Genomic DNA, 72,089 nt, shown 5'->3' with positions numbered 1-72,089 from the left:
ATCTCTCATACTTCAAGAACAGACAGCAATAGGTCACTCTCCATAGTAATGAGAACAGCTGAGACTTGGAGTCCGGCTGGGACACACTTAAGTTGGGGTGAGGAGGGGACTGTTATTAAATCACAATAAGATTCAGTTTTCGTAGTTTCTAACACAGAATTCAACTAAAACTGACACGGAGCGGCCATGTGACTAGTGGATGTGAACAATTCAAATTCGTAGGGTTCAGGTAGATGGCAAGCCGTCATGGAAAGCATATATTCTGGGTCTAGTTCAGAAACTTAACGATGCTGTAGTTACCAGAAATAAGTGAGAGTCCAACATGGAAATTAATCTAGTTTGCTTATTTTTATTCGCATATGACATACGATATTATACTCAGGGTATCTCTTCCCAACAACAGAGTATTTTTGGCTCAGGAAAGGCCAGTTCAAGCAAAATGTGATGTTAAGTTCACTACCCTCTTGTCGACACCCGCACAGAAGTCCGGGAATTCTGACATCGGTCTCTCAAAATATATTTACTTTAGTGTCGTTTGTTATTAACAGTATGAGCTTATTTCCGAAAATTAGCTGTTTCACGCACTTAATACTACACATAAATTCAGTCTGCATTGGAATCGCGCCTGCTTGGCGCTTGTGCAGAAAGGTGTGAATTAGTCTGCTGCATCCATTTTCAATAAGCTGCCACAATAATTAAAATACCTTAACCCTAATCCATGCACTTTCAGGTCAAAGCTGAAGAATTTCCTCGTGGTTCACCCCTTCTACACTGCTGGAAAGTTCCTGGATAAAAATTACGTAATTTCATGTGTTATATTGTTGATTATACTAGCTTTTACTCAGTAGCTTGTCACTTCCATACGATTTGTGTAAATTTAATCTTATCTGTTATTAACGTTTCTGATGTTAATTACATGTACTGATTCGCTCGATGACCATGGAACTTCGCTCCTCGGTTTGGTCATACGGAACTAAGAGTGTTAAAAGAAAAAATAAAAATAAATGAATAGCTCTGATTACTTTCACAGACCGAAATATATGACTCGACTGATCGGTTTTACAATTTTATCAATTTTTTCCTCGATATTTTAATGTTTCCTTATTTCTTTCCTTTGGGCGTCGAGGGCATCTTATACTCGCCAGCACTGCCTCGGACGGCATGCCCATTTGCGCTCCTGTTATTACTGGAGGACAGTTTCTTTAATTCTACGGTGATAGCTGTACGCATACCCTCTTACACAACACAAACCGCGATGTGACGCAGTTTCCAACAATACAAGCGTCTCTTCAACGCCGTGTGACGTTGCCTAGAAACGGTTTGAGACGAGTCGAATGGCGAGCGACACGAATCTTCCTGCCCCGTTCAACAACAACTCAGGAAACCGTGAACTTCGCTGTCTCTGGTAAGCCAGCAACTAACATCTGATATCTGCCAGTCCGGGCCAATTCTGGTGGCCGATTACACCCATCGGCTTTGACCGGTGACGACCTATGTAACGTCATATGTTTACGATGCGAATCTTGTAAGTGGCTTGTTATTAAATGTTATCTATGGTTGTCTTAGTAACTAACGTAAATTATGCTGCTATCGCAAATATGTCACGATTTTCTAGAGGGTGATTAGGCAGGGATCTCAAAGGACAGCTTAAATTGCTGAGTCTGGAGCGATTCGCGGTCGTACTTATAATCGTGGTTCTCAGAAATATTTGGCTGTTTATTTCCGAATGTAGCATGATTTACAAAGATAAAGTTGGTCAGGAACCAAAGAGCACGGCTTATATTGCTGCGAGAGAACGATCTGCAATCATATTTGTAATCTAGGCTCTCACAAATATTTGGTTGTTTCTTTTCCGAATGTAGCACGATTTACGAGGGTGAGGTTAGATAAATATTTGGCTACTCTTTTTCCGAATATGGTACGATTTGCGATGGTGAAGATAGAATGGAGTCTAAGAGGACAGTTATACAGGTCAGTTACAGTTCTCCAGCCTACTCTTCGTGTTTTCTTTTTGTGATTTTGCATTACGTGTGTTCTTATTACTTTTAGGATTTCTTGTCTTGGTTCTTTTCTCTCTAATTGAGCTATATAGGTCATGTGTTGTTATCGATTTCAACGTTTGTTATTTTCGCTTTCAGCAGTAGCATAGAGAAGTTAAATCCATAACAAAATCATTCACAGTCAGTAAAAATCACGAAAAGTAACGGATCGTGGAATCGACAGTTAATTGATACCTCGATGACAATTCTCAAAAGAATGCACATCACATACCTATTGCGTAGTACGAAATGTAACAACAAAAACAGAAGTTCTGTACCAGTCCTCTGCACACACCTACTGCCAAAACGTGAAAAATAAGGAAGCATGGAACTAGAACTGACCTATATACGCCAATTCTAGTTATGGATTGCTAGGTTTGTTAATTATAATTAACAGTACAGAAAACGACACACACACAAATCGTATAGAAAAGAACTGCATACATCAACCGCAAAAACGCTGAAAACGTATGGTAATTTTCAATGCAGTGCAGAGAAGAAAAGCAAAACTATACCCCATATTCTTCAATAAATCACTGCACACACCTACTGTTCATTCTTTTCGAATTTTCATTTGTGGTATGGCTCTTAACTGTCGATTAAACGTTTCATTATTAAGTCCTTTTCATCAGGTGTGGGATGTTCATTCAATATGGATTAAACTGTATGGATCGCTTCCTCTACTGCTGCAGAAGCGCCCTAAATAACAAACTCATGCAGGTCGATTGTAGTTACCGATTCCAAGACTTCTTATGTGTCGCAGTACTTCAGGAAGCAAAACTAAAACTAGAAATCCTGAAACAAAGATCTGCATACACTACTGCAAAAACGCTGAAAATAATTAACTGTGGAATCGACAACTAGAATTGACCTGTATAGCTCAATTCTAGTTACCGATTACAAGATTTTATTTTCTCGTGAATTTTCGTTATTAGTGTTGTGTATTTTCTTTTAGGATCTGTGTGTTGCTTTCTCTTCATTTCCTGCGTATGTCGTTACCATTTATTGCATTTTGCGTGTAAGATTTTAGTTTGCCCCTGTCCAAAACCATCACTTTCCCGCGGTAGTCCCTTAGATTAAATACTAATAGAATTACGCTATTGCATAACATTACGAGTTCACAATGCCTGATATTGTAGTGCACTTTGAAGATCGCCTGCGGTTCTTACACTTACTCCCTAAACTAAGACAATACTTTATTTCACTCATCTATGTTTCGTTTTTTTCTGTTGTTACTTTCTCTATCTTTACCTTAACTACTTTGCTATGTAGCTCGTGGTTATTTAATTACTTGCGTGAACTGCGATAATATTTTATCGTATGTACGTATGCTATATTTTTTCTGTGATACATTCGTTCGTTGACGAATAAGCCTAGTTGCTTTCAGATATCGCCTCTGTGTAGCATCTTTGACGTAGGTATAATGTCATTGGTCAAAGGCTAAAGACAGAATCGGGCACTCGAATTTTTCGTGTTTTCTGTATTCGCTCCATAGGTTTGGTACATCACCACGGTGCCTTCAAACAAAAGTCTTCTACGGACATTCGTAAGAAATAATACATTTTATATGAATTTCTCACGGATTATAGATGGATTTCAGGCATTAAGTTCTGTGTTTGACAGGTGACTAATTTCCGTTTTAAACCATAGGTCTCTTCACGGAATGAAATATGTTCTGAAATATTTTTTTCCTGCTTACGCAGATATCATTAAATAATGTGGGTCTACTTTATCGTCTTTGAGTCAGCTCAGTTCATATCCTTAATGCTAATACAGTGCTCTCAGTCCTAAATTGGAAGGGATCATTCGAATTCTAGCTGCTAACGTGTTGGTTCATTTCGCTGCCCACTTCGGCAATCAACTCATGCTATGCGCCATAGGCCTGCAGCTATAGTCGTCGTTTAATGCAGTGTTTCATTTCGGTGATACCTAACTTATAGCAGAGAACACCATTTATACGTGACCTCTTACGCCACACCCGAGCGATGTATCGCTGGCATCATCGCGAGCAGTTATCGCTGCAGTCAGCCACACAACACGCTAGATATTTAGGTGCCAAATTCAAAGTGTATTTTGAGTTAACACTACATCGGGAATTTATTTTATCGAAAATTATTTGCTGTGTTTAGCTAAACTTTGTATGTCGACTAATACTCGTAAAAACCAAGAGCTGATATGTATTGAACTTCTTCTGGAATTTTTCGGTTGGAAATTGTAACGTATCAACTAAGATGGTATTCAGACTAAATTATCTGCTCCTCTTCTTCTTTTTCCTGGCCTTCATCCCTTATCTTCAGGAGTCGGCTTGTTAATCTGAATTTGCATGTTAGCGGTATAGGCTAACTGAATGCTCTTTCTTGCGTCATCCACCCCCGCCCCCTTCCCCCCCCCCTCCCCCCAAGATTACATCGATGCGGCTTTGGTCTAATAGGGTCAATAAAATCGAGTGTTATGTCAAATTTTATGCTATGCTACGTTGTTGAAAGTTACTTTTTCTCAGACTTGCTGTGAGAACGAAGCACTCAAGAAAAACCAAACCTATGCATGCAGAACGCATGCTTTTGGAAACTCACATTTTTAAGGTTTTATGAGAAGGAACTTACAGGAGACAGAAGATACATAGTAAACGCAAATGAGTAGTAAATTTTACGTGCCACAAAATTTATTCAGACCACTTTATGCGAAATTTCCACTGGAAAGGAGATACACGGAGAAAAATGAGTTTTTCATGAAGTCAGTTGGTTTTTTTCCAGACTACGCGTTCATATGAGCTCCAATGTCCATAACTTCGATTTTACGACAGGGGGCCAGTTCATATAACAGATTAAAAAACTGAAACTAGCGGAATAATTCCGCTCGAAGATCACTAATTACGCTTGCCTGTACATTTGTATAGTTCAGTTATATTCTAGCGCAAACATCTAACACAAATAACAACCTGACGGACTCAATTCACACTTCAGAATATAGTTCACGGTACTGTTACACCACTTGGGTGTCACCATTACGACCCCAGGACAGTCATTTCGTTTACCATAGCGTTTGCATAATTCGAACCATTATTGTACCACACAGTGTATTATAAACATAAAACTGTCATCAACATCAAAGTAGACGTCACAAAGTTCGTAACATTTCTTTCTTGACCCTACATCGGTAAAAAGGAAGACACAACGAAAAGTTTTCTAAATGACTCGAAAGGCATGCTGTTACGGCATTAATGACAATGCATCTTAATTATATCTACTGTGAAGCACAATCGATAACAGAAACACAATTTCAGTTGCTTTATCGATTCCGTCTAAGGGCGACTCTGATCGATAATGACTGTCGTGAAAGAGAGAAAACCGTAAAAACTATTTGCATTCTGAGAAAATGTGAGATTCATACATGTTAACTCATATTATAAACCCGACACACAAGGTGAGGGCATTCCATAACATTTCCTAGCTTACATAGAAGTAAGAAACACACATCACAAAGATTCGTAACTGCTACTGGTCATAATCACATTTGCATACGCTATCTTACTGATATGTGAATATTATTGTTACCTTTATGACAAGGAAACTTCATCGTCAACACTGAAGTCTGTAATTCAAATGTCATGTTAATGAATTTTTTAAAAGGAAACTAGTAACTTCGGTTTCGTCTCTTCTGCAGCTGACGATAAAAGAGCAACCAAGACGATTGCCGAAAAGAGATAGTTACTCCTACTATGTGATACTCCACGTCTAGTGTGATAAATCAGTCCGCCACTGCCTGCTTTTACCAGATATACAATGCGACAACAGCACTCCTAGCGGACAGTAAGCGACGCTTGTGAGTACGGCATCGGATGAGCGCGGGTAGTTTCGTTTATATTGATTTGCATTGCAGAAAAAATTGGCACTAAGTAAAAAATTACATCACATTTGTCTTTCTTTAGTTTCCTAAGGATACTGGGGTGTATACAGTACAGACCAGTTTATTTACGATTCTCTTGTAACGTACAGGTATTTACGGTAGGATGCATTTCCTCGTAGAACAAAACATGGCTACTAAAGAGTAGAAGACCAGACCTTTTGCAGAAAGACCTCGTATAACAATCCGACGTCGTGAAGATTTGTCCGCTATACTTCCAGTCAAATAAGTGAAAATGGTTCAAATGGCTCTAAGCACTATGGGACTTATCATCGGAGGTCATCAGTCCCCTAGACTTAGAACTGTTTAAACTCAACTAACCTAAGGACATCACAGACATCCATGCCCGAGGCAGGATTCGAACCTGCTACCGTAGCAGCGGCGCGGTTCTGGACTGAAGCGCCTAGAACCGCTCGGCCACCGCGGCCGGGCCGGCTTCAAATCAGTGAATGTGGAACATAGGAAACTTGTATGGAATGCAATACCTACAGTATCTGACGCAACAAATAAGCCACTACAATTGTAGCTAAAGATAAAACCATACCGAATTGATAATATAACATAAGAATCTTCAACACAGTCGATTTTTTTCAAAAAGTAATTACATGATATTCGTGGTTTAGAAAGACAAGTGAAGTGTTGAAAGTGCGAGTTAGCAAAATCCATACAAAATTATTTTTGTTGCTGTGGTCTTCAGTCCAAATTCTGGTTTGATGCAGCTCTCCATGCTACTATATCCTACGCAAGCCTCTTCACCTTCGAGTAACAACTGCAATCTACATCCCTCTGAAGCTGCTTACTGTATTCATCTTTCATCTCTTGGTCTTTCTCTACGGTTTTTACTGCCCCCCTCCCACCTATCCCCCCCTCCCCCTCCAGACTTCTCTCCAGTATTATTGATGCCTCAGAATGTGTCCTACTAACCGATCCCTTCTTTTGGTCAGGTTATACCACAAATTTCTCTTCTCCTCAGTTCTATTCAGTACCTTCTCATTAGTTATGTGATCTACCTATCTATTTTCAGCATTGTACTGTAGCACTACATTGTAAAAGCTTCTGTTCTCTTCTTGTCTAAACTATCTATCGTCCGTGTTTCACTTCCATACATGGCTGCACTCCATACAAATACTTTCAGGAAGGACTTCCTGACACTGAAATCGATACTCGATGTTAACAAATTTCTCTTCTTCAGAAAACCTTTTCTTGCCATTGCCAGTCGACATTTTATATCCTCCTTACTTAGACCATCGTCAGTTATTTTGTTTGCCAAATAGCAAAACTCGTTTACTAATCCCCTCAGCATCACTTGATTTAATTCGACTACATTCCATTATCCTCGTTTTGCTTTTATTTATGTTCATCTTATATCCTTCTTTCAAGATGCTGTTAATTCCGTTCAACTGCTCTTCCAAGTCCTTTCCTGTGTTTGGTAGAATTATAATGTCGTCGGCAAACCTCAAAGTTTTTACTTCTTCTCCATGGATTTTAATTCCTACTCCAAATTTTTCTTTTGTTTCCTTTATTGCTTGCTCAATATGCAGATTGAATAACATCGGGGATAGGCTATAGCCCTGTCTCACTCCCTTCTCAACCACTGCTTGTCTTTCGTGCCCCTGTTGTCCTATAACTGCCATCTGGTTTCTGTACAAATTGTAAATAGCCTTTCGCTCCCTATATTTTACCTCTGCGAACTTTAGAATTTGAAAGAGAGTATTTCTGTCAACACTGTCAAAAGCTTTATCGAAGTCCACAAATGCTGGAAACGTAGGTTTGCCTTTCCTCATTCTCTCTTCTAAGATAATTCGTAGCGTCAGTATTGCCTCGCGTGTTGCAACATTTCTCCGGAATCCAAACTGATCTTCCCCAAGGCAGGCTACTACCAGTTTTTGCATTTTTTGTAAAGGATTAAACTGATAGTTCAATAATTTTCACACCTGTCAGCATCTGCCTTCTTTGGAATTGGAATTATTATGTTCTTCTTGAAGTCTGACGTTATTCCGCCTGTCTTATACATCTTGTTCATCAGATGGAAGAGTTTTGTCATGGCTGGCTCTCCCAAGGCTCTAACGGAATGTTGTCTACCCCCGGGGGCTTGTTTAGACTTAAGTCTTTCAGTGCTTTATCGAATTCTTCACGCAGAATCATATCTCCCTTCTCATCTTCCTCTATGTCCTCTTCCATTTCCATAACATTGCACGCACGTGCATCTCCCTTGTATAGACCCCTATATACTCCTTCCACCTTTCTGCTTTCCCTCCTTTGCTTAGGACTGGTTTTACATCTGAGCTCTTGATATTCATATAGGTGGTCCTCGTTTCTCCAAAGGTCTCTTTAATTTTCCTGTAGCCAGTATCTGTATTACCCCTAGTGATATATACTTCTACATCCTTACGTTTATCCTCTAGCCATTCCTGCGTAGCCTTTTTGCACTTCCTGTCGATCTCATTTTTTAGACGTAATGTGTCAAGAAAAACGGCTATCATAATAAGGACAACAGCAGCAGAAACATACTGCTTCTCATGTAGGGCTTGACATCAATCGGAACGGCTTTCCAGCACGCTCCAGGGAAATTATTTTAAATCAGTGGAACAAGTCGAGGCAAGAGATTTAAAATGCTTCCGGCGCACGTTCATTAAATAGCAAACGTAACTACAATTTGCTGCTGCGCTGGCACCAGTGAACGCGATAATGGTTGAAGTATTACACTGACGTTCGTCTTGAAATGTGTTGCTTATCTGCAGTAATGAATGCGAATTCAGCTGAAATACATTTGTAATGCAACTCAATGAACAGAAGGGAAGTGACATTTTAACACCTATCTCCGGGTCCCATATCACATCGCTTCTTTCCGAACTCGTCCGAAGCCGGAAGTGTACTTTACCCGTATGGGCTAGGAATATCTTCGTCGTCATTGATCGCTAAATGCTGTATTTATTTCTTCTTTCGTTTCACCCTCTTTGGGGTGCGCTGGATCAATCATTTCTTTGTGTGTTGTTCTTTTCTTAGGGCCCAGTATTTCTTCATTCTTTCTGATCTTCTTTTCCTCTCTTCTTCCGAGATGAAGGGTTTGGACTTTTGTGTAGATTTGTCTTGGAACCTTATGTTTTCATCTTTAGTAATTAATGTAGCCTTTCGATGGATAAGTGAATTTTCTGAAATATTTAATTCTAGTAGGTCTTTCTCATTTTCTTTAAACCAGTTTGGTTTCGTTTTGCGGTTACGGAAAAAGTCAAAGATTTGTTTGGTTAATCTGTTGGAATTCATTCTGAGAAGATGACCATAAAAATTTATCCTCCCTTTTCGGATGGTATCTGCAGGTTTTTCAGTTTTCTTGTAGAGAGTTACATTTTTGATGTATATAATCTTATTGTCTTGAAAATTTGGGCCTATGATTTTTCTTGAGATTTATCTTTCCTTTAGCTCAAGTTTCTCCATTTGGCCTTTGAAATTCATGTTTAGTGTTTCTGCTGCATACAGTGCTTCAGGCTTAATCAGTGCCTTGTAATGTGTAATTTTGAACCTTCATGAAAGGGATTTTTTGTTGTATGTATTGTTTGTTAGTTGGAAGGCCAATTCAAGTTTATTTTTTCTGTATTCCATTGCTTTACTTTTCCCAGCATTCCAACTAATCCATTCTCCAGGATATCTGAATTCTTTTACTATTTCAATCTTTTGTTCTTGAACTTTGAGGTATTTACATGAGTGCTTGATGTTTGTCAATATCTTAGTTTTTTCAAAGGAGGTTTGAAGATCTATTTTAGCTGCTTGTTTCTATAGTTTAATGATTTGCTCCCGTGCTTCTTCCATTGTTTCAGCAAACAAGGCCATGTCATCTGCAAAAGCAATGCAATTTACTTTAATGCTCTTTTTGCAACCCAGTCTTATACCACTCTTAATATTTGTGTTCTCTGACTACTTTCTCAAGCGGAAAATTAAAAAGTATGGGTGAGAGCCCATCCCCCTGTCGCACTCCCGTTTTTATTTCAAAGGGTTCCGATAATTCGCCCATAAATTTAACTTTCGAAAATGTATTTCTAAGGGCTTATTTATTATTATTATTTTGTTTATTATTATTATTTTATTTTATTATTACTTTATTTATTATTATTACTCGGCCATAGGCGTCCGCAGAAATTTTTCCAGAGGCCGACGGGAGAGGCAAGACTCTAATGTTATCACTTTTGATATAAACTACTTGATCAGTTTTGAGACGTGTTGTCATGACAGAAGTACTAAATGTTATAGGTGATACAAAAAAAAGTATAATATTCCAGACGGTTGATGATTCCATTCAGTATTTATATTTGTTGCAGGTGTATTGTTTCGATGCTTCGAAGGTAACCATGACTCATGATTACCTTCAAAGTAAACCTTTTTCTATTATTAATCTGATAATGATAATCTAAAATTATATCCTTTTGCTATTATATTTGGCATGTCTACAACAAAACTATCAAAAAGCTAAGAAATAAAGTAGCAGAATATTTTGAGAAGATATTTTTATTCAAATGCTAGTAATGTTTATTGATAATGTGTAAGGTCTGAAGTAGCGAATAATCACAAGTGAGAATACTGTTGGTTGTAAACAAAAATAACCAGTCATAAAGAGCCTTTGACGAAATTTCCTGGAAAGTGATGACGCACAAAACAAATCTTAATGCATAGCGAAGTATCACCACCCCCTGCCACTCTTGATGATGTATTGCAGAGGGTAATTCAGGTATCGCTAACTGATCTTCCCTTTCCTGTACCAGTCGCGAATGGTGAGTGGGACGAATGACTGTAGGTGAGCCCCGATATTAGCTCTAATTTCTGGAATTCTGACATGGCTGCGCTTCAGCAACGGTGCACGTTGAAACGTGATAGGATTGGGGAATAACAGCCAACCAGATGTAGAGTTAAAGGTTTATTAACCCTTTACCATTGTTGCAATAAGTATAAGTTCGTCTTCTTGAAAAAGAAAACTGACCTGTTGAAGAAATTATTACAAAATAGTTACAAATGTGAAACAGAGAAGGAATAAAATTCCATAAACAACAATTATAATTTTTTTTAAAGCATACTCATACGGATAACAGCGGATTCTGGAACCAACAGGTTCTCTATTACAACCTCTGCATGTAAACAACGAATGTCAACACACAGTATATGTGATGTTTGTGCCGGCCGGAGTGGCCGAGCGGTTCTAGGCGCTACACTCTGGAACCGCGCGACCGCTACGGCGGAAGGTTCGAATCCTGCCTTGGGCATGGATGTGTGTGATGTCCTTAGGTTAGTTAGGTTTAAGTAGTTCTAAGTTCTAGGGGACTGATGACCTCAAAAGTTAAGTCCCATAGTGCTCAGAGCCATTTGAACCATTTTTGTGATGTTTGTTCTTTCGGAAGTGTCCGAAAGAACAGATATAATTCTGATCCAGCAGCTATTATGAATTAAGACATAAAGGAATCACAAACATTTGCTGCAAGTGGACATTGATTAAAATCAATGGGTGAGGGGCACTATATTATTAGTGCGTGGATAACTTGAGAATTTGGGTCTGACGAGAGGAATGTTAAGGTAGTTCGTGCAGAAGCAATATGCGTTATGCCCGTATTGCTCAATGGTCGCCACCCTTCTTTTACTTCCGCCAGTTTTTCCTTGAACTGAGCTACGTCCATACTGCGATACTGCCAGCTGACATCCACGAATGCGATCTATGGTTCCCTTCAGCAGCACAGCTCACCGAATGTGGTTGACGGGAAGCTTCCCCACGTCCACTGGCGTGCCGTTTCGCGACAGTGAGCGCTCCCTATCTGTGGACACAGACGAGCACCGCCTGATGTGCAGATCGGCGAGAGGTGTCTGCTTCTTGGTGTCCCTAATTACCTGTACGACTTTTCATCAGATACCTACTCAACTGCTCCTCTTTCCGGACGCGAGATACTTCCCGCAAAGCGAAGACGAATTCTGTGAGGTGGATTTGTGGACACGCAGCACGCTACTTGTTTGCTGATGGCGAGAAATGTGTCCTTCACTTTTGGCAGTTCCTCAATGAACGCCATTGTGCAGTTGTCTGAAATCCAAAATACAGACAATTTTTCTGCAATTTCGTCTGCAGTGTCTTCCTTAAACCACCCCAGAGCTGCGGTGTTCCTGTCATGAAGGGTTGATCCCCGCCTCATCCACACTTAGAACCGAAATGTTCACTTGTAATCGCAATGTTACTCTCGGAAAATCTGTTTGTTGACAGTCTCAATTAGTCTGACATCTTGATGCGAGCTCCTCCCCGCGCGACGCTGGTTTCGTGATATTCTCGTTGGTATTAATGACAACAATGTCCGCCTCCGTAGCGCAGCGGTAGCGTTAACGCCTCCGACGCAAGGGGCCGGGTTCGATTTCCGGCAGGAGACTGAGTGTTGTGTATCCTTCATAATCATTTTCATCATCATTGACACGCAAGTCGCCGAAGTGACGTCAACTACAAAAAGACTTGCAATATGGCGACCGAACCCCGAAGGGGATATCGCGGCCAATAAATGCCATACGATCATTTCATTTTTTCAGTGACAAATCATTGTACCTCAACTCCACGTTCCCTACAGGTAAAAAAAAAAATGGTCAGAACATCTGCCTACTAAGCAACAGACATAGTTTCGAATCCCGGTCTGGTACAAATTTTCAACTTTTCCCAGTGATTTTAATCAGTGCCCCCTTCCAGCCAATGTCTGCATTTCTTTTGTGTTTTAACAAATATCAGCATTTAAAACGCGTAATTGAAGGTAGTAGCTCAGTACTGTAGGCCTTTTTCGTAAAATGTTTAAAATAATGCTCACGTGACATTGGACCCAGCTGGCAGTTAGTAGGGCACATACAAGGCTAATGACATGTTCCAACTGACTTTGATGTGCGTACACTAGGAATAGGTAAGCTGTGGTAGGTGGCGCTTACTGCGGGTAGCCGCACTGAACAACAAATGCCTGATGCAGCAAGTAAAACGGTGAACAGCTACAATTAGAACAGGATAAGACTATGAAATAGTAATAAAGGGGAAGGGGGAGTCGTAAAGGTCATACAGCATGTAAAGAGCAAGCAGTGTTAATTGTTTGCATATATGTGCATAAAGCAACACGAGAAGAACTTGTAAATAAATATGGGAACGTAGCGAGTGACAATATCGAAAACAATTACACTTCGTAAACCATGATAACATAGAGTAAAAAAGGCATAAATACGTAAAGGGGTATTAAGCAGCACTCAGCTAAGATGAAAAAACAATACTTATGAAATGGAGGGAATGTAACAGATTAAAATGCAAGCAAAAAAGGCGGGGGAAGGCGGGGGTTATTATAACCTATGAAGTAACGTACCAGGGAAGGTAGCCGTGAATGATAAAGCATGCTGTGTGAACAAATGAAAATCGGATGGATGTAGCATTCTCAAGAAAGTAAAGTAGAGGACATCGTAAACTGTTAAAACAGTGAATAAAAACGAAAATGCGTATAGCCGAACTGAGCTGTACATATGAAACTTGAAAGACCGGGGTACTTAAACTGCAACTGGTTGGCTGTGATTTTCTAGTTCCATCAACTTTCCAATATATATAACGCAACTGGGTGGCTGCGATTTTCTAGTTCTAAGTTTCCAATATTTGCAGTGACTGAGAAAGTCACAGTATTTTCCGTCGCGTTAGCAGTGCTAAACTTACAAAAAATTGTTCAAATGGCTCTGAGCACTATGGGACTTAACTTCTTAGGTCATCAGTCCCCTAGAACTTAGAACCACTTAAACCCAACTAACCGAAGGACATCACAGACATCCATGCCCGAGGCAGGATTCGAGCCTGCGACCGTAGCGGTCGCGCGGTTCCAGACTGTAGCGCCTAGAACCGCTCGCTCACTACGATCGGCGCTGAACGCAGCAGGGTTGTTGATGACCATTGCTAGAAAGTGAGAGAATTCTGTAATGAATAAATAGCGTGTTCCCGGACCACAATAGGGAGTGAGAGCCCCATCTCGTCCCCTCTCCCTGTTCCTCCCCCTGCTCCCCTCCCCCTCGCCCTCCCCGTTCTCCCTTCTCCTCCCCCATCTTCCCACCCCGCCCCTGCGGACGCCAACGTACTGGCGTACTGAACAGTGACAAAGCACCTGTTTGAATGTCGCAGTTGGCAGCAGTTGAAAACATGACGTCATAATCATGGAGACAACCGGTTTGTCCTATGTGTATCGAACAGAACTAGGGAGCAAAGTGACACTGCTATGGGAACAGAGGCTAGCACCTGTTGTTTTTACATTAAATCTTGAGATTTTATTGTTTTATTATAAGGAATTTCACTAATATAAATTTCTGAACAGTATTTTGTAGAAAAAAGATTTCTCATTGTAAAATTTATCACAAGTTCTCAACAATCATGTGAGCGTGGGGTTGATCTGCTATTCTGTTATTCTGAGCAACGGATTAATCTGAGATGTATCCTTTACCCTGTGGCTCCTGCAAGATGCAATTTCCACCCCCACAGACAGACGCTCCTAACGTTCTAAAGAGAAATGCATGAAAAACTTTCAGCAATAAATATCTTCTGGAGTCGTCCGCTGTAAGGAAATGACACAAAAATTCACAAAATTTCTTACATAACTAGTGGGATACTTGGGTACTGGAGTGGTGCTAGTTCATGGAAGAAAAACGTGAAAATAACGAAAGTTATTATTTATTTTGCAAAAATTCTGAGAAATCACAATGGCACTTTTAGTTATGAATTGAACAAGTTATATCCTGTTTTTTTCGGAATGTGAAGTTACCCCTCAAGGATAGGATTCGCTAATGAAATTTCTATACAGAATTTCAGATGGTTGTTGGCTTGGCAGAATGGCTTAGAGGCGTGCCTACTCAACTTGAATAATTATCCTTTAGAATGTTGCTAGGTATGGTCGAGGCTGTCGCGTGTGAAATGCCGTGAAGTACACTGTTGTGGAGGAAATATGGGGCTCGCAATAGCTGTAGTGCACAATACTGCAAGCTGCGATGACTGCTGTCTGAGCCGCTCGCTGCTGACAAATAAAATAACTCTCGTTCTATCTGGATTGACCTTCGCCAATCAAACTCTCCCTACCCCTTGATAAAGTCAAGGATTCCTATTCGCTCCTAGTCTAACTATTGGCGTGGTACACCGGTCAGATAACCAGTCCACCGTGATGCCACTCAAAAATTCACTCGCAGGCATTTAACTATAACTCTGTCCGTTCACACCGCACAATAAGTGTGGCGGCCAACACATGAACAATGATTAATCGCAACGACTCAATATAGAGTCGCACTCCGATTCGCTCTCGACAGAGGTGCTCTCCCAGTGAAGTACTGAGGAGAGACTTGTTCCTCTCTCTTTCAGTACACGTACGAGCGCACACGCTCTCGTTACGTGTTCTCGCTCCAAGAGCGACAATAGAACGGCCCCTCTCCACGCCAGATGTGAAGGGGTATATCTTTCGGTCCCTTCTATCACTCCTTCAGCTCAAGGCGTCAGGAATATCGTCTGCCAATCAGCATTGCTCTTCTAAAACGGAAGAATGACGTTTCGTTTAAGGCGACCAATCCGGAAATCTGTAGCATTGGCGTTTGGCGTTTGCTTTCTCCCTGTGAAAATCTCTGAAACTGCGTGCTATGTTTGTAAAGAATGCGTAGGCTGGGCGCTCCCACGCAATGTAACGGAATTTGCTTTTAAGCCGAACACGGGGTAGTTCCTCGTTTCCCTCGGGTGAACGCTGTCCGTTCCACGGACGGCCGCCGACCGACGTAGATGGCTTGGGACTGGCCTCCTGGCGTGCGGTTGCCTCTCTTGAACTAAAAGCTCCTGTGACAGTCGTGCCTGGAATGTATGTGTGTACGCCAGCCTCGAGTATTTCAACCACGGTGCGCACCTGCGATTTATTAGTTATTTGCATATTGTTTACATGAATTCATACAACATTGACTTTATCTTATCGAATTTGGGTTCGAATGAAGCGTCTTGATGTGCGGATATGATTGTGAGGGCGGAATATGTAAGCAATGAAGGTCAAGAAAACATGACGTCTTATAATCGTAAGTTTTGATTTTTATGACTGGGGGAGGGGAGGGGAGCGATTGTATGGTTGAAGAGGAGTGCTTAGATATTAAGCACTGTTGTCATGCGTGAAAAACTGTGTTTACATTCTGTTGTTTTTAGCGAAGTAAGCTGCATTTATTCACATATCTGAAAGTAATTCTTCATGAATAAATTGTATCTTATGTCACTGAACCAGTGAGATTCGCTTCTTTTTAAATTTGCTTCACGATCATTAATGTCTCCTTACTGATGCTTGGAACGCAAGGGTATAATAACTGTGTCTTTAGTTAAGTAGAAACATAGTTAAAAACAATGCCGCCGGCCGAGAAACAGCAGCAACTGGGAAGTAACCGTTTTTGAGACATTTTACGAGTTCCTAACAAGGAGAAAATTATGTAGTTCCATCTGTTTGTTTTGGTAGTTTAGTTTTTGAATTTATGGGTGTCAATTTAACATTTAATAGACATAGTACTTGCGTTTTCGTCAGTGTCTGCTGTAGAGTTCCGCAGCGCGTGAAGATAGTCGTTTGTTTGTCTGTGTAGTGTAGTTTTCCACCACCTTTAGTATGGATACGGACTGAGACGCTGTGTGAGCATGCGAGCTTAGTTGGTGAGACTTCCCTCTGGGCTCCAGGCTCTGTTGGCTTTGGTCACACCTTTTGAGGCTGTAGTGGTTAGGTGTCACTGTTGCGCACCGGCTGTGGGAATCTAAACGGCCGTCCAGCACGACCCACGAGGCCGTCGATCGGTCTGCACCGGTGGTCAGCCCGGTTGCTGCTCGCATTGAGGTTGACCCCTCACCTGGTAGGATGTCACCTCGGTGCCTGGCTGGCTGGGGCAAACTTTCCAGTGGGCCGAGCGTAAGGCCTTCTGACAAACATGCTCCAGGTGCTATCTGTGGCTGCAGTGTCCGATCCAGGTGCAGTGAGTCGCTCTTCCTGTTTCAGAGGAAACCTCTCAACCTGCAAGATCCGGGAAATCACAGACGATGGGATTATTGGTAGTTGGGCTCTCCAATGTTACGTGCACTATGGGGCCACTTAGCGACATGACAGCCAAGGAGGGCAAGAAAGCCAGTATGCAATCCGTGCGCATACCGGGTGGTCCATACATCCAACCAAATACTTGATGTTTATTAAAAGAAATAGCAAATTTCTCTCAGTAATCAAATGTTGTGGGATAGAAAGCCATTGTATGTTTCTGAAATTTCGAAATCAAATTAATTACTTTTTGTTAGGGTTCTCATTCTACAATATGTTGAAATTCATCTGGCTTTGCATGCCTATAAAATTGGCAGTCTTCCTTTCATTCAGACATCTTTCAATGTTGTTTAATATACCTCTCCCTGCAATTAACGAGACTTCAGTCATCTCCACGCTTTATCCAGACCTTAAGAAATCTCTCAACTGCGGGCGTTAGCGACAGCCATCTAGTTTCTGAGTGAGACATCAGCGAAATTTCTCTTTCCATAGTGGCTTTGTGTGCGTGAATATAAAACAAATACTCGCATTATTGTAGCAGTTGGCCTTTGAGTTCAGGATTTTCGGTTTTCTTAAGAAAGTAAATCCACGTGTCTTCCACGGAGTCTTTAGACTTCCATTCTTCCGAGTCATGGTTAGTTTCCACAAATCTCTTTAGATACATATGTTCCTGAAAACGATTATCGCCTGAAATCTTCACACCATTTTTAGTCAGGCACATAATAGTATTTCCAATCATCACCCAACCTGAGTGTATATATACGTATATTTGCAGCATAGTCGACAGGATCGATTGCGGACCACTGGTACAGAGCGGAGTGGAGGTTGTGGATCAGAGGCTCAGACGGTTCTGCGACCGTATACGCTGCAGACACCAAGACTTACACGATAAGAGTGGTTGGGTTTCGTGTTCTGCTTAACAGATCAGGAGTCCATTGCACGCAGGAGGTGGAAACACGGGTGGTGGGGGCTGTGTGACGTGGACTGAGCGGTTTTCTTTAGGTTAGAGGGTATCGAGGAAACACAAAAACAGCGTCAGTCTCAAAGGGTGGATGTCGAACACAGGAATAACGTAGATACAGCAATCAGTGATATAACAGTTGTCAATTGTCGAACCTGTATTAGGAAAGTATCAGAGTTTCACTCGCTAATAGAACGCACGGATGCTCAAATCATTATAGGCACTGAAAGCCGGCAAAAGCGGTAAATAAGTATTGTTGAAATTTTTGCGAAGGACCCGACTGTGTTCAGAGGCTAAATACAGTTTGCGCTGTCGTGTTTGTTGCTGTTAGAAGTAGTACCGAAATTGTGGTTTAGTATGGGTAGAGGAGCCCGGATAGCCGCGCGGTCTAACGCACTGCTTTCCGGGCGGGAAAGCGTGCCGGTACCCGGGAAGAATCCGCCCGATGGATTAGTGTCGAAGTCTGGAGTACCGGCCAGTCTGTGGATGGTTTTTAAGGCGGTTTCCATCTGCCTCGACGAATACGGGCTGGATCCCCTTATTTCGCCTCAGTTACATTTCGTCCGTGATTGCTGCGCGAACACTAACTCCACGTACGCGTATACCATAATTACTCTACCACGCAAACACTGTAGTTACACTCATCTGGTGTGAGACGTTCCAGGGGGGAGGGGGAGGGGGTTTCCACTGGGGGCCAAATCGCACAATAACCCTGGGTTCGGTCCAAAGAAAACTTGAATTTAATTTCAAATATGTATCTTACTATACAATTATAGTTGGTGATGACTTTAATTTGACCTCGATACGTTGGCGAAAATACATGTTTAAATCCGGAGGTACACATGAAATATCATCTGAAATTGTGCTGAACGCATTCCTTGAAAATTATTTCGAGTTGTTAGTTTATGAGCCCACTCGAATAGTAGATGTTTGTGAAAACACTCTTGACCTTTTAGCAACCAACTGGTGAACACAGGGTTGTCGAAGCGAGACTGGATATTGTCAACATATTCAAAAACTAAGCGCAAAATATACCTATTCCAAAAAGCTGAAAAAATTCACATCACAACTTCCTGAGACACAATCTTCAGTCCTTACAAATTAACAATTTAAATGTAGACCAGTTGTGGCTTGAATTCAGACAAATAGTATCGACAGTAATTGAGAGATTTATGACAAATAAACGACGGTGCTGATGCCTCAGCACACTGTCGCAGAAACAACAAAAAAAGCATGCCAAATTTAAACGAACGAAAAATCCCCAACATTGGCGATCTTTTACGGAAGCTCGAAATATAGCGCGGACTTCAATGCGAAATGCTTATAACACTTTCCACAACGAAACTTTGTCTAGAAACCTGACAGAAAATCGAAAGAGATTCTGGTTGTATGTGATAGATGCTAGCAGCAAGACACAATCAGTGCCTTCTCTGCGCAATAGCAATCGAAATACTATCGATGACAGTACTGCTAAAGCGGAGTTACTAAACACAGTCTTCCGAAATTTCTTCACCAAAAAAGACAAAGTAAATATTCCAGAATTCGAATCAAGAAAAGCTGCCAACGTGAGTCACTTAGGAGTAGATATCCTAGTAGCAGTGAATGCTGATGCAATAGTTCCACACTGAACAATCACAACAACCGCTCTCTCGACGAAATACCCGTACCCAAAGACTGTGAAGCTGCACGGGTCACACCATTATTCAAGAAAGGCAATAGGAGTAATCCACTACAGACCCATATCACTAACGTCGATGTGCAGCAGCATTTTGGAACATATATTGTGTTGGAACGTAATGAATTACCTCGAAGAGAATGGTCTATTGACACATAGTCCACCCGGATTTGGAGAACATTGCTCTTGTGAAACACAACTAGTTATTTACTCACACGAAGTGTTGTGTGCTATCGAAAAGGAATTTCAAATTCATTTCGCATTTCTAGATATTCAGAAGGCTTTTAACATCGTACCTAAAAACGGCCTGTAATCAAATTGCGTACTTATGGAAAGTCGTCTCAGTTATGTGAATGGAGTCATGATTTCCTGTCGAAGAGGTCACAGTTCACAGTAATTAATGGAAAGTCATCGAGTAAAACAGAAGTAATTTCTGGCGTTGCCGAAGGTAGTGTTATAGGGCAACTGCTGTTCCTTACCTGCATAAACGATCTGGGAGACCACCTGAGCAGCCGTCTTAGGTTGTTTGCAGATGACGCAGTCGATTATCGACTATCAGAGTCATCAGAAGATCAAAACAAATTGCAAAACGATGTAAGAAAGATATCTGTGTGGTGCGCAAATTGGCAGTTGACCCTAATTAAAAGTGTGAAGTCATCCACATGAGTGCCAAAAGGCAGCCGTTAAACATCGTTTACACGATAAATCAATCAAATCTAAAGGTCGTAAGTTCAACTAAATACGTAGCAATTAGAATTACGAACAACTTAAATTCGAGAAGACACACAGAAAATGTTGTGGGGAAGGCGAACTAAAGACTGCGTCTTACTGGCGGAACATGTAGAAGATGTAACAGATCTACTTAAGAGACTGCCTACACCCCACCTGTTCGTCCACTTTTGGATTGCTGCTGCGCGGTGTGGCATCCTTACAAAATAAGATTAAGGGACTACATCCAGAGAGTTCAACGATGGAAGCACATTTTGTATCATCGAGAAATAGGGGAGAGAGTGTCTCGGACATGATACAAGATTTGGGATGGACATCGTTGAAACAGAGGCGTTTCTCGTTGCGGCATGATCTTCTCTCGTAATTCTAATCACCAACTTTCTCCTCCGAATGCGAATATATTTTGTTGATGATGACCTAAATAGGCAGAAACGATCATCATGATAAAATAACAGAAATCAGAGCTCGCATGGAAAGATAAGGCGTCCTTTTTTTCCGCGCGCTATTCGAGAGCGGAATAATAGAGAATTAGTGTGAAGGTGGTTCGATGAACCTTCCGACATGCGGTCAGTTGTGGTTTGCGGAGCAAGTCTTCTAGAAGTAGGTATAGAACTTTTTATGTCTTGTGGTTTGCTTTCTCGCCACTATAGCCCAGGCCACGTAGGACGGCGCTCCCGCCCATGGAGGTAGAACGATAGGGAAGCGTGGAGGGGATGAGGTTTGCGCGTGCGTGGCGGCAGAGTGTGGGCAAACTAAGTCCATGTTGCCGAACTGTGTTGCTGCGGACAACAATCAGGTTTATTTGCCTACGGCACATCGTATTATACATTCAAATCTATGATGGATAATACATTTTACAACCGATTTCGATCGGCCGTCTTCATGAGAGAAATCGTACTTCACGTCTTGAGGTTGTGTCCATCGCTCCACAGCAATTGTTTGTGTGACATCGTAAGGCGAGAACAGCTGACGCAGCTTTTTGAAGACGTCAAGTACACTTAAAGAAAAAAAAAAATCGACAATTGTCTAACGGCAAGATCATCGAAAATGCTTGCAATAAATCCATTTATTGTGATTTGGATTCAAATGGCTCTGAGCACTATGGGACTTAACATATGAGGTCATCAGTCCCCTAGAACTTAGAACTTCTTAAACCTAACTAACCTAAGGACATCACACACATCCATGCCCGAGGCAGGATTCGAACCTGCGACCGTAGAAGTCGCACGGTTCCGGACTGAAGCGTCTAGAACCGCTCGGTCACTGCGGCCGGCCTGTGACTTGGAGTATATTATAAGTAAAAATGTAATACACAACGAAATAAACTTCAATCTCAAATCGAAACCACTGCTTCTAATCCATACTTTTTTTAAATGTGAATAACGCGCGTATGTGGGTGTGTTTCTCTACATTTCAATGTACATCACTATGCGTAAAAAAGAATCACTGATAGCAAAGACCAATGCAAAAGACTATCGTAAAAACTGTCAGTATGTTATATTTTTCGGTGTCGACAGGCATTGTGAGTTTAAACTAATTTGTTCGGCATTACAGTCGCAGAACGCATTTACGATCCACTGAACGAACTAGCTTTTAACTATCTTCTGTGAATAACGCGACGAGATGGTGACTGATAACGTCGATAACCACCGATATCTTGACAGATAACCCTCCTATCATTTTGATGCATTTTCCACTTCGTGCCTTGAATATGACAGGGGTTTAGGTGTCGAAATATTGGAGTTTTTGACGAATTTATCCGGCCGCATTCTCGCGAGTAACTTGAGCGTACAACACGCTGGGAAAAGCATAACTTCTCCTTCGTCAACATCATAATCTGAATACCTCACAGGCTACATATTTCTAATCAATAAAATCTGGGAAGTTCCGTGTACTATGTATGCAACTGATATTTTGACAAAAACATTTTTAATCGACGAGTCTTTAAAACCAACAAAGATCACTTCTTTACAGTGAAATCGACCGTTGCCAGGGACTGTGCCAATTTTACTACCAGCTGACTTGCATGGAGTTTTATAAATACGTAAAATGGAAAAGAGACTTGCTGAAAAAGGTGAAATGTTCCGAAATACAGGGTGATTCAAAAAGAATACCACAACTTTAGGAATTTAAAACTCTGCAACGACAAAAGGCAGAGCTAAGCACTATCTGTCGGCGAATTAAGGGAGCTATAAAGTTTCATTTAGTTGTGCATTTGTTCGCTTGAGGCGCTGTTGACTAGGCGTCAGCGTCAGTTGATGCTAAGATGGCGACCGCTCAACAGAAAGCTTTTTGTGTTATTGAGTACGGCAGAAGTGAATCGACGACAGTTGTTCAGCGTGCATTTCGAAAGAAGTATGGTGTTAAACCTCCTGATAGGTGGTGTATTAAACGTTGGTATAAACAGTTTACAGAGAATGGGTGTTTGTGCAAAGGGAAAAGTTCTGGACGGCCGAGAACGAGTGATGAAAATGTAGCACGCATCCAGCAAGCATTTGTTCGCAGCCCAGGAAAATCGACTCGCAGAGCTAGCAGAGAGTTGCAAATTCCACAATCAACTGTATGGAGAGTCCTACGAAACAGGTTAGTTATGAAACCTTATCGTCTGAAATTGGTTCAAGCACTGTCTGCAGCTGATAAGATTAAAAGAATCGATTTCTGTGATTTTATCCTTGCTCAAATGGAAACAGATGAATCTTTCGTTTCAAAGATTGTGTTTAGTGATGAAGCAACTTTCCACACTAACGGGAAAGTCAACCGTCACAATGTCTGTATATGGGGCACTGAGAATCCGCGGGAAACAACTCAGTATGAACGTGACTCGCCTAAGGTGAACGTTTACTGTGCCATTTCAGCCAATAAAGTTTTTGGTCCCTTTTTCTTCGAAGGTGCTACTGTAACTGGACTACAGTATCTGGAGATGTTAGAGAATTCGCTGTTCCCTCAGCTCGAACAAGAAGCACAACAATTCATATTTCAGCAGGATGGAGCGCCACCACATTGGAACTTATCTGTCCGTAACTGCCTGAACGTCAACTACCCGAGGCGATGGATCGGCCGCCAGGCAGCCCGTGACAGAGCACTTCATCACTGGCCTCCAAGAAGCCCTGATATTACCCCCTGCGATTTTTTCTTATGGGGGTATGTTAAGGATATGGTGTTTCGGCCACCTCTCCCAGCCACCATTGATGATTTGAAACGAGAAATAACAGCAGCTATCCAAACTGTTACGCCTGATATGCTACAGAGTGTGTGGAACGAGTTGGAGTATCGGGTTGATATTGCTCGAGTGTCTGGAGGGTGCCATATTGAACATCTCTGAACTTGTTTTTGAGTGAAAAAAAAACATTTTTAAATACTCTTTGTAATGATGTATAACAGAAGGTTATATTATGTTTCTTTCATTAAATACACATTTTTAAAGTTGTGGTATTCTTTATGAATCACCCTGTATATAGTGTACCAACTACATCTGCCGCAACAAGTTTCATGTAATTGTGTTCTAAACAAAGAGAATTTATATTAAATAAATTTTTACTTCATTGTTGCACCCCCATCTCAGAGTGTGCTGACGAGGACCCCACTAGATATGGTAGCCCTAATTATGAACAATATGGAAAAGTAAAATGCATATTTGTTACGTGTGCATGTTTAACTATCGGTATGACAGTCTGTCAGGACCGTCAAGTTCCTTGTTCTGCATCCTCCTCTCAAGTCCTGTTGTCAGAAATAAGTTGACCATAACAGCTAGAGAATAGCGGCAACGTAGAAGCTGAGTTTGCTCTCTTATGTGTAATCTATTCAGGCAGGCGGAGATCAACTCCATAGAGCGGTAACGTAGATGACAGACATTACTTTCGACGGAAACAGTTGCTCGTCGTCACTGTTGACGCACGAACCATCACTGCATCAATGAACGTAAGCGATGTCATTCAGCAAATGGAAGAAAAAAATGGTTCAAATGGCTCTGAGCACTATGGGACTTAACATCTGAGGTCATCAGTCCCCTAGAACGTAGAACTACTTAAGCCCAACTAACCTAAGGACATCACACACATCATACCCAAGGCAGGATTCGAACCTGCGACCGCAGCGGTCGCGCTGTTCCAGATTGAATCGCCTAGAACGGCTCGGCCACACCGGCCAGCCCAAATGGAAGAGCGTGTCTTTATACAAACAGCCGATGTCAGAACCTGCTACATGCGTGTTCCATGTATGTGAAATGTTTTCCAGTTGTGCATCAACTGAAACACTCCGTATACAAGTATCAAACACATCACGATAAACATTGTAGGTAGTTTGGCCTCTTTAAGAATCACGCCGTATCTAAATCACAAGTTCGAAAATTGAATAATTGTTTTTTATTAGTAGCGTCTTACGAGTGGCTGGAAAATTTAAGGGATAATATCTGTAAACATACAGGTTTACGGAGGACTAGAGAAATCGAAGTTGCTATTTGCACAACAATACAGTATTTCGTTTTATGTATTTTATTTTGAGCCCACGCCAAAATTCTGGACAATTGATACGTCACTTTCGCTAGAGATTGTTTTTCCCGCTACGTTATTTACTCTTTGACTGTTTTCCCGCGGCACATAATTGCTCTTTGAGTGGCGTATACAAATGAACAGCAGTCATTTCGGGACGTTTGTCTTGTTTGCTCTGCCGGTGATTTCCAAGAACGATTGCCTATCGAAATCGCGGGCCCCCAACGATATCTGTCGAACGTGCCACTCGATGTCGACCACAGGACTCTCTGGTGGAGCGAATTGTGGTAAACGTTTAGTGCGTTGCCATGGAAACAACGTTTATCGTTTTCGGTTGTGAAATGCAATGAGTGAACGCGATGCAGTTTACAGTCCTGATAACAGGAGTGGTTATGAGAAAAAAGGATTGCTACCCGCGGCTTATACAAGACGAGGAATAGTGCATGAAGAAGATGTGGCGGGTGAGAAAAGTAAGTAAAGTTACTACTTTAATTTTTAATTAAGGTAACTGAAGCTATGTATGTCGAACGTACGGCTGTCGCAGAACAATATATCGATTGTGAGAATCAACACGTAATGAGCGGAGAAGGGAACGAATTTTCCAGTACAACATGAAGCTAATATCTCGTATTATATTAACATGAAAACATAATAACAATTGACACAGAATTTTATTTTCTGTTCCCAGTACCTCGGAAAAAGTTTTCGCACCGTAAATGAAACAGAAATTCAACTTTCATAGCGCAATATGAGACAGACGCGTACTCAGTGGTGGTTATGCTCAGAGGTACTCGCGAAAATTTGTTATGTGTGTTCTTCGGGAATGTGAAGAAATGGCTGTGCCAAGTTTTTGGGTCATTCCACACCAAGTGGTCTAAAACTGAAAAAAGTTCCCACCATCATGGTCTCCAATTTTCGTCAAATTTTAACTGTAGCTTTAGTCAAGTGTTGAAGTAAGTTTCCCAAGATTTCAGGCCTCTAGCTGCAATAGCTGCTGATCTAGACCCCCTTGTCTGAAGTGTACTTAGTCCGTGTGCATGCAACATAAAAAAAATGTCATATTTGGAGTCTAATAAAATCGAAACTAATTCATAAGAATGGTTAGTAAGATGCGACCCTGTACAGTTTTTTTTGCTGATTCCAACGAAATTATGTATAACATTACTCATGCAAACCCCGGTCAAATAACTCGACTCAAAGTATACTTCAAAATTTGTCGTGACACAACGCGACAAATTTTGACCAATATTAAGACTGCAATGATTTCCTTGCAGTTGAAGATATGGACTTGAACTTTTGGCCAAGCTTCATGCTTGTGCTAGACATAATGCAGCCGGATTTGCAATGATCCAGGCCATATGGTCGCCCTGCAGTATCTCTTCAAATTAGGCAGTGTCAGCACAAACGGTAAAATTTACCAAAGTTTCAAGCCAATTACTAAAAAATAGTTGGCCTGAATCTGCTTGTGAATAGTATCACCTAAAAGAGAAACTCTTGCTCTACAAGACTGACATTTGTTTTTTTTGCAACGCGACCATTAAGTACTCATTAACTCACATCAAAGTTGTTATATTTTGTATGCGCGATGCACTAATTTTTCTTCATTTCTAGGAATTTGAATCTTAATAGTCGCTTAGAATTACTGATATAATTGGATATTTCATTCGTGTTTTATTCAGTGATTGGCCAGTGAGAGATGTCAGAAGTTAATGAAGAAGAAGAATCGTTGGCCCCCTGTTCAATTGGAAAAGATTCCAGTCTGCTGCATCAAAGTGCCATGTTATCTTCTATGCTAAGAAGACTGGATTCAAAGCGTTTAGTGATTTCACAGAATGTGACCAGAAATTGCTTGTTTCGCGTTCAGAAGCCAAACTTGACGAAAATTCCATCATTTGCTTCCACCATGAAGCCCTCTTCCTACATGAATATCAAGCGATGCAAAAGAAATGTTGCAATCCATTCAAGAAGAGGAATCACAATGTAAAAGCTGGACTTAGACTGCTTGATAATGAAACAGCTGCCAAACTTTGCCTGTTAAAGAAAAAAGAAGTGATTGATATAAAACCTGGTCAGAAGCTTTGCCCTCGCTGCATGTCGGCACTGAACCAAAAGCTAGAAGATTCATCATCACTATCAACCCAATCTGAACAAGATTTCACAACGGATGAAACTGAACCAGCCATCAACAAAAGTTTATCATTTATTGGTGCTTCACCATTGAAAAGAAGACAACTAAGTAAAAGAGATAAGCAAAGCTATGCAAAAAGAAAGATCTTGGATGCACAAAGTTTAATTGGGAATCAAATTGCTGCTGCTGTAGGAATCAATTACGATGAACAGCCAAGTTCAAGTAAAAGTCGCCCATGCAATAATTGTGCAGATCTTGATAATCTTATAGAAGAGTTGAAAGAAAAATGTAAAGTGTCAAATCGTAGGACAAAAGTTCAAATATTGACCTTGGTTCCAAGAAGCTGGACAATTAAAGATACGACAACAGCATTTAATGTATCAGAAAGAATGGTAAAGCAAGCGAGAAAACTGAAGAATGAGCAAGGTGTTCTAGCTTTTCCAGCAAATCGGCAAGGAAGGAAGCTTTCAGATGAAGTTGTCCAGAAAGTACATGACTTTTTTCAAGATGACGAATTCAGCAGACTTTGTCAAGGGAAGAAAGACTGTGTGCCTGTGAGAATTTCAGGAACAAAGGTGTACAAGCAAAAGCGGTTGTTGCTTTGCAATTTGAAGGAAATGTACGTGTCTTATCAGAAGCAAAATGGACCAGAAATTGGCTTCTCAAAGTTTTGCGAGCTTAGACCAAAATGGTGTGTTACAGTTGGCTCTGCTGGAATGCACTCAGTTTGTGTCTGTACAATACACCAAAATGTCAAGCTTATGCTCACTGGTGCATCAATCAATGAAGACTACAAGGAAATTCTTAGCAAAGCTGTTTGCAGCTTGGAAAACAAGGATTGTATGCTTCATCGTTGTGAAAACTGCCCTGGTCCAGAAGGTGTAGAAGCAGTTATTGCAACATATTTTGAAGATAATGACCCTGAAGAACTGATTGAGTACAAACAATGGATTCATACCGACAGGGATACTTTAGAAACAAAGCAGCTTTCAACAGAAGAGTATGTTGAAGATATTGCAGCAAAAATTTGGAACCTGTCTTGTCATCACTACATTGCCAAGCATCAAAGCCAGCACCTGAAAGCTCTCAAAAATGATTTGAAAGAAGGCGAATTCATAATACTAATGGATTTTGCTGAAAACTATTCATTTATTGTTCAAGATGCAGTGCAAGGCTTTCACTGGGAAAACAGTCAAGCAACAGTTCATCCATTTGTAGTCTACTACTGTGAAAACGAAGAGGTGCAATGTGTGAATCTTTGTGTTATTAGTGACTGCCTTCGACACGATACGATTACTGTCCATGTTTACATTGGAAAAGTAATCAATTACCTGAAGATGCAATTTTCCAAAATAAGCCACATCCACTACTTCAGTGATGGTTCAGCTGCACAATATAAGAATTTCAAGAATTTTCTCAACTTATGCTATCACAAAGAAGATTTTGAAATAACAGCAGAATGGAATTTCTTTGGAACAAGCCATGGAAAGTCGCCTTGTGATGGCATTGGAGGCACAACAAAACGGTTGGCAGCAAGAGCAAGTTTGCAACGTCCATATGAAAACCAGATTCTAACACCCAAAGATCTTTTCAACTTCTGCAATGATAATATCAATGGAATCAAATTCTTTTTCATCAGCAAAGAGGAAGTTGAAGAAGAAAAAGCTTCTCAAGAAGAAAGATTCCTGCAAGGGCACACTCTAGCTGGCACAAGAGAAAACCACCATTTTTTGCCCATTGATATGACGACAATTAAGGTCAGTAGAGTTTCTAATGATGCGACATCTTTTTTAGCCAAAATTAGTGCTGCTGAAGTAGTAGTTCAAGTCATGGATCTTCAGCCTGGGCAGTATGTTGCTTGCATTTATGAAAAGAAATGGTGGATTGGAAACATCGTTGAAATCTCAGTCGAACAGAAAGATGCTTTCATAAGCTTTATGCATCCTCATGGTCCTGCAAGTTCATTTTATTGGCCCTTAAGACGTGATACTTGCTGGATTCCAGAACAACTTATCATTGGTGTTATTCCAGCTCCATCAGTGACATCATCTGGTCGGCAATACAGTTTTCCTGAAAGCATTCTCTTGCAAATCAACGATGCTTCCAGAATGATGAAGTAACTGAGGAAGACAGGCTTGGGAACCTGCATAAAGAAACCCACAATCAGGCTTGGGATCCTGTGGTAAAGACACCCTGTAATCAGGCTTGGGAACCTGCAGTAAAGATACCCACCCGTGGCTGTTACTGCATGGCTATCGGGCGTGGCCCCTATGGCGATGGGGATGCTGGTTTTATTGTGATAACCAGTAATGGCTCAGCCATCATGGACCAACGCAGGGCACTGCGCACACAAAATATAAGATACTTTGACCTGAGTAAATAAGCACTTAATGGAAGCGTTGCAAAAGAAAAATATATCCATCTTGTAGAGCAAGAGTTTCTCTTTCAGATGATACTATTCACAATTAAATCCAGGCTGACTATTTTGTAGTAATGGGCTTTGAACTTTGGTAAATAAAGCCATTTGCGCTGACACTGCCAAATTTGAAGAGATTTTGCAAGGCGACTATAAAGCCTGGGTAGTTGGAAATCCAGCTGTATTATGTCCAGCACAAAGATAAGACTTGGTAAAAAGTTCAAGTCCATATCTTTATCTGCAAGGAAATTATTGCAGTCTGAATATTGGTCAAAATTTGTCGCATTAAGTCACGACAGAATTAGGGGTACACTTTGAGTCGACTTGTTTGACCGGATTTTGCATCAGTAATCTTATAATTAATTTCGTTTGAATCAGCACAAAAAACTGTACAGGGTCTCATCTTACTAACCATTCTTATGAATTGGTTTCAATTTTATGAGACCCCAAAAATGGCATTTTGTCTGATGTCGCGCGCATGCGAACTTACTACCCTTCAGACAAGGGGGTGTAGATCAGCAAGTATTGCAGCTAGAGGCTTGAAATCTTGAGAAACTTAATTTAGCACTTGACTAGTGCTACAGATAAAATTTGAAGAAAATTGGAGACATGATGGTGGGAAGGTTTAGACCACTTGGCATGGAATGACCCTTTTTGCTTTTGTATTACACACATCTGCACATATGTGCTAAAAGTGCAAGCAGTGTTTCGTGTTCTGTCGCTCTCACGATAGTCATTTCCATCATGAGCACCCGTGGGCAGAACCCATACGGTGACTGTAATAATATTTACCATCGTAGTCAGTAGCTTGTAACAGACAACAAATTAGCTATATGTCATTAATGCAGTAAATCCATAGTACGTTTCTGGTCAGTTTTATGCGTATAATTTATTGCGCGACAAGTTTATGATCGTAACTTGTAAAAATTCTACTGTTGCTGATGACACGTAACACGTGGTCGCCGCAATAGTCCTATGAACTGTTTTTTATGGAGTGCATTTAAACAATCCGATTGTTATCCACGTTATGTTTTAGATATACCGTTGTTGTTAATAATAGTATAACGTACTGAAAATCGAAAAAGAATTATCAGGTACTCATGACTTAAACTCCCTTCGCACTAGCTGCAGTAAATCTGAAATATTTGCTAGCAGGTTGCGTAACATCTAAGGCTTCCATTTTTGGCAGTGCGCACGAGCGAGCCCACCTATATATATATATATATATATATATATATATATATATATATATATGTGTGTGTGTGTGTGTGTGTGTGTGTGTGTGTGTGTGTGTGCTTGTGTGTGTATTCCTCAAGATCGGAATATTAATTTTTGAATCCCGCACTTCTCAGTTTAAGATTGTCTTCGCCTCCAACTGCATGTAAATAAAATATTGGGATTTCTCAGTTGCAAGTTTCACGTCGAAAATATAATGCATGTTTCCTTCCATCAGATGCCTAAATTCGTGTTCTAATGTAACAGATGGGGTTGGGAAGGTTTGGCGTTGTGGCAAACAGGACTCCAAAACCGAAGTGTTCAGTCAGTTTGTTTTTTAGAGTTTTTTTGGTCATTGTATCTCCTTATTGAAGACAGTCACTGACTTTCTGCAATAAACCGAGCAGTGAAAACATACATTCCAGTGAAGAATGTACAAAACAGCATACGTCTTGGAAAACAGCATCAAAGTTGGTATCATGAAGGCGGCATCTTTTTCGAACAGACGAGGGGCTCTGAACTGATTTGGCATAGCAGTTCTGATGATAACGGACTTCTGCAGGTGCTAAAAACAAAATTCGGCTGTTGTGTTGTGCAACCTTTCTACCGAAATCATAATGGCGTTCTCTGGTTTCTCAAGCAGAGTGTGTTTCTGAGTTAAAGCACGAACTTCAAATATTCCGCAACACTTTCGGAGTGGTTTTTTAAACACTGTATCACGGTTTTCAGCACATATATGGCAACCTTTTTGAAACCGAGTGGGCAGTTCCGAAGAAAAACTAAAACTTATATCATTTACATGTGCAGCTTTCCGGTTAATTAGTTTTTTTACATTCATTGTTTATTATATTCAAGTAGACTTATGCTATGCAGTTCAATCATTCCAACGTTTTGTAGAAGAGTATGAGACTCTTTTCTCTGTTCCTTGATGACACCTATCAAAGTTTCCAATCATTTTCCTTGCATTTGGTGTCTCTTCTACCGAAATAGATTTACTCTAAGTAAAACAGTTGGTGAGATCCAGCATTATTCTTCTCTCAGACTACATAAAGGAAAAGAGAGTAAGAATCCGCACTACATAACACAACAAACTGAACTTTCCCGCACTCATTAATTTAATTCAGTATTTCTTTTATTATCTAAAGATTTCTAATAGGCTTTGTTTTTTTACGTATTTGATCCTCTCCTGTCTTGACTATTACATCGTTTAAAGCTACCCATTCGTTTTCTGCAGTAATCTCTTCTTCTATTCTAGTCAACCGCTGCCTAATGCTCCCTCTGAGACTCTCAACAACCTCTGGTTCGCCGGCCGGGGTGGCCGTGCGGTTCTAGGCGCTACAGTCTGGAGCCGAGCGCTCGCTACGGTCGCAGGTTCGAATCCTGCCTCGGGCATGGATGTGTGTGATGTCCTTAGGTTGGTTAGGTTTAATTAGTTCTAAGTTCTAGGCGACTGATGACCTCAGAAGTTAAGTCGCATAGTGCTCAGAGCCATTTTTGAACCTCTGGTTCTTTCAACTTACCCAGTTCCCATCTTCTTAATTTCTTACCTCTTTCGCAATTTACTCAGTTAATCTAGAGTTCGTAACCAATAAATTGTGATCAGCTTTCACATCTGCCCCTGAAAAAATCCTACAATTTAAAATATTATTCCCAAACCTATGTCTTACCTTTTTATAATCATTCTGAGCCCCTCCAGTATCTCCAGGTCTGTTCCATGTATATAACCTTCTTTCACTGTTCTTAAACCAATTGTTACCAATGATTAAAGTATGCTGTGTGCAGAATTCTACAAGGCAGCTTCCTCTTTCATTCCTTTCCCCCAGGGCACATTCACTTACCGTTTTCCCCTCCCTTTCTTTTCCTACCATTGAATTCCAGTCCCCCATTACAATTAAATTTTTGTCTCCATGAAGTATCCGAATGATTTCATGAATCTCATCATACATTTCTTCAATCTCTTCATCATCTGCGCATCTAATTGACATATAAACTTGTACTACTGTCATTGAAGCGTGCTTTGTGTCTGTTAGGTTAGGTCAGGTTAGATAATAGATGTACTTTTCGTTCCAAAATATCCATAGTTAGGAGATCCTCTGGGATGTGGAACATGTCTGAAAACAAAAATCCACAATAAATATTTACTAAATAGGAACAGACATGCTACTATACCTTCCACAGATCCCAAATGAAATTGCCGTTGTGGATGTGGAATCGATCAAAAAAAAATCTTAAGCATTATTTCCATTTAAAATGACATAAAACTTGTTAGCGTATATGAAATGTTTAATACGCTTAGGTGCATATGATAATCTTTAGGGTATTACAGCCACGTACCACAAAAAAAAATAATTTTATAGCACTTATTTACAATGGTCGCATTACTGCAGAAAATTTATGCGGAAGTCGGATTGTATGCAATATTCGCATTATGTGATATTGTTAACAACATATACGCATTAATCAGTTCTGCTAAGAAATTCAGCAGTGGAGTAGAAGGAGTTGGCCACCAATTATTCCTTTACACTCTTCTCAAAGTGAACTTCATTATTAGTTAAACTTTTTATGGCTACTAGCACGTTGTAGAAAAAGCGTATTGTTGAATAATGGACACCTTTCTGAATCAAAGTAAGAAGTTATTCTTTTTTCAAGTCTGATTCCATGAACTGAGCTGTTGGTTTAAAAGAAATATGTATTTTTAATGACAAAATTCACTGAAGAATAAGTGTATTGGGAAGCAGTAGTTAGTATCCCCAGTTTCTGAAACTGCCCTCTACAGAACGTTTTTAACTTCAGACCACACATAATTCGTATTGCACGTTTTTAGGTTCAGAAAATTTTGGCTCGGCTTCATGAGTTACCCCAGAAAAGAATCGCCTATGGCAGTATGGAATGAAAGTAAGCATAGTACGCTAGGTTCTTTGTTTTTATATCACCAGTGTTTGACAACATCCGCATAGCAAACAGTGATTTGTTAAGGCACTTCAGCAGTTCTCTGATACGCTCCTCCCAGTTAAATTTAATATCAAACTCTAAGCCCAAGAATTTAACACGGTAAATTTCTTCCATCTGCTTTTCGTCACATTTTAGGCCTATACAGCAGCAAACCTTTTACAATTTCTTAACTGCTTAAAGTATATATCTTGGCTACGGTAATACGTTCACTACGCTGTTGATAGTAGCATACCCACATTCTGTTTTCTGATTCATTATTAAACGCACTCGTGCAGTACACTTATTTGACGTTGTACTTATAACCCTGTAGTCACTTGAGCAGAAAGGGGACTGATGACCTCCGATGTTAAGTCCCATAGCGCTCAGAGCCATTTGAACCATTTGAACTTGAGCAGAAGTCCTCTTTCTGCTGCCACCAAACTTCACTGATTCTGACTATATCTAACTTCAACCTATCCATTTCCATTTTCAGATGTTCTAACCTACCTGTCCGATTAAGGAATCTAGCTGCCCACGTTCCAATGCGTAGAACGCCAATTATGTTTCTCCTGATGATATCCTCCCGAGTAGTTCCCGTCCGGAGATCCGAATGGGGGACTGCTTTACCTCCAGAATATTTTGCTCAATAGGACGCCATCATCATTAAATCCTGCAATAGAGCTAAACTCCTTGGGAAAAATTACGGTTGTAGTTACCCCTTGCTTTCAGCCGTTCGCAGTACAAGCACAGCAAGGCCATTTTGGTTGATGCTACAAGGCCAGATCAGACAATCATCCAGGCTGTTGCCCCTGCAAGTACTGGAAAGGCAACTGCCCATATTCAGGAACCACACGTTAGTCTGGCCTCTCAACAGATACCCCTCTGTTGTGGTTGTACTGCTGTAAGACTCTCTGTGTCGCTAAGGCATGCAAGCAACCCCAGCGGTGTACAAGGTCTTGGTTCATGCGAAATTATAGTCCGCTTGTTCAGAAGAAATTTCAGATTTCGTATGATGAACATACTAACACTGTTCCTTTTTTCTTTCCTAAGCAGATTCTTCTGAGCAGCGTCGAAGCGACGATTTATTTTGATAGTCGAATCCCTTTTACTCTCTGTGGAAGACATCTCCCGCACCAAATTTAACTCTGTGATGTGGGTACCAGTTTTTATTGGGTTTTCTTTTGGTAAGTAGTTGTGTTCGATTCTTGAAATTACAGACTGCTTAGTGAAATGAAATTTCAGATTTCGTATTATGAACATGGTAATAATTTATCTCTTTTCTTTCACTGGCAAGTGCATATAAGTTTTGCTGAAGCGACGATTTATTCTGACCATCCAGTGCCCTTTTCTCAGCGTGAAAGACATCTCCCGCACAAAATCTAAGTTTGTCGTATGGGCAATAGTTTTATGTCTTTCTTTTGGTACGTAAGTGCTTGTGGGTTAAATATTCGCACCATACAAAATTTAAATTTGAGATGTGGGGATTTGCACTTATATGTTCTTCGTTTGGTAAATAAAGGCTTCTGGATTGAGTATTTGATATTACTGATTGCTTACTCACAAGATATTTCAGGCTTCTTTGTAAAAGAATTTTAAAAATTCTTCTCATTTCCTTCATGACCTAGATCATCTGAGCTGTGCTGAGGCACCGATTTATTCTGACAACCTCATGGCTTTTCTTCTGCAAAGAAGATATCCCCCAAATAGAAATTAAGTTTGTGACCTGCGCAACAGCTTGTTAACGTCTTACTTGCGGCAGGTAACTGCTTCTGCGTTAAATATTCGAGTTTACGTGTTACTTATTGAGATGACATTTACAAAATTTCGTGTAATGTGCATACTACTAATGTGTCTTAAGTTCATTCGTTAGCAGGTTGATGCGGGGAGTGTGGAAACGAGGAATTAATCTCCGATGAGTATTACACTGTTTGTAAGACGCCTCCCACACGAATTGTAAGTTTGAGATGTGGGCGTTTGAATTTTTTCATTTGATAAGTAACTGCTTGTGTGTTAAATATTCGAGTTAGCGTGTTACTTATCGGGAAAAAATTTCGTATAATTAACATAACATCTGTGTGTCTCTCTTCTTTCGTTAGCGGGTTGAGACGAGAAATGTGGAAACAAGGACTTAATCTCCCATTGAATGAGCTTTGCACCGCTTCTGAGACGCCCAAAGCACAAAATTTAAGTCTGTGACGTGAGGAAGCGACTAAATATGCCATCTCTTTGGTAAGTAGTAATTTGTTGTTTAAGTTTTAGAAATTACTGGTTGCTAATGCAGAAGAAATTCCAGGTTTCGTAATACGAACATTTTAACAGTTTCATTTCTTTCATTAGCAGGTTCATCTCAGCTATGCTGATGCAACGATTTATTACGACAACCTAGTGGATTTTTTACTGCACAGAAAAGATTCCCCACACCAAATTTATGTTAGTGGTGTGAGTAACAGCATTTTTATGTCTTCCTATTGGTAAGTAACTGCTTCTGGGCTAAATATTTGAATTTACGTGTTACTTATTGACATTAAATTTACGTATTTCGTTTAATGTACATAGTATTCGTTAGCAAGTTGAGGCTGGATGTGTGGAAGCGACGATTTAATCTGCGATTGAATGAGTTTTGCACCGATTGTGAAACGGTCAGTGCACAGAATGCCTTTTCTTTTGTAAGTAGTAATTTGTTGTTTGAGTATTTGATATTACTGATTGCTTATGCAGAAGAAATTTCAGCTTTCGTAATATAAACATTTTAACCATTTCTCCAATTTGTCTCATTAGCATGTTCATCTGAACTGTGGTGACGACGATTTATTCAGACAACATAATATCTTTTGCTATGCACTGAAGAGATTTCCCACAAGAATTTAAGGTAGTGGTATGGGCAACAGCTTTCTTTACGTCTTTCTATAGGTATGTAACTGGTTGTGGGTTAAATATTCGACATTACGTGTTACTTATTCAGATAAAATACACAAATTTCTCATGATGTGCATAGTATTAATGTGCCTCTGTTCTCTCGTTAGAAAGTTGACACGGGATGCGTGGAAGCTACGAATTGGCTACGGCTGAATGAGTTTGCACCTCTTTTGTGACGGCCAGAAACCAAACTCTACTTTGTAACTTGGGGAAGGGAATTAATACTCTCTTCTTTGCTAAAGGAGTAATTTGTTGTTGGTGTATTTGACGTTACTGATTGCTTATGCAGCAGAAATTTCAAGATTCGTAATAGAAAGGTTTAACAGTTTCTCTCATTTCTTTCATGACCAAGGTCATTTGAGCTGTAATGAGGCGACAATTTACTCTGACAACCTAACGCCGTTAGAAATACACACAAGACATACCTCACACGAAATTTAAGTTAGTGGTACGGGCAACAGGTATGTGGTGCCTTTCTGCTGATAAGTAAGTGCTCGTTGGTTAAATATTCGAGTTTGCGTGTTGCTTATTGAGGTGAAATTTACACATTTCGTATAATGAACGAACTATTAATCTACCTCTGTTCTCTCGTTAACAGGTTCAGGCGCGATGTGTGGAAGTGACGAACTCAGCAGCCGCTGAATGAGTTTTGGACAGCATGTGAGACGTCCAAAACACGAACTTTAACTTTGTGAAGTGGGAAAGGGAATTGATATGGCTTTTCCTTCGTAAGTAGTAACTGGGTGTTGTTGTATTTGAAATTACTAGTTGCTTATGAAGACTAACTGAGAGGTTACGTAGTACAAAAATCTGAGTAATTTCCATCATTTCTTACATTAGCAGGTTCATCTGAGGTGCTCTATGGTGGCGATTTACTATCAGGACCTAATGCCAATCGCACTGCCGAGAACTGACCCCCACAAGAAATTTGTGATAGAAGAGTGCGAAGTAGCTCCTTACAACACTTTAATTTCGTAAGTAACTGCCTGTGGGGGCAATATTCGTGTTTAAGTGTTGTTTATTGAGGTGAAATACTTACTTTTTGTGCAGTGTTTATGATAGTAATGCGTCTCTTTTCATTCGTTAGCAGGTTGAAACGCAATTAGTGGGAGCGATGATATAATCTGACAGTGAATGAGTTTATCAGTGCTTGTGAGATGCACAAAGCAAAAAATTTAAGTTAGTGATATGGGGTAACGAATAAAGAAGTCTATTCTTCTGTAAGTGTTGCTTTTTTCTAGTTGTATTTGAAATTAATCACTGCTTATGGTGAAAAATAAGTTTCTTATCATGCGACCGTTATGACAGATTATCTTATTTCCTTCATTCGCATCTTCATCTAGTGTGCTGCGGAAACGATTCATTACGCCAACGTAATGGCACTTGCAGTCCACAGAAGAGACACCCCACAAGAAATTTGAGGTAGTGAGGTGGAAAACAGCCAGCATTACGTCTTATTAGATAATCAGCTGTCTGAGGAATAATAATCGAGTTTAACTATTGGTTATTGATGTAAAATACATTATTTTTGTGTAATGTTTATACTAGTGACGGGTCTCTGTTTATTCATTAGCAAGTAAGTGGTGATGTGTGGAAGCGCCGAAACATTCTGACAGTGAATGAGTTTATCAGTGCTCGAGAGACGCCCAAAGCACAAAATTTAACTTTCTGATATGGGGCGACGAATCAAGAAGTGTCTTCTTTACTAAGTGTCAATTTCTTTCTAAATGTATATGAAATTACACACTGTTTATTGTGAATAAATAACATTTTTTACCATGCAAACATAATGATTGTTCCTCTTATTTGCTTCATTCGCAAGTTCTTCATAGTGTTCCGAGTCAACGCTCTACAGGTATAATGCCAACGTAATAGAATTTGCAGTGCACAGAAGACAACACCACAAGGTATTTAAGATAGTGAGGTGAAAAAAAAACAGCATCTGTTACGAATTTTTTGGAAACTAACTGTGTGTTAGAGGTATATACCTGTTTAAGTGTTGCTTATTGAGGTGAAATACATTATTTTCGTTTAATGTCTACACTAGTAATTTGAGTCTGTTCATTCATTAGCAGGTTGAGGCGTGATGTGTGGAAACGCCGAAAAATGTGACAGTGAATCAGTTTATCAGTGCTTATGAGACGAACAAAGCTCAAAATTTAAGTTACAGGTGTAGGGTAACGAACAAAGAAGTCTCTTCTTTGTAAGTGTCAGATTTTTCGTCTTGTATTTAAAATTACACACTGTTTAATGAGAATAATTAACAGTTTTTATCATGCAACCATTATGACTGTTCCTCATTTTTGCTTTATTCGCAGTTTCATCACAGTGTGCTGAGGCAACGCTTTACTATGCCAACACGATGGCATTTGCAGTGAACAGAAGAGACACCCCACAAGATATTTAAGGTAGTGTGGTGGAATACACAATCTGTTACGTCTTTTTTGGTAAGTAACTGACTGAGGCAGAAATATGCCTATTTAAGTGTTGCTTATTGAGGTGAAATACATTATTTTCGTGTAATGTCTACGCTAGTAATTTGTGTCTGTTCATTCGTTAGCAGGTTGAAGCGTGATGTGTGGAAACGCCGAAAAATGTGACAGTGAATCAGTTTATCAGTGCTTATGAGACAACCAAAGCACAAAATTTAAGTTACAGGTGTGGGGTAACGAAAGAAGAAGTCTCTTCTTTGTAAGAGTCAGATTTTTCTAGTTGTATTTAAAATTACACACTGTTTAATGAGAATAATTAACAGTTTTTATCATGCAACCATTGTGACTGTTCCTCATTTTTGCTTTATTCGCAATTTCATCACAGTGTGCTGAGGCAACGCTTTGTTATGCCAACACGATGGCATTTGCACTGACCAGAAGAGACACCCCACAAGATATTTAAGATAGTGTGGTGGACTACACAATCTGTTACGACTTTTTCGGTAAGTAACTGACTGAGGCAGAAGTATGCCTATTTAAAGTGTTGCTTATTGAGGTGAAATACATTATTTTCGTGTAATGTCTACTCTAGTAATTTGAGTCTGTTCATTCGTTAGCAGGTAGATGCGTGATGTGTGGAAACGCCGAAAAAGTGACAGTGAATCAGTTTACCAGTGCTTATGAGACAACCAAAGCACAAAATTTAAGTTACAGGTGTGGAATAACCAACAAAGAAGTCTCTTCTTTGTAAGTGTCAGATTTCTCTAGTTGTATTTAAAGTTGCACACTGTTTAATGTAACTCAATAATAGTTCTTTCATGCAACCATTATGACTGTTCCTCATATTTGCTTTATTCGCAGGTTCATCACAGTGTGCTGAGGCAACGCTTTATTATGATAACACGATGGCATTTGCAGTGAACAGAAGAGACACCGCACAAGATATTTAAGATAGTGTGGTGCAAAACACATTCTATTACGTCTTTTTTGGTAAGTAACTGCCTGAGGGAGAAATATACCTATTTAAGTGTTGCTTATTGAGGTGAAATACATTATTTTCGTTTAGTGTTTACACTAGTAGTTTGTGTCTGTTCATTCGTTAGCAGGTTGAAGCGTGATGTGTGGAAACGCCGAAAAATGTGACACTGAATGTGTTTATCAGTGCTTATGAGACGACCAAAGCACAAAATTTAACTTACAGGTGTGGGGTAACGAACGAACAAGTCTCTTCTTTGTAAGTATCAGATTTTTCTATTTGTATTTGCATTCACACACTGTTTAATGTAATGAAATAACAGTTTTTATCATGCAACCATTATGACTGTTCCTCACATTTGCTTTATTCGCAGGTTCATCACAGTGTGCTGAGGCAAAGCTTTATTATGCTAACACGATGGCATTTGCAGTGAACAGAAGAGACACCCCACAAGATATTTAAGATAGTGTGGTGCAAAACACATTCTATTACGTCTTTTTTGGTAAGTAACTGCCTGAGGGAGAAATATACCTATTTAAGTGTTGCTTGTTAAGGTGAAATACATTATTTTCGTTTAATGTCTACACTAGTAATTTGTGACTGTTAATTCCTTTGCAGGTTGAAGCGTGATGTGTGGAAACGCCGAAAAATGTGACACTGAATGTGTTTTTCAGTGCTTATGACACGACCAAAGCACAAAATTTAAGTTACAGGTGTGGGCTAACGAACGAAGAAATCTCTTCTTTGTAAGTGTCAGATTTTTCTATTTGTATTTGCATCTACACACTGATTAATGTAATGAAATAACAGTTTTTATCATGCAACCATTATGACTGCTACTCATATTTGCTTTATTCGCAGGTTCATCACAGTGTGCTGAGGCAACGCTTTATTATGCTAACACGATGGCATTTGCAGTGAACAGAAGAGACACCCCACAAGATATTTAAGATAGTGTGGTGGAAAAAACCTTATTACGTCTTTTTTGGTAAGTAACTGCCTGAGGGAGAAATATACCTATTTAAGTGTTGCTTATTGAGGTGAAATACATTATTTTCGTTTAATGTCTACACTAGTAATTTGTGTCTGTTCATTCCTTAGCAGGTTGAAGCGTGATGGTTGGAAACGCCGAAAAATGTGACACTGAATGTGTTTATCAGTGCTTATGAGACGACCAAAGCACAAAATTTAACTTACAGGTGTGGGGTAACGAACGAAGAAGTCTCTTCTTTGTAAGTGTCAGATTTTTCTATTTGTATTTGCATTTACACACTGTTTAATGTAATGAAATAACAGTTTTTATCATGCAACCATTATGACTGTTCCTCATATTTGCTTTATTCGCAGGTTCATCACAGTGTGCTGAGGCAACGCTTTATTATGCTAACACGATGGCATTTGCAGTCAACAGAAGAGACACCCCACAACATATTTAAGATAGTGTGGTGGAGAAAACCTTATTACGTCTTTTTTGGTAAGTAACTGCCTGAGGGAGAAATATACCTATTTAAGTGTTGCTTATTGAGGTGAAATACATTATTTTCGTTTAATGTCTACACTAGTAATTTGTGTCTGTTCATCCCTTAGCAGGTTCAAGCGTGATGTGTGGAAACGCCGAAAAATGTGACACTGAATGTGTTTATCAGTGCTTATGAGACGACCAAAGCAGAAAATTTAAGTTACAGGTGTGGGGTAACGAACGAAGAAGCCTCTTCTTTGTAAGTGTCAGAATTTTCTATTTGTATTTGCATTTTCACACTGTTTAATGTAATGAAATAACATTTTTTATCATGCAACCATTATGACTGTTCCTCATATTTGCTTTATTCGCAGGTTCATCACAGTGTGCTGAGGCAACGCTTTATTATGCCAACACGATGGCATTTGCAGTGAACAGAAGAGACACCCCACAAGATATTTAAGATAGTGTGGTGGAAAAAACCTTATTACGTCTTTTTTGGTAAGTAACTGCCTGAGGGAGAAATATACCTATTTAAGTGTTGCTTATTGAGGTGAAATACATTATTTTCGTTTAATGTCTACACTAGTAATTTGTGTCTGTTTATTCCCTAGCAGGTTGAAGCGTGATGTGTGGAAACGCCGAAAAATGTGACAGTGAATGTGTTTATCAGTGCTTATGAGACGACCAAAGCACAAAATTAAACTTACAGGTGTGGGGTAGCGAACGAAGGAGTCTCTTCTTTGTAAGTGTCAGATTTTTCTATTTGTATTTGCATTTACACACTGATTAATGTAATGAAATAACAGTTTTTACCATGCAACCATTATGACTGTTCCTCATATTTGCTTTATTTCGCAGATTCTTTACAGTGTGCTGAGGCAACGCTTTATTATGATAACACGATGGCATTTGCAGTGAACAGAAGAGACACCGCACAAGATATTTAAGATAGTGTGGTGCAAAACACATTCTATTACGTCTTTTTTGGTAAGTAACTGTCTGAAAGAGAAATATACCTATTTAAGTGTTGCTTATTGAGGTGAAATACATTATTTTCGTTTAATGTCTACACTAGTAATTTGTGTCTGTTCATTCCTTAGCAGAATGAAGCGTGATGTGTGGAAACGCCGAAACATGACACTGAATGTGTTTATCAGTGCTTATGAGACGACCAAAGCACAAAATTTAAGTTACAGGTGTGGGGTAACGAACGAAGAAGTCCCTTCTTTGTAAGTGTCAGATTTTTCTATTTCTATTTGCATTTACACACTGTTTTATGTAATGAAATAACAGTTTTTATCATGCAACCATTATGACTGTTCCTCATATTTGCTCTATTCGCAGGTTCATCACAGTGTGCTGAGGCAACGCTTTATTATGCCAACACGAAGGCATTTGCAATGAACAGAACAAACACCCCACAAGATATTTAAGATAGTGTGGTGGAAAACACATTCTATTACATCTTTTTTGGTAAGTAACTGCCTGAGGGAGAAGCATACCTATTTAAGTGTTGCTTATTGAGGTGAAATACATTATTTTCGTTTAATGTCTACACTAGTAATTTGTGTCTGTTAATTCCTTAGCAGGTTGAAGCGTGATGTGTTGAAACGCCGAAAAATGTGACACTGAATGTGTTTATCAGTGCTTATGAGACGACCAAAGCACAAAATTTAACTTACAGGTGTGGGGTAACGAACGAAGAAGTCTCTTCTTTGTAAGTGTCAGATTTTTCTATTTGTATTTGCATTTACACACTGTTTAATGTAATGAAATAACAGTTTTTATCATGCAACCATTATGCCTGTTCCTCATATTTGCTTTATTCGCAGGTTTATCACAGTGTGCTGAGGCAACGCTTTACTATGCTAACACGATGGCATTTGCAGTGAACAGAAGAGACACCCCACAAGATATTTAAGATAGTGTGGTGCAAAACACATTCTATTACGTCTTTTTTGGTAAGTAACTGCCTGAGGGAGAAATATACCTATTTAAGTGTTGCTTGTTAAGGTGAAATACATTATTTTCGTTTAATGTCTACACTAGTAATTTGTGTCTGTTAATTCCTTTGCAGGTTGAAGCGTGATGTGTGGAAACGCCGAAAAATGTGACACTGAATGTGTTTTTCAGTGCTTATGACACGACCAAAGCACAAAATTTAAGTTACAGGTGTGGGCTAACGAACGAAGAAATCTCTTCTTTGTAAGTGTCAGATTTTTCTATTTGTATTTGCATCTACACACTGATTAATGTAATGAAATAACAGTTTTTATCATGCAACCATTATGACTGCTACTCATATTTGCTTTATTCGCAGGTTCATCACAGTGTGCTGAGGCAACGCTTTATTATGCTAACACGATGGCATTTGCAGTGAACAGAAGAGACACCCCACAAGATATTTAAGATAGTGTGGTGGAAAAAACCTTATTACGTCTTTTTTGGTAAGTAACTGCCTGAGGGAGAAATATACCTATTTAAGTGTTGCTTATTGAGGTGAAATACATTATTTTCGTTTAATGTCTACACTAGTAATTTGTGTCTGTTCATTCCTTAGCAGGTTGAAGCGTGATGGTTGGAAACGCCGAAAAATGTGACACTGAATGTGTTTATCAGTGCTTATGAGACGACCAAAGCACAAAATTTAACTTACAGGTGTGGGGTAACGAACGAAGAAGTCTCTTCTTTGTAAGTGTCAGATTTTTCTATTTGTATTTGCATTTACACACTGTTTAATGTAATGAAATAACAGTTTTTATCATGCAACCATTATGACTGTTCCTCATATTTGCTTTATTCGCAGGTTCATCACAGTGTGCTGAGGCAACGCTTTATTATGCTAACACGATGGCATTTGCAGTCAACAGAAGAGACACCCCACAACATATTTAAGATAGTGTGGTGGAGAAAACCTTATTACGTCTTTTTTGGTAAGTAACTGCCTGAGGGAGAAATATACCTATTTAAGTGTTGCTTATTGAGGTGAAATACATTATTTTCGTTTAATGTCTACACTAGTAATTTGTGTCTGTTCATCCCTTAGCAGGTTCAAGCGTGATGTGTGGAAACGCCGAAAAATGTGACACTGAATGTGTTTATCAGTGCTTATGAGACGACCAAAGCAGAAAATTTAAGTTACAGGTGTGGGGTAACGAACGAAGAAGCCTCTTCTTTGTAAGTGTCAGAATTTTCTATTTGTATTTGCATTTTCACACTGTTTAATGTAATGAAATAACATTTTTTATCATGCAACCATTATGACTGTTCCTCATATTTGCTTTATTCGCAGGTTCATCACAGTGTGCTGAGGCAACGCTTTATTATGCCAACACGATGGCATTTGCAGTGAACAGAAGAGACACCCCACAAGATATTTAAGATAGTGTGGTGGAAAAAACCTTATTACGTCTTTTTTGGTAAGTAACTGCCTGAGGGAGAAATATACCTATTTAAGTGTTGCTTATTGAGGTGAAATACATTATTTTCGTTTAATGTCTACACTAGTAATTTGTGTCTGTTTATTCCCTAGCAGGTTGAAGCGTGATGTGTGGAAACGCCGAAAAATGTGACAGTGAATGTGTTTATCAGTGCTTATGAGACGACCAAAGCACAAAATTAAACTTACAGGTGTGGGGTAGCGAACGAAGGAGTCTCTTCTTTGTAAGTGTCAGATTTTTCTATTTGTATTTGCATTTACACACTGATTAATGTAATGAAATAACAGTTTTTACCATGCAACCATTATGACTGTTCCTCATATTTGCTTTATTTCGCAGATTCTTTACAGTGTGCTGAGGCAACGCTTTATTATGATAACACGATGGCATTTGCAGTGAACAGAAGAGACACCGCACAAGATATTTAAGATAGTGTGGTGCAAAACACATTCTATTACGTCTTTTTTGGTAAGTAACTGTCTGAAAGAGAAATATACCTATTTAAGTGTTGCTTATTGAGGTGAAATACATTATTTTCGTTTAATGTCTACACTAGTAATTTGTGTCTGTTAATTCCTTAGCAGGTTGAAGCGTGATGTGTTGAAACGCCGAAAAATGTGACACTGAATGTGTTTATCAGTGCTTATGAGACGACCAAAGCACAAAATTTAAGTTACAGGTGTGGGGTAATGAACGAAGAAGTCCCTTCTTTGTAAGTGTCAGATTTTTCTATTTCTATTTGCATTTACACACTGTTTTATGTAATGAAATAACAGTTTTTATCATGCAACCATTATGACTGTTCCTCATATTTGCTCTATTCGCAGGTTCATCACAGTGTGCTGAGGCAACGCTTTATTATGCCAACACGATGGCATTTGCAGTGAACAGAACAGACACCCCACAAGATATTTAAGATAGTGTGGTGGAAAAAACCTTATTACGTGTTTTTTGGTAAGTAACTGCCTGAGGGAGAAATATACCTATTTAAGTGTTGCTTATTGAGGTGAAATACATTATTTTCGTTTAATGTCTACACTAGTAATTTGTGTCTGTTAATTCCTTAGCAGGTTGAAGCGTGATGTGTGGAAACCCCGAAAAATGTGACACTGAATGTGTTTATCAGTGCTTATGAGACGACCAAAGCACAAAATTTAACTTACGGGTGTGGGGTAACGAACGAAGAAGTCTCTTCTTTGTAAGTGTCAGATTTTTCTACTTGTAATTGCATTTACACATTGTTTAATGTAATGAAATAACAGTTTTTATCATGCAACCATTATGACTGTTCCTCATATTTGCTTTATTCGCAGGTTCATCACAGTGTGCTGAGGCAACGCTTTATTATGCCAACACGATGGCATTTGCAGTGAACATAAGAGACACCCTACAAGATATTTAAGATAGTGTGGTGGAAAAAACCTTATTACGTCTTTTTTGGTAAGTAACTGCCTGAGGGAGAAATATACCTATTTAAGTGTTGCTTATTGAGGCGAAATACATTATTTTCGTTTAATGTCTACACTAGTAATTTGTGTCTGTTAATTCCTTAGCAGGTTGAAGCGTGATGTGTGGAAACGCCGAAAAATGTGACACTGAATGTGTTTATCAGTGCTTATGAGACGACCAAAGCACAAAATTTAACTTACGGGTGTGGGGTAACGAACGAAGAAGTCTCTTCTTTGTAAGTGTCAGATTTTTCTATTTGTATTTGCATTTACACACTGATTTATGTAATGAAATAACAGTTTTTATCATGCAACCGTTATGACTGTTCCTCATATTTGCTTTATTCGCTAGGTTCATCACAGTGTGCTGAGGCAACGCTTTATTATGCCAACAAGATGGCATTTGCAGTGAACAGAAGAGACACCCCACAAGATATTTAACATAGTGTTTTGCAAAACAAATTCTATTACGTCTTTTTTGTTAAGTAACTGCCTGAGGGAGAAGTATACCTATTTAAGTGTTGCTTATTGAGGTGAAATACATTATTTTCGTTTAATGTCTACACTAGTAATTTGTGTCTGTTCATTCCTTAGCAGGTTGAAGCTGTGATGTGTGGAAACGCCGAAAAATGTGACACTGAATGTGTTTTTCAGTGCTTATGAGACGACCAAAGCAGAAAATTTAAGTTACAGGTGTGGGGTAACGAACGAAGAAGCCTCTTCTTTGTAAGTGTCAGAATTTTCTATTTGTATTTGCATTTTCACACTGTTAATGTAATGAAATAACATTTTTTATCATGCAACCATTATGACTGTTCCTCATATTTCGCTTTATTCGCAGGTTCATCACAGTGTGCTGAGCAACGCTTTATTATGCCAACACGATGCATTTGCAGTGAACAGAAGAGACACCCCACAAGATATTTAAGATAGTGTGGTGGAAAAAACCTTATTACGTCTTTTTTGGTAAGTAACTGCCTGAGGGAGAAATATACCTATTTAAGTGTTGCTTATTGAGGTGAAATACATTATTTTCGTTTAATGTCTACACTAGTAATTTGTGTCTGTTTATTCCCTAGCAGGTTGAAGCGTGATGTGTGGAAACGCCGAAAAATGTGACAGTGAATGTGTTTATCAGTGCTTATGAGACGACCAAAGCACAAAATTAAACTTACAGGTGTGGGGTAGCGAACGAAGGAGTTCTCTTCTTTGTAAGTGTCAGATTTTTCTATTTGTATTTGCATTTACACACTGATTAATGTAATGAAATAACAGTTTTTACCATGCAACCATTATGACTGTTCCTCATATTTGCTTTATTTCGCAGATTCTTTACAGTGTGCTGAGGCAACGCTTTATTATGATAACACGATGGCATTTGCAGTGAACAGAAGAGACACCGCACAAGATATTTAAGATAGTGTGGTGCAAAACACATTCTATTACGTCTTTTTGGTAAGTAACTGTCTGAAAGAGAAATATACCTATTTAAGTGTTGCTTATTGAGGTGAAATACATTATTTTCGTTTAATGTCTACACTAGTAATTTGTGTCTGTTCATTCCTTAGCAGAATGAAGCGTGATGTGTGGAAACGCCGAAAAATGTGACACTGAATGTGTTTATCAGTGCTTATGAGACGACCAATGCACAAAATTTAACTTACGGGTGTGGGGTAACGAACGAAGAAGTCTCTTCTTTGTAAGTGTCAGATTTTTCTATTTGTATTTGCATTTACACACTGATTAATGTAATGAAATAACAGTTTTTATCATGCAACCATTATGACTGTTCCTCATATTTGCTTTATTCGCAGGTTCATCACAGTGTGCTGAGGCAACGCTTTATTATGCCAACACGATGGCATTTGCAGTGAACAGAAGAGACACCCCGCTAGATATTTAAGATAGTGTGGTGGAAAAAACCTTATCACGTCTTTTTTGGTAAGTAACTGCCTGAGGGAGAAATATACCTATTTAAGTGTTGCATATTGAGGTGAAATACATTATTTTCGTTTAATGTCTACACTAGTAATTTGTGTCTGTTAATTCCTTAGCAGGTTGAAGCGTGATGTGTTGAAACGCCGAAAAATGTGACACTGAATGTGTTTATCAGTGCTTATGAGACGACCAAAGCACAAAATTTAACTTACAGGTGTGGGGTAACGAACGAAGAAGTCTCTTCTTTGTAAGTGTCAGATTTCTCTATTTGTATTTGCATTTACACACTGTTTAATGTAATGAAATAACAGTTTTTATCATGCAACCATTATGCCTGTTCCTCATATTTGCTTTATTCGCAGGTTTATCACAGTGTGCTGAGGCAACGCTTTACTATGCTAACACGATGGCATTTGCAGTGAACAGAAGAGACACCCCACAAGATATTTAAGATAGTGTGGTGCAAAACACATTCTATTACGTCTTTTTTGGTAAGTAACTGCCCGAGGGAGAAATATTCCTATTTAAGTGTTGCTTATTGAGGTGAATTACATTATTTTCGTTTAATGTCTACACTAGTAATTTGTGTCTTTTCATCCCTTAGCAGGTTGAAGCGTGATGTGTGGAAACGCCGAAAAATGTGACACTGAATGTGTTTATCAGTGCTTATGAGACGACCAAAGCTCAAAATTTAACTTACAGGTGTGGGGTAACGAACGAAGAAGTCTCTTCTTTGTAAGTGTCAGATTTTTCTATTTGTATTTGCATTTACACACTGTTTAATGTAATGAAATAACAGTTTTTATCATGCAACCATTATGCCTGTTCCTCATATTTGCTTTATTCGCAGGTTCATCACAGTGTGCTGAGGCAACGCTTTATTATGCCAACACGATGGCATTTGCAGTGAACAGAAGAGACACCCCACAAGATATTTAAGATAGTGTGGTGGAAAAAACCTTATTACGTCTTTTTTGGTAAGTAACTGCCTGAGGGAGAAATATACCTATTTAAGTGTTGCTTATTGAGGTGAAATACATTATTTTCGTTTAATGTCTACACTAGTAATTTGTGTCTGTTAATTCCTTAGCAGGTTGAAGCGTGATGTGTGGAAACGCCGAAAAATGTGACACTGAATGTGTTTATCAGTGCTTATGAGACGACCAAAGCACAAAATTTAACTTACGGGTGTGGGGTAACGAACGAAGAAGTCTCTTCTTTGTAAGTGTCAGATTTTTCTATTTGTATTTGCATTTACACACTGATTAATGTAATGAAATAACAGTTTTTATCATGCAACCATTATGACTGTTCCTCATATTTGCTTTATTCGCAGGTTCATCACAGTGTGCTGAGGCAACGCTTTATTATGCCAACACGATGGCATTTGCAGTGAACAGAACAGACACCCCACAAGATATTTAAGATAGTGTGGTGGAAAAAACCTTATTACGTGTTTTTTGGTAAGTAACTGCCTGAGGGAGAAATATACCTATTTAAGTGTTGCTTATTGAGGTGAAATACATTATTTTCGTTTAATGTCTACACTAGTAATTTGTGTCTGTTAATTCCTTAGCAGGTTGAAGCGTGATGTGTGGAAACCCCGAAAAATGTGACACTGAATGTGTTTATCAGTGCTTATGAGACGACCAAAGCACAAAATTTAACTTACGGGTGTGGGGTAACGAACGAAGAAGTCTCTTCTTTGTAAGTGTCAGATTTTTCTACTTGTAATTGCATTTACACACTGTTTAATGTAATGAAATAACAGTTTTTATCATGCAACCATTATGACTGTTCCTCATATTTGCTTTATTCGCAGGTTCATCACAGTGTGCTGAGGCAACGCTTTATTATGCCAACACGATGGCATTTGCAGTGAACATAAGAGACACCCTACAAGATATTTAAGATAGTGTGGTGGAAAAAACCTTATTACGTCTTTTTTGGTAAGTAACTGCCTGAGGGAGAAATATACCTATTTAAGTGTTGCTTATTGAGGCGAAATCCATTATTTTCGTTTAATGTCTACACTAGTAATTTGTGTCTGTTAATTCCTTAGCAGGTTGAAGCGTGATGTGTGGAAACGCCGAAAAATGTGACACTGAATGTGTTTATCAGTGCTTATGAGACGACCAAAGCACAAAATTTAACTTACGGGTGTGGGGTAACGAACGAAGAAGTCTCTTCTTTGTAAGTGTCAGATTTTTCTATTTGTATTTGCATTTACACACTGACTTATGTAATGAAATAACAGTTTTTATCATGCAACCGTTATGACTGTTCCTCATATTTGCTTTATTCGCAGGTTCATCACAGTGTGCTGAGGCAACGCTTTACTATGCCAACAAGATGGCATTTGCAGTGAACAGAAGAGACACCCCACAAGATATTTAACATAGTGTTTTGCAAAACAAATTCTATTACGTCTTTTTTGTTAAGTAACTGCCTGAGGGAGAAGTATACCTATTTAAGTGTTGCTTATTGAGGTGAAATACATTATTTTCGTTTAATGTCTACACTAGTAATTTGTGTCTGTTCATTCCTTAGCAGGTTGAAGCGTGATGTGTGGAAACGCCGAAAAATGTGACACTGAATGTGTTTTTCAGTGCTTATGACACGACCAAAGCACAAAATTTAAGTTACAGGTTTGGGGTAACGAACGAAGGAGTCTCTTCTTTGTAAGTGTCAGATTTTTCAATTTGTATTTGCATTTACACACTGTTTAATGTAATGAAATAACAGTTTTTATCATGCAACCAGTATAACTGTTCCTCACATTTGCTTTATTTCGCAGATTCATTACAGTGTGCTGAGGCAACGCTTTATTATGATAACACGATGGCATTTGCAGTGAACAGAAGAGACACCCCCCCCCCCCAAGATATTTAAGATAGTGTGGTGCAAAACACATTCAATTACGTCTTTTTTGGTACGTAACTGCCTGAGGGAGAAGTATACCTATTTAAGTGTTGCTTATTGAGGTGAAATACATTATTTTCGTTTAATGTCTACACTAGTAATTTGTTTCTGTCCATTCCTTAACAGATTGAAGCGTGATGTGTGGAAACGCCGAAAAATGTGACACTGAATGTGTTTATCAGTGCTTATGAGACGACCAAAGCACAAAATTTAACTTACAGGTGTGGGGTAACGAACGAAGAAGTCTCTTCTTTGTAAGTGTGAGATTTTTCTATTTGTATTTGCATTTACACACTGTTTAATGTAATGAAATAACAGTTTTTATCATGCAACCATTATGACTGTTGCTCATATTTGCTTTATTCGCAGGTTCATCACAGTGTGCTGAGGCAACGCTTTATTATGCCAACACGATGGCATTTGCAGAGAACAGAAGAGACACCCCACAAGATATTTAAGATAGTGTGGTGCAAAACACATTCTATTACGTCTTTTTTGGTAAGTAACTGCCTGAGGGAGAAGTATACCTATTTAAGTGTTGCTTATTGAGGTGAAATACATTATTTCGTTTAATGTCTACACTAGTAATTTGTGTCTGTCCATTCCTTAGCAGATTGAAGCGTGATGTGTGGAAACGCCGAAAAATGTGACACTGAATGCGTTTATCAGTGCTTACGAGACGAAAAAAAGCACTAAATTTAACTTACAGGTGTGGGGTAACGAACGAAGAAGTCTCTCCTTTGTAAGTGTGAGATTTTTCTATTTGTATTTGCATTTACACACTGTTTAATGTAATGAAATAACAGTTTTTATCATGCAACCATTATGACTGTTCCTCATATTTGCTTTATTCGCAGGTTCATCACAGTGTGCTGAGGCAACGCTTTATTATGCCAACACGATGGCATTTGCAGTTAACAGAAGAGACACCCCACAAGATATTTAAGGTAGTGTGGTGCAAAACACATTCTATTACGTCTTTTTTGGTAAGTAACTGCCTGAGGGAGAAGTATACCTATTTAAGTGTTGCTTATTGAGGTGAAATACATTATTTCGTTTGATGTCTACACTAGTAATTTGTGTCTGTCCATTCCTTAACAGATTGAAGCGTGATGTGTGGAAACGCAGAAAAATGTGACACTGAATGTGTTTATCAGTGCTTATGAGACGACCAAAGCACAAAATTTAACTTACAGGTGTGGGGTAACAAACGAAGAAGTCTCTTCTTTGTAAGTGTGAGATTTTTCTATTTGTATTTGCATTTACACACTGTTTAATGTAATGAAATAACAGTTTTTATCATGCAACCATTATGACTGTTCGTCATATTTGCTTTATTCGCAGGTTCATCACAGTGTGCTGAGGCAACGCTTTATTATGCCAACACGATGTCATTTGCAGTCAACAGAAGAGACACCCCACAAGATATTTAAGATAGTGTGGTGGAAAAAACCTTATTACCTCTTTTTTGGTACGGAACTGCCTGAGGGACAAATATACCTATTTAAGTGTTGCTTATTTAGGTGAAATACATTATTTTCGTTTAATGTCTAAACTAGTAATATGTGTCTGTTCATTCGTCAGCAGGTTGAAGCGTGATGTGTGGAAACGCCGAAAAATGTGACACTGAATGTGTTTATCAGTGCTTATGAGACGACCAAAGCACAAAATTTAAGTTACAGGTGTGGGGTAACGAACGAAGAAGTCTCTTCTTTGTAAGTGTCAGATTTTTCTATTTGTATTTGCATTTATACACTGTTTAATGTAATGAAATAACAGTTTTTATCATGCGACCATTATGACTGTTCCTCATATTTGCTTTATTCGCAGGTACATCACAGTGTGCTGAGGCAACGCTTTATTATGCCAAAACGATGGCATTTGCAGTGAACAGAAGATACACCCCACAAGATATTTAAGATCGTGTGCTGCAAAACACATTCTATTACGTCTTTTTTGGTAAGTAATTGCCTGAGGGATAAGTATACCTATTTAAGTGTTGCTTATTGAGGTGAAATACATCATTTTCGTTTAATGTCTACACTAGTAATTTGTGTCTGTTCATTTCTTAGCAGGTTGAAGCGTGATGTGTGGAAACGCCGAAAAATGTGACACTGAATGTGTTTATCAGTGCTTATGAGACGACCAAAGCACAAAATTTAAGTTACAGGTGTGGGGTAACGAACGAAGAAGTCTCTTCTTTGTAAGTGTGAGATTTTTCTATTTGTATTTGCATTTACACACTGTTTAATGTAATGAAATAACAGTTTTTATCATGCAACCATTATGACTGTTCCTCAAATTTGCTTTATTCGCAGGTTCATCACAGTGTGCTGAGGCAACGCTTTATTATGCCAAAACGATGGCATTTGCAGTGAACAGAAGAGACACCCCACAAGATATTTAAGATCGTGTGCTGCAAAACACATTCTATTACGTCTTTTTTGGTAAGTAACTGCCTGAGGGAGAAATATACCTATTTAAGTGTTGCTTACTGAGGTGAAATACATTATTTTCGTTTAATGTCTACACTAGTAATTTGTGTCTGTTAATTCCTTAGCAGGTTGAAGCGTAATGTGTGGAAACGCCGAAAAATGTGACACTGAATGTGTTTATCAGTGCTTATGAGACGACCAAAGCACAAAATTTAAGTTACAGGTGTGGGGTAACGAACGAAGAAGTCTCTTCTTTGTAAGTGTCAGATTTTTCTACTTGTATTTGCATTTACACACTGTTTAATGTAATGAAATAACAGTTTTTATCATGCAACCATTATGACTGTTCCTCAAATTTGCTTTATTCGCAGGTTCATCACAGTGTGCTGAGGCAACGCTTTATTATGCCAACACGATGTCATTTGCAGTGAACAGAAGAGACACCCCACAAGATATTTAAGATAGTGTGGTGGAAAAAACCTTATTACGTCTTTTTTGGTACGTAACTACCTGAGGGAGAAATATACCTATTTAAGTGTTGCTTATTGAGGTGAAATACATTATTTTCGTTTAATGTCTACACTAGTAATATGTGTCTGTTCATTCGTCAGCAGGTTGAAGCGTGATGTGTGGAAACGCCGAAAAATGTGACACTGAATGTGTTTATCAGTGCTTATGAGACGACCAAAGCACAAAATTTAAGTTACAGGTGTGGGGTAACGAACGAAGAAGTCTCTTCTTTGTAAGTGTGAGATTTTTCTATTTCTATTTGCATTTACACACTGTTTAATGTAATGAAATAACAGTTTTTATCATGCAACCATTATGACTGTTTTTCATATTTGCTTTATTTCGCAGATTAATTACAGTGTGCTGAGGCAACGCTTTATTATGATAACACGATGGCATTTGCAGTGAACAGAAGAGACACCCCACAAGATATTTAAGATAGTGTGGTGCAAAACACATTCTATTACGTCTCTTTGGTAAGTAACAGCCTGAGGGAGAAATATTTCTGTTTAAGTATTGCTTACGGAGGTGAATTACATTACTTTCGTTTAATGTCTAAACTAGTAATTTGTGTCTTTTCATTCCTTAGCAGGTTGAAGCGTGATGTGTGGAAACGCCGAAACATGACACTGAATGTGTTTATCAGTGCTTATGAGACGACCAAAGCACAAAATTTAAGTTACAGGTGTGGGGTAACGAACGAAGAAGTCTCTTCTTTGTAAGTGTCACATTTTTCTATTTGTATTTGCATTTACACACTGTTTAATGTAATGAAATAACAGTTTTTATCATGCAACCATTATGACTGTTCCTCATATTTGCTTTATTCGCAGGTTCATCACAGTGTGCAGAGGCAACGCTTTTTTATGCCAACACGATGGCATTTGCAGTGAACAGAAGAGACACTCCACAAGATATTTAAGATAGTGTGGTGGAAAACACATTCTATTACATCTTTTTTGGTAAGTAACTGCCTGAGGGAGAAGTATACCTATTTAAGTGTTGCTTATTGAGGTGAAATACATTATTTTCGTTTAATGTCTACACTAGTAATTTGTGTCTGTTAATTCCTTAGCAGGTTGAAGCGTGATGTGTGGAAACGCCGAAACATGACACTGAATGTGTTTATCAGTGCTTATGAGACGACCAAAGCACAAAATTTAAGTTACAGGTGTGGGGTAACGAACGAAGAAGTCTCTTCTTTGTAAGCGTCAGATTTTTATATTTCTATTTGCATTTACACACTGTTTAATGTAATGAAATAACAGTTTTTATCATGCAACCATTATGACTGTTCCTCATATTTGCTTTATTCGCAGGTTCATCACAGTGTGCTGAGGCAACGCTTTTTTATGCCAACACGATGGCATTTGCAGTGAACAGAAGAGACACCCCACAAGATATTTAAGATAGTGTGGTGCAAAACACATTCTATTACGTCTCTTTGGTAAGTAACTGCCTGAGGGAGAAATATATCTGTTTAAGTGTTGCTTACTGAGGTGAATTACATTACTTTCGTTTAATGTCTAAACTAGTAATTTGTGTCTGTTCATTCCTTAGCAGGTTGAAGCGTGATGTGTGGAAACGCCGAAACATGACACTGAATGTGTTTATCAGTGCTTATGAGACGACCAAAGCACAAAATTTAAGTTACAGGTGTGGGGTAACGAACGAAGAAGTCTCTTCTTTGTAAGTGTGAGATTTTTCTATTTCTATTTTTATTTACACACTGTTTAATGTAATGAAATAACAGTTTTTATCATGCAACCATTATGACTGTTTTTCATATTTGCTTTATTTCGCAGATTAATTGCAGTGTGCTGAGGCAACGCTTTATTATGATAACACGATGGCATTTGCAGTGAACAGAAGAGACACCGCACAAGATATTTAAGATAGTGTGGTGCAAAACACATTCTATTACGTCTCTTTGGTAAGTAACTGCCTGAGGGAGAAATATATCTGTTTAAGTATTGCTTACGGAGGTGAATTACATTACTTTCGTTTAATGTCTAAACTAGTAATTTGTGTCTTTTCATTCCTTAGCAGGTTGAAGCGTGATGTGTGGAAACGCCGAAACATGACACTGAATGTGTTTATCAGTGCTTATGAGACGACCAAAGCACAAAATTTAAGTTACAGGTGTGGGGTAAAGAACGAAGAAGTCTCTTCTTTGTAAGTGTCAGATTTTTCTATTTGTATTTGCATTTACACACTGTTTAATGTAATGAAATAACAGTTTTTATCATGCAACCATTATGACTGTTCCTCATATTTGCTTTATTCGCAGGTTCATCACAGTGTGCTGAGGCAACGCTTTTGTATGCCAACACGATGGCATTTGCAGTGAACAGAAGAGACACTCCACAAGATATTTAAGATAGTGTGGTGGAAAACACATTCTATTACATCTTTTTTGGTAAGTAACTGCCTGAGGGAGAAGTATACCTATTTAAGTGTTGCTTATTGAGGTGAAATACATTATTTTCGTTTAATGTCTACACTAGTAATTTGTGTCTGTTCATTCCTTAGCAGAATGAAGCGTGATGTGTGGAAACGCCGAAAAATGTGACACTGAATGTGTTTATCAGTGCTTATGAGACGACCAATGCACAAAATTTAACTTACAGGTGTGGGGTAACGAACGAAGAAGTCTCTTCTTTGTAAGTGTCAGATTTTTCTATTTGTATTTGCATTTACACACTGATTAATGTAATGAAATAACAGTTTTTATCATGCAACCATTATGACTGTTCCTCATATTTGCTTTATTCGCAGGTTCATCACAGTGTGCTGAGGCAACGCTTTATTATGCCAAAACGATGGCATTTGCAGTGAACAGAAGAGACACTCCACAAGATATTTAAGATAGTGTGGTGGAAAACACATTCTATTACATCTTTTTTGGTAAGTAACTGCCTGAGGGAGAAGTATACCTATTTAAGTGTTGCTTATTGAGGTGAAATACATTATTTTCGTTTAATGTCTACACTAGTAATTTGTGTCTGTTCATTCCTTAGCAGAATGAAGCGTGATGTGTGGAAACGCCGAAAAATGTGACACTGAATGTGTTTATCAGTGCTTATGAGACGACCAATGCACAAAATTTAACTTACAGGTGTGGGGTAACGAACGAAGAAGTCTCTTCTTTGTAAGTGTGAGATTTTTCTATTTGTATTTGCATTTACACACTGTTTAATGTAATGAAATAACAGTTTTTATCATGCAACCATTATGACTGTTCCTCAAATTTGCTTTATTCGCAGGTTCATCACAGTGTGCTGAGGCAACGCTTTATTATGCCAAAACGATGGCATTTGCAGTGAACAGAAGAGACACCCCACAAGATATTTAAGATCGTGTGCTGCAAAACACATTCTATTACGTCTTTTTTGGTAAGTAACTGCCTGAGGGAGAAATATACCTATTTAAGTGTTGCTTACTGAGGTGAAATACATTATTTTCGTTTAATGTCTACACTAGTAATTTGTGTCTGTTAATTCCTTAGCAGGTTGAAGCGTAATGTGTGGAAACGCCGAAAAATGTGACACTGAATGTGTTTATCAGTGCTTATGAGACGACCAAAGCACAAAATTTAAGTTACAGGTGTGGGGTAACGAACGAAGAAGTCTCTTCTTTGTAAGTGTCAGATTTTTCTACTTGTATTTGCATTTACACACTGTTTAATGTAATGAAATAACAGTTTTTATCATGCAACCATTATGACTGTTCCTCAAATTTGCTTTATTCGCAGGTTCATCACAGTGTGCTGAGGCAACGCTTTATTATGCCAACACGATGTCATTTGCAGTGAACAGAAGAGACACCCCACAAGATATTTAAGATAGTGTGGTGGAAAAAACCTTATTACGTCTTTTTTGGTACGTAACTACCTGAGGGAGAAATATACCTATTTAAGTGTTGCTTATTGAGGTGAAATACATTATTTTCGTTTAATGTCTACACTAGTAATATGTGTCTGTTCATTCGTCAGCAGGTTGAAGCGTGATGTGTGGAAACGCCGAAAAATGTGACACTGAATGTGTTTATCAGTGCTTATGAGACGACCAAAGCACAAAATTTAAGTTACAGGTGTGGGGTAACGAACGAAGAAGTCTCTTCTTTGTAAGTGTGAGATTTTTCTATTTCTATTTGCATTTACACACTGTTTAATGTAATGAAATAACAGTTTTTATCATGCAACCATTATGACTGTTTTTCATATTTGCTTTATTTCGCAGATTAATTACAGTGTGCTGAGGCAACGCTTTATTATGATAACACGATGGCATTTGCAGTGAACAGAAGAGACACCCCACAAGATATTTAAGATAGTGTGGTGCAAAACACATTCTATTACGTCTCTTTGGTAAGTAACAGCCTGAGGGAGAAATATTTCTGTTTAAGTATTGCTTACGGAGGTGAATTACATTACTTTCGTTTAATGTCTAAACTAGTAATTTGTGTCTTTTCATTCCTTAGCAGGTTGAAGCGTGATGTGTGGAAACGCCGAAACATGACACTGAATGTGTTTATCAGTGCTTATGAGACGACCAAAGCACAAAATTTAAGTTACAGGTGTGGGGTAACGAACGAAGAAGTCTCTTCTTTGTAAGTGTCACATTTTTCTATTTGTATTTGCATTTACACACTGTTTAATGTAATGAAATAACAGTTTTTATCATGCAACCATTATGACTGTTCCTCATATTTGCTTTATTCGCAGGTTCATCACAGTGTGCAGAGGCAACGCTTTTTTATGCCAACACGATGGCATTTGCAGTGAACAGAAGAGACACTCCACAAGATATTTAAGATAGTGTGGTGGAAAACACATTCTATTACATCTTTTTTGGTAAGTAACTGCCTGAGGGAGAAGTATACCTATTTAAGTGTTGCTTATTGAGGTGAAATACATTATTTTCGTTTAATGTCTACACTAGTAATTTGTGTCTGTTAATTCCTTAGCAGGTTGAAGCGTGATGTGTGGAAACGCCGAAACATGACACTGAATGTGTTTATCAGTGCTTATGAGACGACCAAAGCACAAAATTTAAGTTACAGGTGTGGGGTAACGAACGAAGAAGTCTCTTCTTTGTAAGCGTCAGATTTTTATATTTCTATTTGCATTTACACACTGTTTAATGTAATGAAATAACAGTTTTTATCATGCAACCATTATGACTGTTCCTCATATTTGCTTTATTCGCAGGTTCATCACAGTGTGCAACGCTTTTTTTATGCCAACACGATGGCATTTGCAGTGAACAGAAGAGACACCCCACAAGATATTTAAGATAGTGTGGTTGCAAAAACACATTCTATTACGTCTCTTTGGTAAGTAACTGCCTTGAGGGAGAAATATATCTGTTTAAGTGTTGCTTACTGAGGTGAATTACATTACTTTCGTTTAATGTCTAAACTAGTAATTTGTGTCTGTTCATTCCTTAGCAGGTTGAAGCGTGATGTGTGGAAACGCCGAAACATGACACTGAATGTGTTTATCAGTGCTTATGAGACGACCAAAGCACAAAATTTAAGTTACAGGTGTGGGGTAAACGAACGAAGAAGTCTCTTCTTTGTAAGTGTGAGATTTTTCTATTTCTATTTTTATTTACACACTGTTTAATGTAATGAAATAACAGTTTTTATCATGCAACCATTATGACTGTTTTTCATATTTGCTTTATTTCGCAGATTAATTGCAGTGTGCTGAGGCAACGCTTTATTATGATAACACGATGGCCATTTGCAGTGAACAGAAGAGACACCGCACAAGATATTTAAGATAGTGTGGTGCAAAACACATTCTATTACGTCTCTTTGGTAAGTAACTGCCTGAGGGAGAAATATATCTGTTTAAGTATTGCTTACGGAGGTGAATTACATTACTTTCGTTTAATGTCTAAACTAGTAATTTGTGTCTTTTCATTCCTTAGCAGGTTGAAGCGTGATGTGTGGAAACGCCGAAACATGACACTGAATGTGTTTATCAGTGCTTATGAGACGACCAAAGCACAAAATTTAAGTTACAGGTGTGGGGTAAAGAACGAAGAAGTCTCTTCTTTGTAAGTGTCAGATTTTTCTATTTGTATTTGCATTTACACACTGTTTAATGTAATGAAATAACAGTTTTTATCATGCAACCATTATGACTGTTCCTCATATTTGCTTTATTCGCAGGTTCATCACAGTGTGCTGAGGCAACGCTTTTGTATGCCAACACGATGGCATTTGCAGTGAACAGAAGAGACACTCCACAAGATATTTAAGATAGTGTGGTGGAAAACACATTCTATTACATCTTTTTTGGTAAGTAACTGCCTGAGGGAGAAGTATACCTATTTAAGTGTTGCTTATTGAGGTGAAATACATTATTTTCGTTTAATGTCTACACTAGTAATTTGTGTCTGTTCATTCCTTAGCAGAATGAAGCGTGATGTGTGGAAACGCCGAAAAATGTGACACTGAATGTGTTTATCAGTGCTTATGAGACGACCAATGCACAAAATTTAACTTACAGGTGTGGGGTAACGAACGAAGAAGTCTCTTCTTTGTAAGTGTCAGATTTTTCTATTTGTATTTGCATTTACACACTGATTAATGTAATGAAATAACAGTTTTTATCATGCAACCATTATGACTGTTCCTCATATTTGCTTTATTCGCAGGTTCATCACAGTGTGCTGAGGCAACGCTTTATTATGCCAACACGATGGCATTTGCAGTGAACAGAAGAGACACCCCGCAAGATATTTAAGATAGTGTGGTGGAAAAAACCTTATCACGTCTTTTTTGGTAAGTAACTGCCTGAGGGAGAAATATACCTATTTAAGTGTTGCATATTGAGGTGAAATACATTATTTTCGTTTAATGTCTACACTAGTAATTTGTGTCTGTTAATTCCTTAGCAGGTTGAAGCGTGATGTGTTGAAACGCCGAAAAATGTGACACTGAATGTGTTTATCAGTGCTTATGAGACGACCAAAGCACAAAATTTAACTTACAGGTGTGGGGTAACGAACGAAGAAGTCTCTTCTTTGTAAGTGTCAGATTTCTCTATTTGTATTTGCATTTACACACTGTTTAATGTAATGAAATAACAGTTTTTATCATGCAACCATTATGCCTGTTCCTCATATTTGCTTTATTCGCAGGTTTATCACAGTGTGCTGAGGCAACGCTTTACTATGCTAACACGATGGCATTTGCAGTGAACAGAAGAGACACCCCACAAGATATTTAAGATAGTGTGGTGCAAAACACATTCTATTACGTCTTTTTTGGTAAGTAACTGCCCGAGGGAGAAATATTCCTATTTAAGTGTTGCTTATTGAGGTGAATTACATTATTTTCGTTTAATGTCTACACTAGTAATTTGTGTCTTTTCATCCCTTAGCAGGTTGAAGCGTGATGTGTGGAAACGCCGAAAAATGTGACACTGAATGTGTTTATCAGTGCTTATGAGACGACCAAAGCTCAAAATTTAACTTACAGGTGTGGGGTAACGAACGAAGAAGTCTCTTCTTTGTAAGTGTCAGATTTTTCTATTTGTATTTGCATTTACACACTGTTTAATGTAATGAAATAACAGTTTTTATCATGCAACCATTATGCCTGTTCCTCATATTTGCTTTATTCGCTGGTTCATCACAGTGTGCTGAGGCAACGCTTTATTATGCCAACACGATGGCATTTGCAGTGAACAGAAGAGACACCCCACAAGATATTTAAGATAGTGTGGTGGAAAAAACCTTATTACGTCTTTTTTGGTAAGTAACTGCCTGAGGGAGAAATATACCTATTTAAGTGTTGCTTATTGAGGTGAAATACATTATTTTCGTTTAATGTCTACACTAGTAATTTGTGTCTGTTAATTCCTTAGCAGGTTGAAGCGTGATGTGTGGAAACGCCGAAAAATGTGACACTGAATGTGTTTATCAGTGCTTATGAGACGACCAAAGCACAAAATTTAACTTACGGGTGTGGGGTAACGAACGAAGAAGTCTCTTCTTTGTAAGTGTCAGATTTTTCTATTTGTATTTGCATTTACACACTGATTAATGTAATGAAATAACAGTTTTTATCATGCAACCATTATGACTGTTCCTCATATTTGCTTTATTCGCAGGTTCATCACAGTGTGCTGAGGCAACGCTTTATTATGCCAACACGATGGCATTTGCAGTGAACAGAACAGACACCCCACAAGATATTTAAGATAGTGTGGTGGAAAAAACCTTATTACGTGTTTTTTTTGGTAAGTAACTGCCTGAGGGAGAAATATACCTATTTAAGTGTTGCTTATTGAGGTGAAATACATTATTTTCGTTTAATGTCTACACTAGTAATTTGTGTCTGTTAATTCCTTAGCAGGTTGAAGCGTGATGTGTGGAAACCCCGAAAAATGTGACACTGAATGTGTTTATCAGTGCTTATGAGACGACCAAAGCACAAAATTTAACTTACGGGTGTGGGGTAACGAACGAAGAAGTCTCTTCTTTGTAAGTGTCAGATTTTTCTACTTGTAATTGCATTTACACACTGTTTAATGTAATGAAATAACAGTTTTTATCATGCAACCATTATGACTGTTCCTCATATTTGCTTTATTCGCAGGTTCATCACAGTGTGCTGAGGCAACGCTTTATTATGCCAACACGATGGCATTTGCAGTGAACATAAGAGACACCCTACAAGATATTTAAGATAGTGTGGTGGAAAAAACCTTATTACGTCTTTTTTGGTAAGTAACTGCCTGAGGGAGAAATATACCTATTTAAGTGTTGCTTATTGAGGCGAAATCCATTATTTTCGTTTAATGTCTACACTAGTAATTTGTGTCTGTTAATTCCTTAGCAGGTTGAAGCGTGATGTGTGGAAACGCCGAAAAATGTGACACTGAATGTGTTTATCAGTGCTTATGAGACGACCAAAGCACAAAATTTAACTTACGGGTGTGGGGTAACGAACGAAGAAGTCTCTTCTTTGTAAGTGTCAGATTTTTCTATTTGTATTTGCATTTACACACTGATTTATGTAATGAAATAACAGTTTTCATCATGCAACCGTTATGACTGTTCCTCATATTTGCTTTATTCGCAGGTTCATCACAGTGTGCTGAGGCAACGCTTTATTATGCCAACAAGATGGCATTTGCAGTGAACAGAAGAGACACCCCACAAGATATTTAACATAGTGTTTTGCAAAACAAATTCTATTACGTCTTTTTTGTTAAGTAACTGCCTGAGGGAGAAGTATACCTATTTAAGTGTTGCTTATTGAGGTGAAATACATTATTTTCGTTTAATGTCTACACTAGTAATTTGTGTCTGTTCATTCCTTAGCAGGTTGAAGCGTGATGTGTGGAAACGCCGAAAAATGTGACACTGAATGTGTTTTTCAGTGCTTATGACACGACCAAAGCACAAAATTTAAGTTACAGGTTTGGGGTAACGAACGAAGGAGTCTCTTCTTTGTAAGTGTCAGATTTTTCAATTTGTATTTGCATTTACACACTGTTTAATGTAATGAAATAACAGTTTTTATCATGCAACCAGTATAACTGTTCCTCACATTTGCTTTATTTCGCAGATTCATTACAGTGTGCTGAGGCAACGCTTTATTATGATAACACGATGGCATTTGCAGTGAACAGAAGAGACACCCCCCCCCCCCCAAGATATTTAAGATAGTGTGGTGCAAAACACATTCAATTACGTCTTTTTTGGTACGTAACTGCCTGAGGGAGAAGTATACCTATTTAAGTGTTGCTTATTGAGGTGAAATACATTATTTTCGTTTAATGTCTACACTAGTAATTTGTTTCTGTCCATTCCTTAACAGATTGAAGCGTGATGTGTGGAAACGCCGAAAAATGTGACACTGAATGTGTTTATCAGTGCTTATGAGACGACCAAAGCACAAAATTTAACTTACAGGTGTGGGCTAACGAACGAAGAAGTCTCTTCTTTGTAAGTGTGAGATTTTTCTATTTGTATTTGCATTTACACACTGTTTAATGTAATGAAATAACAGTTTTTATCATGCAACCATTATGACTGTTGCTCATATTTGCTTTATTCGCAGGTTCATCACAGTGTGCTGAGGCAACGCTTTATTATGCCAACACGATGGCATTTGCAGAGAACAGAAGAGACACCCCACAAGATATTTAAGATAGTGTGGTGCAAAACACATTCTATTACGTCTTTTTTGGTAAGTAACTGCCTGAGGGAGAAGTATACCTATTTAAGTGTTGCTTATTGAGGTGAAATACATTATTTCGTTTAATGTCTACACTAGTAATTTGTGTCTGTCCATTCCTTAGCAGATTGAAGCGTGATGTGTGGAAACGCCGAAAAATGTGACACTGAATGCGTTTATCAGTGCTTACGAGACGAAAAAAAGCACTAAATTTAACTTACAGGTGTGGGGTAACGAACGAAGAAGTCTCTCCTTTGTAAGTGTGAGATTTTTCTATTTGTATTTGCATTTACACACTGTTTAATGTAATGAAATAACAGTTTTTATCATGCAACCATTATGACTGTTCCTCATATTTGCTTTATTCGCAGGTTCATCACAGTGTGCTGAGGCAACGCTTTATTATGCCAACACGATGGCATTTGCAGTTAACAGAAGAGACACCCCACAAGATATTTAAGGTAGTGTGGTGCAAAACACATTCTATTACGTCTTTTTTGGTAAGTAACTGCCTGAGGGAGAAGTATACCAATTTAAGTGTTGCTTATTGAGGTGAAATACATTATTTCGTTTGATGTCTACACTAGTAATTTGTGTCTGTCCATTCCTTAACAGATTGAAGCGTGATGTGTGGAAACGCAGAAAAATGTGACACTGAATGTGTTTATCAGTGCTTATGAGACGACCAAAGCACAAAATTTAACTTACAGGTGTGGGGTAACAAACGAAGAAGTCTCTTCTTTGTAAGTGTGAGATTTTTCTATTTGTATTTGCATTTACACACTGTTTAATGTAATGAAATAACAGTTTTTATCATGCAACCATTATGACTGTTCGTCATATTTGCTTTATTCGCAGGTTCATCACAGTGTGCTGAGGCAACGCTTTATTATGCCAAAACGATGGCATTTGCAGTGAACAGAAGAGACACCCCACAAGATATTTAAGATCGTGTGCTGCAAAACACATTCTATTACGTCTTTTTTGGTAAGTAACTGCCTGAGGGAGAAATATACCTATTTAAGTGTTGCTTACTGAGGTGAAATACATTATTTTCGTTTAATGTCTACACTAGTAATTTGTGTCTGTTAATTCCTTAGCAGGTTGAAGCGTAATGTGTGGAAACGCCGAAAAATGTGACACTGAATGTGTTTATCAGTGCTTATGAGACGACCAAAGCACAAAATTTAAGTTACAGGTGTGGGGTAACGAACGAAGAAGTCTCTTCTTTGTAAGTGTCAGATTTTTCTACTTGTATTTGCATTTACACACTGTTTAATGTAATGAAATAACAGTTTTTATCATGCAACCATTATGACTGTTCCTCAAATTTGCTTTATTCGCAGGTTCATCACAGTGTGCTGAGGCAACGCTTTATTATGCCAACACGATGTCATTTGCAGTGAACAGAAGAGACACCCCACAAGATATTTAAGATAGTGTGGTGGAAAAAACCTTATTACGTCTTTTTTGGTACGTAACTACCTGAGGGAGAAATATACCTATTTAAGTGTTGCTTATTGAGGTGAAATACATTATTTTCGTTTAATGTCTACACTAGTAATATGTGTCTGTTCATTCGTCAGCAGGTTGAAGCGTGATGTGTGGAAACGCCGAAAAATGTGACACTGAATGTGTTTATCAGTGCTTATGAGACGACCAAAGCACAAAATTTAAGTTACAGGTGTGGGGTAACGAACGAAGAAGTCTCTTCTTTGTAAGTGTGAGATTTTTCTATTTCTATTTGCATTTACACACTGTTTAATGTAATGAAATAACAGTTTTTATCATGCAACCATTATGACTGTTTTTCATATTTGCTTTATTTCGCAGATTAATTACAGTGTGCTGAGGCAACGCTTTATTATGATAACACGATGGCATTTGCAGTGAACAGAAGAGACACCCCACAAGATATTTAAGATAGTGTGGTGCAAAACACATTCTATTACGTCTCTTTGGTAAGTAACAGCCTGAGGGAGAAATATTTCTGTTTAAGTATTGCTTACGGAGGTGAATTACATTACTTTCGTTTAATGTCTAAACTAGTAATTTGTGTCTTTTCATTCCTTAGCAGGTTGAAGCGTGATGTGTGGAAACGCCGAAACATGACACTGAATGTGTTTATCAGTGCTTATGAGACGACCAAAGCACAAAATTTAAGTTACAGGTGTGGGGTAACGAACGAAGAAGTCTCTTCTTTGTAAGTGTCACATTTTTCTATTTGTATTTGCATTTACACACTGTTTAATGTAATGAAATAACAGTTTTTATCATGCAACCATTATGACTGTTCCTCATATTTGCTTTATTCGCAGGTTCATCACAGTGTGCAGAGGCAACGCTTTTTTATGCCAACACGATGGCATTTGCAGTGAACAGAAGAGACACTCCACAAGATATTTAAGATAGTGTGGTGGAAAACACATTCTATTACATCTTTTTTGGTAAGTAACTGCCTGAGGGAGAAGTATACCTATTTAAGTGTTGCTTATTGAGGTGAAATACATTATTTTCGTTTAATGTCTACACTAGTAATTTGTGTCTGTTAATTCCTTAGCAGGTTGAAGCGTGATGTGTGGAAACGCCGAAACATGACACTGAATGTGTTTATCAGTGCTTATGAGACGACCAAAGCACAAAATTTAAGTTACAGGTGTGGGGTAACGAACGAAGAAGTCTCTTCTTTGTAAGCGTCAGATTTTTATATTTCTATTTGCATTTACACACTGTTTAATGTAATGAAATAACAGTTTTTATCATGCAACCATTATGACTGTTCCTCATATTTGCTTTATTCGCAGGTTCATCACAGTGTGCTGAGGCAACGCTTTTTTATGCCAACACGATGGCATTTGCAGTGAACAGAAGAGACACCCCACAAGATATTTAAGATAGTGTGGTGCAAAACACATTCTATTACGTCTCTTTGGTAAGTAACTGCCTGAGGGAGAAATATATCTGTTTAAGTGTTGCTTACTGAGGTGAATTACATTACTTTCGTTTAATGTCTAAACTAGTAATTTGTGTCTGTTCATTCCTTAGCAGGTTGAAGCGTGATGTGTGGAAACGCCGAAACATGACACTGAATGTGTTTATCAGTGCTTATGAGACGACCAAAGCACAAAATTTAAGTTACAGGTGTGGGGTAACGAACGAAGAAGTCTCTTCTTTGTAAGTGTGAGATTTTTCTATTTCTATTTTTATTTACACACTGTTTAATGTAATGAAATAACAGTTTTTATCATGCAACCATTATGACTGTTTTTCATATTTGCTTTATTTCGCAGATTAATTGCAGTGTGCTGAGGCAACGCTTTATTATGATAACACGATGGCATTTGCAGTGAACAGAAGAGACACCGCACAAGATATTTAAGATAGTGTGGTGCAAAACACATTCTATTACGTCTCTTTGGTAAGTAACTGCCTGAGGGAGAAATATATCTGTTTAAGTATTGCTTACGGAGGTGAATTACATTACTTTCGTTTAATGTCTAAACTAGTAATTTGTGTCTTTTCATTCCTTAGCAGGTTGAAGCGTGATGTGTGGAAACGCCGAAACATGACACTGAATGTGTTTATCAGTGCTTATGAGACGACCAAAGCACAAAATTTAAGTTACAGGTGTGGGGTAAAGAACGAAGAAGTCTCTTCTTTGTAAGTGTCAGATTTTTCTATTTGTATTTGCATTTACACACTGTTTAATGTAATGAAATAACAGTTTTTATCATGCAACCATTATGACTGTTCCTCATATTTGCTTTATTCGCAGGTTCATCACAGTGTGCTGAGGCAACGCTTTTGTATGCCAACACGATGGCATTTGCAGTGAACAGAAGAGACACTCCACAAGATATTTAAGATAGTGTGGTGGAAAACACATTCTATTACATCTTTTTTGGTAAGTAACTGCCTGAGGGAGAAGTATACCTATTTAAGTGTTGCTTATTGAGGTGAAATACATTATTTTCGTTTAATGTCTACACTAGTAATTTGTGTCTGTTAATTCCTTAGCAGGTTGAAGCGTGATGTGTGGAAACGCCGAAACATGACACTGAATGTGTTTATCAGTGCTTATGAGACGACCAAAGCACAAAATTTAAGTTACAGGTGTGGGGTAACGAACGAAGAAGTCTCTTCTTTGTAAGCGTCAGATTTTTATATTTCTATTTGCATTTACACACTGTTTAATGTAATGAAATAACAGTTTTTATCATGCAACCATTATGACTGTTCCTCATATTTGCTTTATTCGCAGGTTCATCACAGTGTGCTGAGGCAACGCTTTTTTATGCCAACACGATGGCATTTGCAGTGAACAGAAGAGACACCCCACAAGATATTTAAGATAGTGTGGTGCAAAACACATTCTATTACGTCTCTTTGGTAAGTAACTGCCTGAGGGAGAAATCTATCTGTTTAAGTGTTGCCTACTGAGGTGAATTACATTACTTTCGTTTAATGTCTAAACTAGTAATTTGTGTCTGTTCATTCCTTAGCAGGTTGAAGCGTGATGTGTGGAAACGCCGAAACATGACACTGAATGTGTTTATCAGTGCTTATGAGACGACCAAAGCACAAAATTTAAGTTACAGTTGTGGGGTAACGTACGAAGACGTCTCTTCTTTGTAAGTGTGAGATTTTTCTTTTTCTATTTGCATTTACACACTGTTTAATGGATTGAAATAACAGTTTTTATCATGCGACCATTATCACTGTTCCTCATATTTGCTTTATTCGCAGGTACATCACAGTGTGCTGAGGCAACGCTTTATTATGCCAACACGATGTCATTTGCAGTGAACAGAAGAGACACCCCACAAGATATTTAAGATAGTGTGCTGCAAAACACAGTCTATTACGTCTTTTTTGGTAAGTAACTGCCTGAGGGAGAAATATACCTATTTAAATGTTGCTTATTGAGGTGAAAATACATTATTTTCGTTTAATGTCTACACTAGTAATTTGTGTCTGTTAATTCCTTAGCAGGTTGAAGCGTGATGTGTGGAAACGCCGAAACATGTGACACTGAATGTGTTTATCAGTGCTTATGAGACGACCAAAGCACAAAATTTAAGTTACAGGTGTGGGGTAACGAACGAAGAAGTCTCTTCTTTGTAAGTGTGAGATTTTTCTATTTGTATTTGCATTTACACACTGTTTAATGTAATGAAATAACAGTTTTTATCATGCAACCATTATGACTGTTCCTCATATTTGCTTTATTCGCAGGTTCATCACAGTGTGCAGAGGCAACGCTTTTTTATGCCAACACGATGGCATTTCCAGTGAACAGAAGAGGACCCCACAAGATATTTAAGATAGTGTGGTGGAAAACACATTCTATTACATCTTTTTTGGTAAGTAACTGCCTGAGGGAGAAGTATACCTATTTAAGTGTTGCTTATTGAGATGAAATCCATTATTTTCGTTTAATGTCTACACTAGTAATTTGTGTCTTTCATTCCTTAGCAGGTTGAAGCGTGATGTGTGGAAACGCCGAAACATGACACTGAATGTGTTTATCAGTGCTTATGAGACGACCAAAGCACAAAATTTAAGTTACAGGTGTGGGGTAACGAACGAAGAAGTCTCTTCTTTGTAAGTGTCAGATTTTTCTATTTCTATTTGCATTTACACACTGTTTAATGTAATGAAATAACAGTTTTTATCATGCAACCATTATGACCTGTTCCTCATATTTGCTTTATTCGCAGGTTCATCACAGTGTGCTGAGCAACGCTGTTTTTATGCCAACACGATGGCATTTGCAGTGAACAGAAGTGACACCCCCACAAGATATTTAAGATAGTGTGGTTGCAAAACACATTCTATTACGTCTCTTTGGTAAGTAACTTCCTGAGGAGAGAAATGTATCTGTTTAAGTGTTGCTTACTGAGGTGAATTACATTACTTTCGTTTAATGTCTAAACTAGTAATTTGTGTCTGTTCATTCCTTAGCAGGTTGAATCGTGATGTGTGGAAACGCCGAAACATGACACTGAATGTGTTTATCAGTGCTTATGAGACGACCAAAGCACAAAATTTAAGTTACAGGTGTGGGGTAACGAACGAAGACGTCTCTTCTTTGTAAGTGTGAGATTTTTCTATTTCTATTTGCATTTACACACTGTTTAATGTAATGAAATAACAGTTTTTATCATGCGACCATTATGACTGTTCCTCATATTTGCTTTATTCGCAGGTACATCACAGGTGTGCTGAGGCAACGCTTTATTATGCCAACACGATGTCATTTGCAGTGAACAGAAGAGACACCCCACAAGATATTTAAGATAGTGTGGTGGAAAACACATTCTATTACGTCTTTTTTGGTAAGTAACTGCCTGAGGGAGAAATATACCTATTTAAATGTTGCTTATTGAGGTGAAATACATTATTTTCGTTTAATGTCTACACTAGTAATTTGTGTCTGTTAATTCATTAGCAGGTTGAAGCGTGATGTGTGGAAACGCCGAAAAATGTGACACTGAATGAAATTATCAGTGCTTATCAGACGACCAAAGCACAAAAATTTAAGTTACAGGTGTGGGGTAACGAACGAAGAAGTCTCTTCTTTGTAAGTGTCAGATTTTTCTACTTGTAATTGCATTTACTCACTGCTTAATGTAATGAAATAACAGTTTTTATCATGCAACCATTATGACTGTTCCTCATATTTGCTTTATTCGCAGGTTCATCACAGTGTGCTGAGGCAACGCTTTATTATGCCAACACGATGTCATTTGCAGTGAACAGAAGAGACACCCCACAAGATATTTAAGATAGTGTGGTGGAAAAAACCTTATATGTCTTTTTTGGTACGTAACTGCCTGAGGGAGAAATATACCTATTTAAGTGTTTGCTTATTGAGGTGAAATACATTATTTTCGTTTAATGTCTACACTAGTAATATGTGTCTGTTCATTCGTCAGCAGGTTGAAGCGTGATGTGTGGAAACGCCGAAAAATGTGACACTGAATGTGTTTATCAGTGCTTATGAGACGACCAAAGCACAAAATTTAAGTTACAGGTGTGGGGTAACGAACGAAGAAGTCTCTTCTTTGTAAGTGTCAGATTTTTCTATTTGTATTAGCATTTGCACACTGTTTAATGTAATGAAATAACAGTTTTTATCATGCAACCATTTTGACTGTTCCTCATATTTGCTTTATTCGCAGGTTCATCACAGTGTGCTGAGGCAACGCTTTATTATGCCAACACGATGGCATTTGCAGTTAACAAAAAGAGACACCCCACAAGATATTTAAGGTAGTGTGGTGCAAAACACATTCTATTACGTCTTTTTTTGGTAAGTAACTGCCTGAGGGAGAAGTATACCTATCTAAGTGTTGCTTATTGAGGTGAAATACATTATTTCGTTTGATGTCCTACACTAGTAATTTGTGTCTGTCCATTCCTTAACAGATTGAAGCGTGATGTGTGGAAACGCAGAAAAATGTGACACTGAATGTGTTTATCAGTGCTTATGAGACGACCAAAGCACAAAATTTAACTTACAGGTGTGGGGTAACAAACGAAGAAGTCCTCTTCTTTGTAAGTGTGAGATTTTTCTATTTGTATTTGCATTTACACACTGTTTAATGTAATGAAATAATAGTTTTTATCATGCAACCATTATGACTGTTCGTCATATTTGCTTTATTCGCAGGTTCATCACAGTGTGCTGAGGCAACGCTTTATTATGCCCAACACGATGTCATTTGCAGTCAACAGAAGATACACCCCACAAGATATTTAAGATAGTGTGGTGGAAAAAACCTTTATTACCTCTTTTTTGGTACGGAACTGCCTGAGGGACAAAATATACCTATTTAAGTGTTGCTATATTTAGGTGAAATACATTATTTTCGTTTAATG

The sequence above is a fragment of the Schistocerca piceifrons genome, chromosome 4 (genome assembly GCF_021461385.2).
Source record: "Schistocerca piceifrons isolate TAMUIC-IGC-003096 chromosome 4, iqSchPice1.1, whole genome shotgun sequence".
Lineage (NCBI taxonomy): Eukaryota > Metazoa > Arthropoda > Insecta > Orthoptera > Acrididae > Schistocerca > Schistocerca piceifrons.
The sequence above is the reverse complement of the archived record's forward strand: the minus strand, read 5'-3'. Positions refer to the sequence as shown.